Below are 72,089 nucleotides of genomic sequence, written 5' to 3'. Positions count from 1 at the left end.
CAGTACGGTTTGAAAATTTCACAAAAAAATAAATATTAATTGAAAAGAAAAATACACAAAATTATTATAAAATTATAAAAAAATGTTATACATAAATCATCAATTCTTTCCTCTATACCTGTGGTTCCCAACTTTTTTTGTGCCTCATCGAAGCCTTTCTAAAATTATTGTTAAGACTTTTTGTGATGTTTATTTTTATGCGGTTTTCAAATCTTCCATTAGTCCGGTTTGAAAAAAAGTGCGATTACCCGCACTATGCGAGGTATTACTCCATTTATATATTAATATGTAAACTACAACCATATTTTATACTTATTGCATAATTTTACGATAAAAAAAACTTTTATGGAATGCAATGAAATCGCACATATTCTTGGCAAAACACTTGTATATTCCGAATAAAATGAATGTAAACAACAGAAATTTTAAATAAGACCAACATTTTTGTTTTGTCTTACACAGTTAAATCACTTTAAATGTTAATAATAGAATGATTTCTATTAATAAAAGCTGACTAAAAAATAGTATTAATTAATTTTAAAAAATAACGGAAAACAAAAAAATGAAAACAGTTAAAATCACGAAAATAACGGTTAATTATTATTAAATATTATTCGAGGAATCATTTAGGATATTAGTTGATATATGCTCTATATAAGTTTTTTTTTCAAAACACACTTAGATTTCCGCGACAAATTTGTCTAAACTTCCATGGCATACTTTTTTTATGCATTTATTGTGCTTTGAAAAACAATTGAATTGCTTGTGTTTTGTCTTTGAAATGATTGTATCAGATTTGATTGACCAGTTAATATGAAATATGTATATAATTAAAAAAAAAATCTATATGAAAAAATAATTATACCAGGAAATGGAATGAGAATTACACATATAATTATATAAATTATGGCAGTAGCATTTCCATTAATTGAATAAACAAGAAATAATGTGTTACAATTACATTAAATTATATATACGTAATAATTATTTAGTAAGTCAATTAATTTTCGAATTTCTTTCGAAGATTTATTCACACATATACTCGAATAAAAAAGTTTACAACAAAGATGACAATATCAAAAAAAAAAGATAATGACAGTAATCAAAAAGGGTTTCTGGTTATGCAATGTGTGTCACGTAAACATACATAAAACTGTTAAGTAACATGAAACATTCATTAACAAACACAATTGCATAAGTCAAGAGGATGCACTTTCTCTTTATATCGTATACCGGTTTCCTCGCTATTCATTAATTAAGTTCGGGGTGTTAAGAATAAGAAAACATAAAAAAAATCCACAACCGACATAATCCTCTCTTATCTTCCATTGTTTTTTTTTGTTTTTGTCGCTTTACGTCAACATTTTACCTCGATAAATGAAACGGTCTACGTGCATTTAATGTTTCACTTGTTTGCAGAAGGCGTTCGCAACTGTTTGTAATTTAAATGGTATTGTTATTATCATTACGATCGTTTCGAGCTCCACTTGTGATTCATTCAACCTTGCAGACTTAAAATCAATTCTGCATTACTATAAATAATTGCTAATGAAACTTATATTAAATCTAGAATGGAATAGGAATTGTTTGCATATTACGAAATATGAACGTACAAGTTCGCTAAATATAAAAAGTAATGACCTTTATGCAACTCCTAAAAACGAACCTTACGTTTTAAGCACAATCTAATCTGCAAATACATTTTTTTTGTGTGAAAAACAAACAATTTTCGCTTATCGGTTCAACAATAAAAATTATTTAATATCTATTTTTAATATATATATAATATATATTTTATTTATAGAAATCATTAAGTAGGTACTTAACACAGAGTTGATTAAAAGTACTTTAATATCAGAAAAAAAATAGTGATAATTATATGCAACAAATCTACTAATCAATAAACATTGTTCTGAGAAATGTAATTTTAAACAGAATTTCACGTCATCTTGAATTATACATCGTGTTAGATGTGATGATATTTATGTTATCTGCTTTTAAATCTCTTTATTTCTATTTTTCTATGAAAATCAGTCAGTTTTTAATAATATTTATAGGAACTGTATATTACCATTTTCCATTGTTAGGCAGATGTGTTTATTTGTTGCTCTTATATTTTGTTATATAATACAGAGTTTCATTGCAAACTTAATTGCTGCCTAAAACCCTTAATACGGCCCTGTCTCCTATAATGCGATTTCTATATAATAATTAGTAAGTACAAGAAGTATTTCTGAAAGAGACTTTGAAATCTAATGTTTAGATCAGTGGTTTCCAAACTTGATGTTACTACGCCTCCCTTAAAACTATTTAATCATTTAGCGCCTTCCCTCCCCACTCCATTTCATAAAATAGATAAAACTTTAGCAGTCGTTTGGAAAATTGCTCACTGTGACTAATATTCGCGCCTCCTCTTAGACTAGTTTGGAAAACGCTGGTTTAGATGCATTGGGAAACAAAAATATGGACAAAGATTGGATTGACAATATCAATTTGAATGACGAGAAAAAGGAACCTGATTTGGGTATAGACTTAGGTTTCTATAGAACGCGGAACGAAATAATCTTATTTTACTAATTTTGGGACTCTTATAACACGTTTTCCAGTTACGTGATGAAAATTAATCGTGTTATAGGAAGGTTGACTGTAGTATTACATATTAAATAATTACTAGAATATATCAAGTTCTTGGATTATATGAATCTATATAAACACGTTAGATTCATTAGAGCAGTGTTTCACAAACTATGTTATGGAAAGTTAATAGCTGATAAGTTCAAATTTAGTATTACTTTATGTAAAATGTTTATAAGGGAAATAATTCAAAGATATGTTTTTTTGCATTCTTTTTATTTCTATTGCATATTTCAGCTCAAATTCTTATTAGGATGTTCATAAATCATTTAAGTTATATTTTATTAATTTATAGACAATAATTATTAATAGATGTGTAAAACGAAAAATGTAAAGCTTTTCAAAGAAATAATTTTGCTAGTTTTGATAAATTGTATTGAATAACTTCTGATGAAAATAATGATTTGTTTTGTTGCAGTTGAAGATTGGTGTTTACTATGAATCCCTGTGCCCGGACAGTTTGAGATTCATCACGAAGCAATTGAATCCATCATGGAGCGACGTCTCCGAATACGTAGACATCACCTTCATTCCATTCGGTAAAAGCGAGGTAAAAACAGAGTTTATCCATCGAGACCAGAATCTAATTACTATGTATTTTCAGAGCGTAAAAGACGGTGAATACTTTAGGTGTCAGCATGGACCGGAAGAATGCAAAGGAAATCGCATCCAATCCTGCGCCTTGGACGCTTTAACCGATCAAACCAAAGAAGTTGAATTTGTCAACTGTTTCATGACCGAATACAACAAATACTCCGACAAAGACTTCGGCGAAGTGGTAATAACGCAACGAACTACAATATATACAAAATCATGCTAAATCATTGTTGATACTTTTAGTGCATCGAAAACGCCGGATTGAAAGTTGAAGACGTCAAGAACTGCTTCGATTCTGATAAGGGAAAAGAACTTCAATTGCAAGCGGAGAAAGACACGATCGCAATCAGTCCCAAATTCGTTCCCACAGTTGTTTACAACGAGGTAAGAATCCTTAAATTTTCATGACGAACTTTTGACTCATTTAATTCCGTGTTCAGGTTTTCGACCAGAAACTGCAGCAAGACAGTATGACCGACTTCAAAGGGACCGCCTGCAAATTAATTAAGGAAAACCACCCAAACGCCTGCTAAATAATACACGTTGTGCTTTAAGAATGTCAGATTTTATTTAATAAAGAAAACACGTCTTAATATGTAAATAAACACATTACTAAAAAATAATACAATACTGTAACGAACGTACGTACATACACAAAAAAAAGTATTAAGAGAAAACATTATATATAAAAAACTAAATAAGTGTAAAATAAGTCAGAGGCTAAAATACAATACTGGAGAGTGAAACTGTAATACTTTAAAACCTAAAAAAGAGCAATACTGTGCGTAATATGAAATAAAACTTAACTAAATATGTCAAACCCAGATTATTTTGTTTATGGTCAATGTGAGGAATATGTCAGCTAATTATTTTCTAATAATTCCTCTGCCACGACCTGAAAAGAAAAACATACGGTCAGTTATAATTAGCATGAACTTAATAAGAATTGCAGTCACGCACAAAGGGTTTCAAATCATAATTTATAGAAAGATGTGGACGCAACTAGTTAATTCATATAGTTATTAAAGGATGTCAAGGTAGTAGGATTGAGGATTGTTATGTAATTTCCGAGTCATAATTGTTGACTTTTAAATTACTGAAGTAGTGACAGGTAAATCAATTCAACAATTAACTTTGAAATGTAAAAAAAAGAAGATAATTACCGCTTCCCAGAAAATTATACATTCCGGAAACACTGAGCGCTGAAAAGTAGATTGGTAAATTATTAAGTATTCAATGAATTGTTATAAAGTTTACGAACAGGTAGTGGTTGGTCTTCGCAATGGTGCAAAACTACCAGAAGTAGATGGTCTACCAGCCACAGCCATTTGGGAATATGTTACGTTTTCCCTACGTGGTGATGATAAGTTATTACGCAAATCCTGAAACAAGCGTGAATTAATATAACAAAGGACAAAAAATAGTACGCTCTATTACAACTATATCATCGCTATCGCTCGACTCCGTTTCAGGCGCGGCGACGCTTAGCTGATTTATTCTTCTCTCCAGAAACTCCTCGTCCTGAAAAAAATGAGATTATTAAACTATTTTTAATTAATTCAATTAATTTAAACTAGCTGACCTACCCTACGAACATCGGCTGGTTTTACGCACAAACTGTTGAAGGGAATATGTCTTCCTGGTTTCATCGTGATGTTCCAAGGAGCGCAACAATTATCACAGATGATGTAAACCATCCTCGTCACGATACATTCGCTGCAGTAAATGAATGCCGAAGTATCTTTGTGATACTGAAAAGCAAACGATTTTTAGAAACGAGATGATTTATGAATAAACCTACATACCGGACATGACAGATTTGGAATGCAATCGTACGAATCCTTTTCGATTTCCGTTATGCTTTGAGACAATGATGGCCATACTTCTCTATGAGCGTTACGCAATACGAAGAAGAAATATTGCAAGGAATATATACGAAATGCTTGTCTGTCAATAGCTGTAAATATATATATATATATATGAAAACATTACACATAATGCACATAAATGGATTACTATGATTTAACACCATTATACAGACAATTATTTTAAATTAAATGATTCACTGGTTGCCTGTACTAAAGCTGTAATTCATAAAAAAAAGAACATTTTTTGTACTAAACTGTATGAAGATTACTTTTTTTGATTTATTTTTCATACACTTCAAATCAAGTGTAAATAATTTAGCAAAAAATATTGTAAATTCAATTCTTCCTTTTCAGCTATTAAATATAATTCCTATACTTTAATTATTAGTGAAAAGTAAAGGAACAGTATACTTACAATAATCTGCACAGAGTTGATTTAAAATCTGATTTGTTTCAGTTTTGTCACAGTCTCGAACAAAAATGGGTGGATATTCCTTGGTGGTTGAATTCTGATTAGCCTGCAACAATATTTAAATAAATAACTAATTTAAAAAAACCAGTTAAAAGAACTCACAGCCATTATCTCATACAATTTGGAAATGATAAATTTTAAATTGCACTCAGAATCAATTGTTGGTTCAGGAATTTGGTGGGTTTCCCCAGATTTCTGTCTCACTGTCAGAGTGTATCCAATTGGAATACGGCCTGAAACATATGCAATCAACATGTTGAAATATAGAACATATGTTTTACAGATTTATTACCAGGTTGGATTATACTGGAGAACATATTGCCATCCTCTATGCCTTCATTTAAATTAAACCTAACCATTGCTACCTCAGCTGGATAGTGTTTTTGGTTGGAGTCACAATAGCAAAAGGTATTGAAATGCAGTATATGGAAATACTCACTGGTCAGTGCTGCAACAATGAATGTTACATGTTAAAAATTAAGTAAATTACAAACTTCCATGTGCACTTACTGTTGCTCTGAACAAGTTTGTTTATTAGATGCTTCATGTCGTTCTGATTTTTTAGGGTAGCCTCCTTTTCTTCCCTTTCAAGACGAATCATATCATTCTCCAAGTTCAGGTTCGGATTTGCATCGCGTTTCGCTTTCTCCTGGTACGGCAACCGTTCCTCGGGAGTCATCAACTATAGAAGAAAAACGCATCGTGAGAATCAAATTGAACTTATATTGCCATCAACTTACTTTCCATCTTTTATCCGCCTCGTCCTGTGCGTATGCCAAACTCTTGTAGCGCTTTGCAGTCTTCACGTACTCAAGGAAATAGTAGAAGGCACTCTTTTTCTTGTATTTCGGCGGCATGTTTGCTCTTAATACTTACTCTGACGACTATAAAAATTTTCAACAAAATCGCTTACTCATATGAAACAAAAAAATTGCCGATCAAGTAGTTTAAAAAAGTTGGTTCCGCTTGAAATTGCTGCCAACTTAAAGAAAACCGGAATAAGTTAATTCCGTATTAACTTATGCGTATTTCGTCTATCTATTAATAGGAGTTAAGTTTCTTCAGCTACAGATTACGTAAGTTCTGTATATTATAAGCATTTTATCAAAAACAATTTTTAAATAATTTTGTTTTTGACTTTTAAGTACTATATTTCAGTATATTTTAAGAAATCTGTAAATATTATCGTTTTCAGATATTCGAAAAGCTGTAACCTTGAAGATGTAAACATTGGATTTCTGAAAGATTTTTTTATTTCATATGTAAATGACGCACGGAAATTTGGTAATACTAAACACATGGAATACGGCGTTGTCGATGTTTGGCTTTCGTTTTATTAGGTTTGCAAATTTACTTTAAACTGTTTTTAATTATTAATAAATAATAATTATTTGTAGCTTATGCAAAGTATTTTTCTTTGTAGATACAAGAAAACTATGGGATTATATTTGAAACGCTTTGATGTGATGGTAGACAGATAATCTTGGCAACGTCGCACGTTGCATCTGTCAATCATTTATTTTATTTTTTTTCGTTGCTAAATGTTTAGTCTGTGTATTTACAGAGTGTGTTGTGTGCGTGTGCGGTGTATCTGGATAGGATTTGGTATAAAGAAAACAATAATAAATGGGAATCGTCGTGTGGCAGGACCAGGACGAGTCGCAAATGGATGGCAGATGTAATAATTGAAACGTTGGAGAGGAAAAAATGAATAATTTAATTAATGCAACAACGTGATTGAATTCACACGACCCAGGGAAAACGCTCTTGCACTTGCATTAAGAAAATCGCAGATACCTGAATAAAAAGGATTACAGGCAATGCTTGCTTGCTTGCTACCCCAGTCATTAGATTAAATCAACCCCCGAGATGGGTCTCCACTGCATGCACCAATGATGTGCGAATGGTCTGGTGAGCACACACAGATAACTCAAGAGCAGGTGCTGCTGTCCGAAAGAATTAACTAGCAAAGTTAACACACACACTTATTTTTTACCAGTGACTTTAGCAGCAATATACAGATTTATCAAAAGAATCAACAATAAGATGGAAATGATTAAACCGATTCTAGAGTAAGTATACCTTTCTTCAACTTAAATCTTTTACTAATCGACAAATGTTATATTATTGCAAGCTCACTTAATTCATAATTATTTTTAGATAACTAAATGTTGCATAATTTCCCATTCACTACAAAGTCTTGCACAATTCTAGGAAACATTCACTTCAATTGCATTCGATTATTAATTTATTATTTATTTTTGTGCTGACACTGAAGTGCAATATTCAAGTGCATGTAACACTATAATTTTCCAACATTGACAATTTCTCAGGCGAAATTGAAGATAAAGAGAAAATAAATGACTATAATAATTATCATTAGCAATAATAATGGTAAATTGTTTTTGAGTGATGCCACTGCAAGGTCGTTTGCTGGTTATATATTTTCTTTGTATTTTCCGTAACCGTATTACTTTCATATTCCATCCTAATAACGTTAACATTTACAGCAAACTGCAAGCATAATCATATCATATTGGACCAAACACTATTATTTTATTTTTTTTTTCCACTAGCTTTCTACACGATAACATAACTGAAAGGCCATTTGGCTGTTGACTTTGCACGTAGATTTCTCTCAAGTTCCTTATATAATCCAATCGCTGCCAGAGAGAGTAGAGGAGGTACACAATCGCGTAGTTATGTCGTATACTATTTTTTTTTCTCAGTATTTATCTGTTATGTCACAATCGATTTTGCAATCGATTATCAATTTTCTATTTTGTAATTTAATGTCAAGGCGCATGACTCACTGAGAGCAAAAGTCTAATTTTCATAAATCGGCGGATCACGATCTGATGTATGGTAGAACTTTCGACCGGCTAAAGTTCAATAGCCGTTTAGCTTAAAAAAAAGAGTAAATAAAGTACATTTCGTTCGAAAGTTTCATCTGCAAATGTTTGAGACAATCGAACTTTTTGATTTCACCAATCATGTACTTTTTTTTTATTCTTTTGAAAATGATTGCTTTCAAATGAATTGCTATTGTTTTGTTCTTGAATCCGCGCTCGCTCTGCCCTTGCTCTTCTCACATCTTCAAAGGCGTTATTTATAGACATTTGTAACGTATAGTAATATTGTAAACTAGTTAAAAATTAATCTAGTTAAGATTATAAATTAATGATAATTTATCTTTGATCACAACATTCATTCGGCTCGTAGAATCAATAAATATTACCGGCAATGGATTATCCATTGTGGTGGCAATAAAGAAGTGATCTCAACGCGATGTAAGAAAATAAATTATGTTGCAAAATTTTCTTTATTTAACCCTAATTCATTACGTTAATTCATTAAAATTGATTACTGAATTTATTCATATAATTACTTCAAAATTACAAATAAATTGTGACTATAAAAAGTAACACCTGTAAATAATTAAACAAAAAATACTATTGATATTTTATTACTTATTTTATTAACGACATAATTATATCTAAAATGCGACGTTAATTTATATCATTGAATTAATATCAGTTGTTACAAATTACAATGAACTTGCGACTTGATTAAAGTCTGTAAACAAGGAAAGGAAACAATTTGCTATTGATATTTATGTTGTGTTGCTACGACAATTTTTAATTTTGTCTAAAGTGCTATGATAATTAATGATCAATACAGTTACTGATGAATTAATTTAATTTATTTGTAACTACAATGAACTCGTGGTTGTATGAAAATGAAAAGCTTGTAAATAAACAAGTGAAGCATGTAATTTACTATTCATAATGAACGTTGGGGAATCTATGAATTAAATCTACGTGCAATTGGAAGTATGCCACACGATTGTAATGACATTTCCATGTAATTTTGAAAACGCAATCCAAATTGTCAGTGCTGATATCAGATTTCGATCGTAATCAATAACAACAGCGACACATTCGTTTTTTTTCCTTTCTCGCTAATCATTTATCAGAAGCATCAGCCTGTGCAATGTTTTCCTTGCTCAAGTAAATATCCTTGTTATTCAATTTTTGATTATTATTACTTTCTATATATATAAAAAAAAATGTAATCGCTGAAGGAGCAGACAAAATATTTGAAATCCGCTTTAGATAGGATGAACTTGACCTAGAGCGAATCGAAAACTATACGCGCTGCATTCGGAGATCCCCGTACAGTGAACAAGGACGAAGCGAACATATTCGCAATGTGCAATTACGCAATGTTTTCCTCATGTTTTTTTTTCGTTTAAATTTATTTTTAGTATCTGCGATTGCACGCTTTTGAATAATTCATATTGCAATGTTTCTCTATTATTCCTTTCTTCATTTACAGGCAAATATATTTGGTTCCGAGGGCTATATTCCGGTTAGGTTTCATAATTGTGAATAACGCGTACTGCGTGCCCACGTACGTAGTATGGATGATCCTGCTATCTCCTCTGAGGAAAATCAATCCGGAGACATTCTGGAAGATCGAGGGATACTTTTTCCATTGGCTACTGGCCATGGTCTCGATGTGGAGCTGGTCGGCCGGATACGATGGTAAGATAACTCATTTCAATTGTATTGTAATAATCGTATGTAAACTTTGCCTCCGCTTCGATGCAATTTTAACGAAATGAAGGTGCGATTGTTTATAACCGATGGTCTGATTCCAATCGTGTTTGTCATTGTTTTTAATAACACTTATTTACGAGAAAAATAAATAGGTATCATTAAAGTTATTAAAGTTTGATATTGTCTCCGGGAATATTTTCATCTCAGGTCAATTTATTGATGTACCATTCCTTCCCGAGAGTCTTATAACTTGGTTATATGGATATTGAATGAAATTGATACATAAAAAAGTTATTCTCTTTTCCATCTCCAAAGCTAAAGTAAATCTGCTATCTCGAGTCTAATAATTTCGTTTAAACTTTGCAAATACTGGTATTTTCCAGTATATTACTCCTTAAATAACCTTATGTGACATGATAAAACTGTTCTTTGTTTGACTTTGAGACAGAAACTCTGCATCCCTGCGAGTCTTTATATTATAGTTTAGTAAATGTTAGGGCTTCGATTAAGTTGGGAAATTAGGAAGATGGTATGTGCGTTAGAGAGGAAACTTTATAATTGGTATTAATTGCGTTGTCTGTGCTTGCAACAACTTTTGCTAACATTGATCTTGGTGCCATAGCAAAATGTATATTCTAATTGTATTTATTATCTCATCTTTAAATTAAAATACCAAAGGATTTTAACTCTATTGTTCAAAGTTACAAATATTGTCGAAGTATTTTCAGAAAAAATATTGTAAGATTTGTGATTTTAACAGTGCTAAATTATAATTTTGTGGAAAGTAATGACATTTTAAGTGTGCTTATTTTAAATGATTGTTTCCAAGTGGTTGCTTATGTAGACTAAACGAAATTAAACGATCAGTTTTGCACGAGTTTGTAAGTTAAGTTAAATTTATTGTATAAACTATAAATACATTTAATATCTCTGTTGACAGTAGGATTTCCGCATATTGAAATTGTATTTATAATATATATTTTTGTAATGTTATTATTAATGTTATAAACAAATAAGTAGACTCTAATGATGATTTTTACTGAAATACTAGAAAATTATAACAAAATCAATGACTGTAATATATTCACCCTTCTGGTTACTAAAGTTTCCAAAAGTGTGGCTTCAATCAGTGCGGTTAGGAGAATTTAATTCGAACTAAATTTTAATTGAGCAAATTAAAAATAAATTCTAAAAAATAGTACACAACGTACATCGGTTTTTTTCTCTATGTATCCATGTTCATCTATGTATCCATCTGCATAAAAATATGCAGATTTAAAGTCCTCGATTAGTCCGGCTTCAAACAGTGTGGGATATTGGCGGAACTGCTAGACCGCACTATGCGAGGTATTGCTGCATACAGTTTATAAAATTGGAATAAATGTAGTTGTTGGATTGTATCAGGTGTTTAGACCGTTATGTAACTTTTCGATAATCTTATATGTATAAAACGGTCTTGGCAAGTGAATGAAACGTGAAACTGCATCCAAACATCACCTGAGTGTAACGACAAAACGCTCTTTCTCTCTTTATACATACATATCAAGGTTCAAATTTACCAGAACAAACAATTTGTTTAATATTTATGTAACACACAACCTTTAAACTTTAAGAGCGCAGTAAAATTCAAGCATCTAAATCAAGTACATTATTAAATCACCTGCTCTGCGCTGATAAAGGGAGATTTCGTGCTCGGAACTCTGTACACCAAAAATCAAGTTTGCAGTCTCTTAAATATTCAGTGCTTTTTCAGTCTGCTTTTTATTTGATGCGCTACTTAATTCGCAATATTTAATTATAATTATTTCTAATGGCTACCGAGGGAGAATGAAAATTAATACGGCGTCACACTCGTTTCCACATTATCCTGGCTCCGGACATCCACTTAACCCACTTCATGTAATGCGAAATAAAAAATCAATGCCGACATATTAATATGTAACAGTGTGTGCTTGAAATGTGTGGACATTTGAGTGGATTGGTCTCATTTGCAGGCAGACGTTTTTTCTTCTATTATCTATATTGTTTTATCCATTTTTATGTACTTTTCCAGATTCACGTTTTTAGGAATTATTTGTTGGATAATGGATAAACAATATATACATAGTGAGCGTTACCATACACCCGTTTAACGTATGTTAGATAATATTTTAGTGATTATTTACGGTACTCTAAATGAATTAACGTACACAAATCCGTGTGAACGTACAGTTGGACCAGACTATCACACGGCAATTTATGTACGTTATCTACGGTTTTTCGGTTAAAAAAATAAAGTATCATCACTGAATCTGTTCTTAACTGGTTTCTGTCTGCTCTAAAATTAGCGAGGTAGTCAAGTGAGTCACTCGTAAACATCGAATATCAGTTTGGGTTTAAATTCATGGAATACAATGATTCATTAATCGATGGACGTAGTTTATAAATTTTTCGCATGGTCACCAAATAATATAAACGTATATGAAAGATTTAATAAAAAATTAAGTATTAGATAAAATTGAAATGATGCAATATGTATCCGAGTAATTAAGTAAAAAAATAAAGTATTGCTATCAGGCTGTATATTCTTATCGTTGAAAGAATTCCATGGAATCTCGAAATTAGTGCATTCACTGTAATTCAATTCTGATAATACTCTTTAATCTATACAAGAGAGCCCGACCTTTTATTCTAAATCAAATGAAATAAATTGTGATTTTAGAAGAACAATGGTATTTAATTATAAGCGAATTGAATGGATGTAGTCATTTTTTAACGTTCCGAATTGAAGCCATGTCTTTGTTATTTGATATTATATAATTGTTTGCGATGTTATGTTTTGTAACTTTATTCGCCCATTCGTAAGATCTTAAAAATGTAAACTTATTACTATGGCTTTAATTTCATTTTTCTATAAATATTAAGAAGATTTTTAGTAATTAGTAATTTAAAATTATGAGAAAAATAACGTAACTATATAGATAAAGAAAATAATGAAATAATTTTAATAATTGTGGACTTTGGAATACGTGCTTTGGTAGATAACGAAATTAGGAAATTAATGCAAGTGTGTGAAGGTCGTGGTTAACTAACATCGTTTGCCCAGCGCATCCACTACATTAAATGTACATTTTAAATATTAGTTTACTTTGAAGATTTACTTACTTATCATGAGCAATATGAACTACTGTTTGGATTACTTACTTAGTCGAATTGAGATAGTGGATGTCACTTTCACTTAAATAGTTCAAATATGAATTAATCTCATGCAATAAATCAATCAAATGTAAATTAACTGTTGTTACTGAATTAATAATTTCAAATAATGTAAATAATTCTGTGAAATCTATTCTATTCTTCATGTTTAATTGTTATATTTTTTTTAAATGTAGATTTTGAATCGCAATAGAATATATTATGTAAATTAATGAAACTATAATACACATGTTCATTAAAATGTTAATTCTTGTATTAAATTGTAACTTGTTATGTAGAAGGAAATTTATAGGAAAAATTGAAAATAGTAAATTTTAAATAACAAAATTTGAAAATACAGCGTAAAACTAGTGCAATTAACCTAATTCTTCAAGTATGAAGGTTAAAATATGAAATTTTAATATTTGTATTTTTATCATCAAACTTAAAGGAAACTATGAGATTAGGTCGTGTACAGTAAAGGTTATTTTTTTATAAATTATCGAGGGTCGCTTGTACCGCAGTAATTAACCTTTTGTTTGTTTGGTTTTTATTTGTTTGTTTTCAGAAGCTCCCATTATTCGAGCAATTATTTATTTAATGTTATGAAACAACATTTTTTTTTGTGTGGAAGTATCAAATAAAATGTGAATTGTTGTTATTGCTTTGTATAAAAGTTCACGTTGAAAACCATTAGTTTGATTGTTAGATTAATATTACGTGAGAGCCTTAAAACGTTATTATTATATATTTATTTTTCTTTTCTTTTTCCTGTTAACAGTTGTGGAAGTAGGAGATGACATAAGTGATTGCCTGGATGACAGGACTTTGGTATTGGCGAATCACCAATCCACTGCAGACGTGCCCCTTCTGATGGCGTGCTTCAACACGCGGAAAAATGTCCTCCCGAATTTAATGTGGATCATGGACAGCCTGTTTAAGTACACGAATTTCGGTATCGTGAGCGTTCTGCATCAAGACTTCTTTATCAAATCCGTAAGTATATATAGTTACGTAGAGATTAAGCTGAACGCGCGCATTTGGAGAACTCTCGTTTGGCCCAAGGCCAAGATCTTAAGTAATAATGAGTGCCTATTATATAATATTCATTAAATTTATTTGTCGGACGGCTCTTCTTGTATAATCGATAGATATAGTAGGTGGAGAAATGTGTAAAGTGGGGAGGTTATGCGATTTAGAATGGACGTGTTCTTAATGTATTCCGTTAATTGCATATTCGCATTGATCTTTGCACTTAAATAATGAACGCGTTTTGTTCAAAGAACGACCGCTATCTCGATTTTTAGCTTTTTCTTTCTCATTTTTAACATTGGCCCGTTTTTCGATTAGATATGCAATCGCCTTTCTTAATTATGCATTACTTTATGGTTTCTAATCCGTAAAGTCATGTGTTTGCATGTCACGAGATTTATATTTGCACAGGAAGTATGAATATAGACATATTAGAGAAGTCTTAATTGAAAGATCAAAAATATATTTTTTTACCTAATTTTATTTGGAATCTATAAAGCAGCTCTACGCAATGAAAAGATAGCTGATCTAAGTATTAACCAAATTACTCGTTGTTTAACTAAGCTGCGAAACATGAATGAAATCCATTCGGTATTCCGAAAGTTGTATTAATCTAACAAACATTTGGTCATTTTGTATAAAATTCTTACAATTTATTTTTGGTCATAATATTTGAATGAATTTGTTTTGTTAAATTTATATAAGGCAGTGAACTGAAAATAACATGAAATCGAATGTTTAACGAAAGTATCCTAAATCTTCTGGTATCTTCCAAACAGTTAACGCGTTGTTCTAATTTATAGGCAATTATTTAGACCATTCTTTCAAAAAGTGCGGCTAAGCCGTAGATTTAGTGAGCCCTAAAAAAACTAATCCATCTGATGTATCAGGTGCTCCATTTGCTATTTTTAGTATGGCGTCAGTCTATATTTTTGCACGCAACTTGCCTCCTGCGTTAAAATATAACGCACTCAAGAAAAATTGGAAAGTTTCATTTACAATATATCTATAGTATTTTTTGAGCTTTAACTACTTACTTTCAATGGAATGGTAATTTAAACTAAGTAATATATCTTCTTATATTCTGAAAGCTGATCTTCCACTTATTATTTATTCATGATTAAACTAATACTTTTACAAAGATGGGAACACTAATAATTAAACTTATAATTTGATAAAGTTTATGTCGATTTCATTATTATAAAAATATAAATATTGTTTATAATTTAACATCGAATTCAAGTGGAATTTAATTATTACATTTGATCTTAAAACTACATTTATTTAATGTTTAGTTTACTACAACTTTAAATATCAATATTTTTTAATATGTGAATGAAACGTATTTATTTATATCTATTTCAACTACCTACGTTCATTTGATATTATAAACACGTGATGTAATCTTTATTGCTAAATGAAATAACGAATATTAAATTGTATAGAATACCGGTACTCATTCTTAATCTATTGTTATGATTGTAAATAGATTTAATTTCTATCATTCCATTTCATATATGCTTTGATTATATTTTAATTAATGTTATTAATGTTAACTTTGGGGGCCCTCGATTAATACAGGTTTGGGACCTCAAATAACACCGGTTGGGTCCCTCAAGTAACACTTTATGGACTAACATTATTTGTTGGCCTACGCAATTAACATAAATTTGGGTTAGTTGTGTTTATTTTTTGGTCTTTTTAATTGAACTGGGCTATAACCTATACCTAAATCCGCTCTGCTCTGCATGGTATATAAATTTGAAACTTAATTGTAAATTGATAAATACCTTGTATTACAAATGGTTGAATCGTCTGTTCACTGCTTAATGCACCGTTCGCAACAGCTAAAACTGAAATGAACATGCACCGATTTGTGGTATCGAAATAAAAAGGATGTTTAGAATATGATATGGACAAAAAGAAAACATAAATATTTATGTTTCGGTTGGCTGTACGTTTTGCAAACATTTGTATTTTTCGCTGTGTATTGTTATAATTTACACATTCGCATTGTTGACTGTTTTCACAAGTTTAATCGATATGTACGCTATGACTCGCTCGATGCAAATTTTAATTACATTTAAAAGCTTTTGGTCCAAAATTTCGAACGTCGATTTTCCTGCAAAATATTTAATTCAATTAATTTAATGAACGTCCATCATTTGCTAATGGACGGCTTTTTTTTGATGCTATTTGTTTGTTTTTATTATGCCAATTAAAATTAATTGAATGTGATAAATAAAGTTAAACAATATCGTATTGTGTATAATATACATTATATATTATATTACCAATTCGGAATAATTGTCTAAGAAAATTTACAATTAAATATTTCAAGGTCGATATTCAATTGGACTACAAACATAGTACTAAAGAAAGAAATAATTTATTACTAATAAATTATAGTTAGAATGTATACTTTATGCGACAAAGTTTATATATAACTCAAACTACAAAGAATGCATTATTTTTTATTAACAATTGTCTCATTTACTTAACGTTATTAACTTAACGTTTAGAATATTACTTTAAATTAAAATGTTCTACCTACTTAGTAGCTGTATTTGTAATTATTAATCAATTGGTGTTCATACTCATGTTGGTCTAACTATATGAGTTGTAACATTTATTTATTGTCTGGCTTATTAACTTCAAACTTTTCTGCAAACTATCATAGATTTTATACAGATAATTCGATAACAAAATAATAATTATGCAGAAAAATAAACAAGTTTATGCAAGTACAATAAAATACTGGTTATTCCGTGTTATCAGTTTTCTGAACTTTTGTTTTATTTTTCTTTTGAAAACTTGAGACATAATATAAATAGAATGCGCAAACAAGGAACAAGTGAAATTATATTATATGTGTGTAATAACACCCAAAAGTTTTATCACAGTTTCATGAATAAAGTAAAACTGCATAAGACAAGATAGTTAGTACTAGTTGTTCTTCGGTTAATAAGAAATCAGAAATCATGTTAATTAAAACCAAAGCTATTCAATACGATAAAAAAATGTTTTTCTCGTTAAATTTCTAAGTAATCAAATAATTATATTTTCAAGTTACAGAAGATAACAATTTTTGTGCTTTCTTTATCTGCTTCGTTTTCATTGGAATCTGATTGTAAAAATGTGTATATTTCTTTATATATTTTGAAAAAGATGTAATATGTCTACAAATAAAGGTTTTTGAACCATTTGCATTTAATATGTAACTGTACTAAAAACTAATTTGGTTTTTTGATATTTACATTCTCGAGTTATCAGCTTATCTACATTATAATAATAGAAATACGCGTATCAAATGATTGAAAATACGTTGTTTGTTCCCAAAATTTGTATCATTACATATTATATTATTTTGCGAGTTTTATAAATTGATACAATTGTATTTTAAGTATAACATGAACTTATAGATAAATTTATAAATTTAAAATTGTATTTTCAAACTGCAAATATACATTAATTTTAATACACTGTAATGATTATTTTTGTTATAACTAAATGTGTTAATAGAAACGTTGTTTTTCAGGGTAAGCAGAAGAGGGATCAATCAGTACAAGATTTGGTTCGTCATTTACTAGAATCTTATATACCTAGGTGTAGGAAATGGATGGTACTATTCCCTGAAGGCGGCTTCCTGCGGAAACGGAGAGCCGTTTCCCAGAAGTACGCCCAGAAGAATAACCTTCCAATACTGAATAACGTGACGCTGCCGAGAATTGGCGCGCTGCAAGCTATAATCAACACAGTTGGACCAGGACGGCCCTCAAACAATAACTCGATTATCGAAGGTAATTTGAACAGCTTTTTATTTTTATATACAGTATTACTTAGAGGTGTTGACTTGCTTTGTTTGTTTTTGCAGAATCGACGAACACGTCGCAGAAACTTGCCTGGATATTGGATATCACAATAGCTTATCCAAATGGGGAACCTTTGGACTTAAAGACTATAATATTCGGACACAAGGCGCCTTGCAAAACGACGTTCTTTTACAGGTTGTATCCTTGCAAGGATGTCCCGCAGGAGAACGAGGCCATGTCGAAGTGGCTGTTCGACAGGTTCGAAGAGAAGGAACGTATGCTGGAGACGTTCTATAAGACGGGACGATTCCCTGTCGACAGCTACAGCAGCAACCCGACGCAGCCTCAGCTCGTAGCGCAGGACTGTCTAAGGTTTCTCATCCTACACCTATTCTTTATCACGTCCACCTACATTCACGTGCAGATGTTCTTGGCCGCCTACGATTATTATCATTACCTTATCAATTAGCACATGGCCGTTGCTTCTTTGGTCTATATCATTGAGATGTATTATATTTAGGGAGAGCGAGGATCAGATTTGTTTTCCTTTTTCGTGTTTTCTTTTTAATTATTATCATTGTTTACTTATTGATTTTTACCCATTCACCCCACCTATTTGTTGATTTTTTTAAGTATACTACACAGGAAGAAGATCGATTTATTTATTTATTACTTATTATTCTTTTTCTAACGATTAATTTATAAATAAATTTCATCTGTACATAATTATTATTTTTTAAATTATTGATTTCTCTTCAAATCTATTTCTTCAACCACCCTAGTCATATTAGTTCCAAATCTTTTTATACTAATTTTTATTTTGTGATTAGATATTTTTGAATGAATTCATCCCAGTTACCAAATCGTTTTATTTTTTTTTTAATTAAACGAGCAAAAAAATGTGTCCTGTGTAGATTATAAGTTAGGTTTATTTTTTTTGTAAGATCGAAGCAAGAATCTCCAAATATAATAGACCAAAAAGGCAAATGTTGGCGAAATTATACAAATTTATAAAGAAATATTTACATAAGCATTATCAAACGATTTAAAAAACTACTTATTATTTTTTTTTTTCGATGAAATTCTCAACTTTGCTAAAACAAAATTACTGAAAAATTAGTATGTTTAAATTGATTCTTTTATATTAAACACCTGTAAATTCTAATTACATGTTTCGTCAATAATGGTTCAAATGGAACAACTATAATAGAAAATTATTCTTCAAATTAATCGTAGTTTACTTGGAACAATACGCAGTTATAAATATTGATTGATTTGAAAATGTAACAATATTTCTCTAATCGTAGTAATGAGGCACTTTTGCAAAACATAAATGTACATAATATGTAAGGATGAATAATATTTATAAGTATAGATTTTTTCCAATTGATCGTTGATGTTCCGAATTCAATCAATATTTATACGAAACGTGATATTTTTTTATTATTGAAACAGAAGTCGATATTTAATAACCAGAGTGTATTCAAAATTGGTTTAAATCGTTTGTTTAATACACAATTAATACGAATTGCTCAAAACGTGATGATCATGAAAGACAAAACATTTGTGGTAATAGCTGAGAACTAGGATGAAGATGTTCCTTCTCTACGAAACTGTGAATCGGTGGCGTTTAGCTTGTAATGTGTGTCGACCAAGAAATGGAGATGGATGGACTGTACTTGAATTGTTGCAGGGTGAGAGGAAAAGTTTTCCGTGTGTAGTTGTTTTTCTCGATGTTCGTTTAAGCAGCGCTTGATAATCCATCCGATGGAACCGATGGATTCCCAAGTATTATTTTTGTATTGCGAGGAATTATATCTATCTATACATATATATTATATACGTTGCCATTCCAATTTCTCTGTGCTTGTTACTTTCCAAGTTTGGAACCGCACATTTCAGCTTAATCCACGAGGATCTTCGGTTTCCTTCTTTTTTTCAGATAAATATTGTAACTTATTTACTTAATGATATATGCGACCTTTATGCGTAAATATATGGATGTTTTTTATGTGTGTACATATATGAATATTGCTGTATAAAAAGAAAACAATATCTCCTGATTTCGGTTACTATTTGAAAAGTGAGAGAGAATGAATATCGATGTTCCTTTATAACGATTTTAAACACGGCTGGCCTAATTAACAGAATACATAAAGTATGATACAAGAAGGGAAGAAACAGGGCGTGCTGATGGGTATAAATCAAAAGGAATCAATGAGGAGTTTGGAAAATTTAGATACTGAAATGATGAAGATGGAAATAGCAAAATCGCACTTTTGCATTGTTTACAAGTAAAAAGAAATTATATATATATATGATATAAAAGAAAAGAATAAATTGAGGATAAATTATATTGAAGCCAAAAAGTCTTTGCGTCCACGTTGCCCTTATACAGTAATATACAAACGGATTAACTGATATATCTTAATTGAGAATTAAAAAAAAACGTATTCGTTGAGCACTAAATCTCGCATTTTCTGCAAAGCTTTTGGATAAGAGAAAATTGTATTTTGAAAAAAAGGAATAACTAACAATCATCGTGCCGTCAATTGATTTTGATTTATTTACAATTGTTCTTATTTTGGAAGCGCAACTTTTTGGAACGAATTTATATTGTGTAGGTGATGAAGCTGATGATGATAGGGAGATATTTTGTTAGGATAATTGGATTGTTGAAGAGCGTGATGACAATAAAAAAAATTGAATTCTTGTGTTTGCGTTATCTTGTTTTTTTTTTTCGATGCTGCGATTTGTGTATTGCTGTATAAGATATATTTGTACTATGTGATTATTAATAATAATTGTTATTAAGACGGTAAACAGAACATTCTTGGATTATAGCTTCGTTTCATTCATTTTGTATATGCGATTAACAAAAGAAATGAAGATGAAATTACGTAATTTTTATTATCAATGTTTCTCTGTTTCAGTACACGACTTTTATATAAATCTTAGGTAAATAAAATTATAGTTATAAATTATCTTTTTTCTCATTCTTCTATTTAATTTACTTATTTATTGTAAATTTGTTACAAACTGTGCGTTTGAAAATCTATTTTATTCTTTGTATTAAAGCGTTGTTTATATAGATTTATTTTTAGGTTTATGTAAGAGTTCTATAGATAAAAGTAAGTAAATTTTATTAGGTTTTCCGTCATCTTGAGTCTAAAATCTTTAACAAATTAAATTTCTCTAATAAGACACAATTCTCATTGAAATTGTCGAAAGTTGCAGTATTGTTTTGATTGTTATTAAAATTTCTTTAAGCATCATGCACCAGTTGTATATCGTTTCTTGCAATTTTAGCAAAAAAAATCTGCATACAAATATCCCTGTTTTTATTATGAGCAGTTTTCAAAAAAAAAAATAATATTAATAAAACCACACGATGGCGAACTTTGATAGTGAAAAAGAAAGTTTTCTTCAAAAAAAAAATATATATTACAAACTGACCAAAATTCGGTCACAATTTCTATTTGACATGAGCGACATAAAATGTGCAGTTTCAGGTGAAACGAACGACGAAAAAATAATATATTTAATGTAATAAATATGACGACAAAGTCGAAATGGAACTAGAACACATTATGTAATTAAACGAAAACTTTTCCATTTATAATTCAATATCTGCTATCTTTATTAAATAATTAATTAATTTGATAAATAATTTATACTGTTCTTTATAAAGTTTCATCTTTAATATCTAATTAAACGGATGAACAGTTTCTGTCGTTCTTTATACATAACTGGAATCAATTGGTCAGACTAGATTGTGCACATCTGCAAGTTTACAGTTACTTCTTTCTTCGAATTAAACGTACTTTGCTCATTTTTTTCATTAACAAATTAATTAACATTGTGTTAATAATAATAACATTTATTGTAAAAATCATACTTATATACTCAAAAAAACAATATAACATGAAAATAACAAAATATGATCTGCTACAAGGGGCTATTGACCATAGGATTATAGCGTTATAGGCTCAAACAAATAACATTTTGTTATATTTCAAATAACAATTATTTATAATTAGATTCAAGTATCATATAGTTAGTAATGAATGATTGAAGGTTTAAATAACAACAACAAAAAATATGATCATGGCTTTAATATATTGATTTTTATTTACTTTTACTTAAATGTATTATTTCTATTTTAATAATATACAGATTCTAAATTCATACGAATTGTACATTAAATGTGATATAAAGATATTATTTAGAATTTCATCAAAATGATTAATGTCTCAATTATATTGATCTTTATCTTATTTTTTTTTTTTAATAATATGTAAAGTCAATGATTGAGTAATGAAATGTTAAAGTAACAATATTTCTTTATCAAAATTTATTTGTTATGATATGATATGAAATAACTAAATATGAAATAACTATAGTGTCTTATCAAAATTATTATTAATAACAATAATAGGAAATTTTCATTTTTTAAACATTAAAAAATATGCCTTTTTTTAAGTATTAGTTTTTGTTAGGAGCATAATTTATTAACTTTCTTACATTTACCACGTTCTTCATGTATTCATAATGTAATATTCGCCTTCTTCTATGCATACCATGAAATATGTAATAGCATTACCTTTAATTTCTGAGTTTATTCAGAAGAGTTTGAGGTCTTTTAGATTTGTTGCTCTTGAATAATGTTCGGCAAACTATGGCTCTGAAATAGAAAAAAAACTGTAATAGTTTAATTTATAACATGTCTAAATTATTGAGGCAAACCTCTCACTCGAGGTTTGGCTCTTCCATTTCAAACGTTCTAGATTCTAGAAGTATTCGTTCTTCTGCAACGTATTACCAATTTAAAAACTATAAGAAATGTTACTTATTTTTTGTAATTTATTGAATACACATAATGTAAAAAATCTTAATTATCATTTATTTACAATGAACTTTGTTTTAAAATGAAGAACTTTTGAATAACATTTATGTTGTTATAAAATACATTTTAATATATTGTTTTTTTTAGTATTTATTATAAATGAGACAAGTTTTTATCTTATTTACTAATTAATATTTTTCTTTATAATTATTTAGTTACAAGAAACTTTGTTACACTTAATTGTTTTTTTTTGCTATGCACACTGTAAATGAAGAAGTTTTGAACTTCTGATATTTATGTTTCGGAATAATTATTTATTTACAGGGGTATGAAGATATTTTAAAGTTCAGATCATATTTCCTAATATATTTTTTTAAATACTGTAAATTCATACTTTTTTTTTTAATTATTTTTTTGTTACAATTACTATCAAAATGCATGTTTTATTTTTGGTATGCAGTGCGATGGAAGAACTTTTGAACTTCTGTACTTGTTTAATTACAATAACCAGGTGGCATTCGATACTGTGCGTAACACGAAATTGAAGCGCGCTTCCTCCTTCCTCGCCCGACAGTGAAATGCTTTCTTTTACACGATCCGCCGGACTTCGTGCATATCTGCTTCAAGAAAACAACAACAACAATAATAATAACAATAAAAAATAAATGCGTTCCCTCCACATCGTGCCCCCCATTTCTCTATCTATCTGTCTTTCTCTTTCTTCACTTGACTTCTGTTTATCCAGAGGCCTCCTGCCCAAACAAAATCCAGCGTTTAAAGACACACATACCATACGACCTTCTTCTTCCTCTTCTCGTCCACTGCAAAATCCGCTGGTCACCTTTACCATCACTACCATCGAGCCTCTTCAAGGAGATGCATCATCTCGAGAAGAGCTCCAATAAAATCGATCACGCCACAACACACAAACACAAATAAACCGCAAGTGAAATTTGCCCGGTCGGACTTTTGAAATTATGTTAGTGATCTCACGCAAGAAGATTCAACAGTGCCGACGACATCGGATGTTCACTTACTAAAGGATCTTTACTTTCTAAACTTCAAAGGTAAATTATTTATTATTACTATAGTTTAATTATAATTCAATTATATTTCATCATTTCAACTGAGAAATGTCAAATACAATAAAAAATAGACAATACTATGATGATTTTGTCTCTAATTATCCATAAAATTCGGCATCAATGCGTATTATTTAATTATTTATATTAACTGTAGCAAACAAATAATGTTTGATATACAAATAATGTGAATATTTTTTAACTTAAATTTTGCTTTGTAATTAAAAGAAGGATTTTAATTATTTTTATCCAAGTTTTTGAGATAATAATTAAGAATTCAATCTTCGTCATCTTAATTAGTGAATATTGGTTCAGTTATCTGGAACTAAGTAATAAAACTCTACTAAATCTTTAGTAATTAATAGGAATATCTATAAAACTCAAACATTTTTGTATCATTTGATTATTTGATACATGATTATTCCCAAACTAAAGTACATATGTAAAGTTCAAGTAAAATGTATCTATTTTAAAGAATTGTCAACTTTATATAATATATTGTATAATTAGTCAAGTTTAAGAAATTGACATAAAATAAAATATTATACATTTCTACATCTTCTATTAAAAATTACATTAATTTTAAATTAGTGATGACGTTTATTAGTTTTAGTTATTTTGTTTTGTTACTAATTGTTATTACCATGGAAATATACAGAAAAAATATATTCTTGGACACAAAAACATGTTATCAAATGTTTATGTTATTCATTAATAAATAAAACTCACAACTACTAGATTATAATTCCTGTATATTTTTTAGTTGTTAAATTTAGATAGTTTGAAAACTTAAATTTAATACAATAATAAATAGTAATTTATAACAACTTTAAGAGATAACAGTCTGAAAACTATCCAATTAAATTAGGACTAATCAATTTTTAAATTACGTAAATCTTGCAGTGATTTCTAACAAATTTAGTAGATTACTAACTGAAACTATCTAATCAAGATTGATCAAATTAACTGAAATAGTACTAATCAATTTTTAAATTACAATAATCCATAAATAAAAGTACAAACATACAATTAATAGACTTTTTTTTAATTGCAAACATTATTTTATATAGTTTTAATGTTATATTATTTATATTCTCTATTTTTAATTAATATAGCAATTAATCATTTCCTCATTTCTATATTCACATCAAAAATAGAAATATACATAAAACTACATACAAATGCTGTAAAATAAACAGAACTAATAAACTATATTATTTGAATTATTTATACTACATGAATAATTCAACAAATTTAGTTACTTGAAATTCTTTTTTATCTTTATTTTATAGCATTTGTATGTATATTAACCAAAATATGTTTTGTAGATCCAATTATTCAACATTGTATGCTTTCCGTTTATTCAAATCCCACGATTTGTAATACTTTGCATATTTTTTCAACCTGAATAAAATGAACGTTTATTTTATATTATTATTATTATTAGTTCAGTGAAATTAAGATTTCGACGTGGATAAGATTCAAAGAACAAAACGTTGTGTTAATGATGCGACTCATCTGAAAGAAATTTTTTTTTACCTCAACCAATTAATTAACGTACAATGATTAATGAATCATAAATTTGAAAATATCTGGTTTTTATTAAATATTTTTTGCTCATCCGACGAATAATTTATGTTGTTATTATGTAAATTTAAATTCCGCGATTGAGCCGAATCGATTCGGAATTGACATAGAAAACGTGAACGACAATGCAAAAAACCATAAAATCTGACACACAAATTAAATATTCTTTTCATTCGTTTCGATTGGAATGTAATAAATTAATTCTTTATAATTGTTATCATTGCTTTCATGGATTGTTTTTTTATATGTTAATTAATTATATGCATGTTTTGTCAATTTATCGGACTATTTGAATCTGGACTAATCGAGACTTGACTGATTGTGTACTGATCTTTTAGAATTTACTTTTGCTTTGCTCAATTCAAATTTGGTTAGTTACAAAAATTTCAAATCGGGCTGTTGTTAATTAGGACTTATAAAAACCGCACTATGCGAGGTATTACTATACACATAATTCAATTTTGCTAATATATTTTTATTACATCAATTAGGATTTGTTTCTTAAATAAATTATAACTGTTCATTACCTAATTGTTAAAATCTATTCATATTTAAAATATATTAATGTCTTGTTATTACTTGAACGCAAAATTAAAGTAACAATTAGAATGCATCAATTTTTTTATTGCACATTTCCGTTGTTTATTGTTTTTAATGCAAATTTGATGCGAGTTTAATGAACGAAATTAATGGACTTCAACAAATGGCCTAACTAATGTAATGTACATTTTCTGATTGCTTTCTATATTAACAACACTTTCTTTGCATTTTCCAGTCTCAACAATTGTTTATTACTGGAATAATCTACATCATCATCAACACACAACTCCATGGAAGGAAGTGAAAACTATTCAAAGTGGTAACCGAAAGATGAAGTGAATATTTCGGAGTTCTGTGTGTTGTGTCTCGAAAATCACGAGGAAAAATTAATTGCGACCAAGCAATTATCTTTCTTTTTATTTACGAAGCAAACAGAGTGTTAAATTCACGCGCTTTGGAGGATAGAGAGAACTTTGGATGCGAATAAAAATCGAACGAGAAGTGCTCCAATTTCTGCCGATTAATTTCCAATCGATGCTCTCGAATAGAAGTTTCCATCAGGAATTATTGTGAAATCTACACAGACAGAATGAGGTAAGCGATTTAAAAATACTTCCACCACTCATCCAACAAATATTATATTTTAATTAGAATTTAATTGCAAAAACTATTTGGAATCTTCCAATATGTTTTTATGTTTCTAATATGTTTTTTTTTACGTCAAACGATTGAAAAGAATAATACAAATCAATAATTTGAAAAAAAAAACACTAATTTAGTAAATACTTCGCACTGTTTGAAACCGGACTAATTGAGGACTTTAAAACTGCATACAAATAAAGCAGGCAAAAGGAGACTTGGATGTATAGAGGAAAACAATTATATTTATATTTTGCTCAATTAAAAGTTAGTTTGCATTGAAATTATAAAATCGGACTATAATGAATCCGGACTGATGGAAACCGCACTAAGTGAGGTATTACTGCATACATTTATTATTTTGATGATCTAGAACATTTTCTCATTTACTACTAAAAAATATTCACAATATATTATACTTGTTAATCCAAATGTATATGATAAATTCTCTATATAATCATTAAACAGTATAATTATTCAATATTTGACCGAAAAAACATAGTTTTTAGACGAAATCTAATAGTTTCACCTAATTAAAACTGATTTGAGTAAATAATATGAAACAGACATTTAAATACTAAAACTTGTTATTCATTAATTCTCATTTGAAGTTCAAATGCGGGTTTCCAGGTTAAACAGTTTTGTTTTGGTAAACTAGAGTTTTGGAAATGATGAAATTTGTTTTTTTTATATAGATACATTTAAATGTATGTATATTTTTTCAAATTATCGATAATGCGACATGCATTTCTGACCCAAATACCTCCAAAATGTATTGGAAAACTTAGAAATTGATGCATACTTAATCGAACGTCTAGTCAATGCATCACAATTTACTTTCTTTTAAATTTAATTAAATTTATTTATATACAAATAATTTTGGGTTAATTATGTCTCTTGGACATCGATTTTTATCTCGTAATTACCTCGATTTATAATCAGCACGAATTGGAAGTATTTGGATATTAATAATTCATAGCGAAGAAATTTGTTTACAAGTAGTTTTTTTTTTAATTTAATAGAATAATTATTCATATGTTTACAGTTGTTAAACTTGTTCTCTTTTTCACATAAATATATTTTTAATTTATATTTTGTGGATACACGAAATTTCTGTGAAATACGGAAATTAAATTTGATACAGTTACGAAAAGTGTATAAATATGAACGGGTTTACTTAATGTTTACCTTCTCTGATGAAATAATAAGAATGAAAATACAAGTACATGTATTTCCTCGACTTACGGACTAGTTTCAATCCAAAGGGTTGGTCGTAATTCGAATTTGTTCGTAAGTCGGGGGAATTTTAAAAATATACTTATTTTACCACACTTTATCACGGTTTTTACGTTTATATATGTTAAATTTCGTATTACTGACTGCATAAATTTGAAACAAATAGATTAAAATAAACAAAATACTTACTTACAAATACTTTTGAATGTAGACATCACAATTAGTTAATAAAAAAAAGAAACAAATGCAACAAAACAGACATCTTCCAAAAATATTACATTTCATTATAGAAATTATCAATTTTTGTTTAGACAGTTTTTATCACTATAAATCTCCTTGTAACAAGTTAGAGCTTTTATAATTTTGTTCGTAAGTCCGGGAGTTCGTAAGTCGGGAGTTTGTTAATTATATTTATGAGCTATATTAGATATTTTATTATGAACTAAATAATTTAGATTAAAGTTTTTTTTACTATTCTACGTTTAAGAGTTTTTGGTAGATTTGTATCTATAAATATTAAGAATATTAAAATAATTAAAAATAGTTTGAGGCTACCATTTAATTAATATTACTAATCATATATTGGACTACATTACTATATGTTTGAGACTAATTAGTTCTTATTGATTATTTCTATTTATACGAATTAATTATTATTACACTATTTATTTTTTTGGGAATAATGTAAATACTGTAATACCTTGCACAGTACGGTTTTGGTCAGTGCGGATTCACTATGGCACGGTTTGAAAAACTAAATATTAATTGAGCAAAATAAATTCTAAATTAGTTTACAAAATTATTTGATACGGTTTCAAACAGTATCCCGCACTATGGCTAAACCGATTTACCGCACTATGAGAGGTATGCTTACTATTTGTGAAATGTAAACTTACATCTTGAAGAAGAAAATAAAAAATAATTAACAAATATTTCAGAAACAGAAAAAAATAGGAAAATTTCCAATTCAAAATTAATGTAATTAATTTATTAAGACATAATAATTTATTAGTGAATTTAAATTCTTAATTGCTAAAGAAGAAATTTTTTTATTCAATATATTTAAAAAAGTAGAAATAAAAATAAACAAAAAAGATTAAAGATTTGGTTAAATTTAAGTGCAAATTCTGTTTTCTTTTCTGCTACATTTTCTTCTAAATAGTGATGTTATAGAGAATTAGCGTAATGTTTATTTCTTCTTTTGAGTAATATAAAGATGTTTCAATAAATTAACATTTCTCTTCGTGTTTTTTTGTTAAAACTGATTTATATATTAACTCTTGTCTCCATTTATTCAATTATTTTTCAATGACATCTAAAATATAATAAATGATTAAGTGTGCCTTGCAAAATGAACTATAGTTTTTAGTGTGTCTTGAGACGAACACAGTTGAAAATTATTTATGTTAAGATATTTTTTATAAACTTATATATTAAAATAATCAATAGATAATTTTGATTAGTTTAGTGTCTGAATGTATTCATACTTATTCAAAATAGATGTTAAAACGGTATCTTCAACCTTGTTTGATCAATTGTCTTCCTCGCTCTATTGCCTCCAATTTGGTTTATAACGTTGTTTTTAACATAGGAATCTTACTTAAGGAATTGCATTTGCAAGCAGAGGCAAACTCCCTTGGTGAGTGCCATTCGACGTTCTTTTAATGTTGTTCATTCAAATCTTTGCACATAACAGTAGATATAAAGCCGTTCAAAACACTGTTTTTTTTTATTCTATTTTTGGATATTAACTACAAGTTAGTTGTTAGTTCCTAATTTTAATAAAAACAAATGTATTCATAAAACTTGAAAGATGGAATTTTTGTATTGAACAATAATTTGATTTATAACTGTTTTGTCTATAACTTTTTTTCATCTTTCCACAAGTTTTCTGGAAAAAAATCTCAAAAGCGCGATTTTGCAGATATCTAAATAAGTAATATTTTGTATTATAGTCAATCTACTTAATCTGATCATTTCATCGCCCGGTTTTGTTTGTACTTTTAATTTTCAAAATTATGTCACAACAAATCATCTTTACATTTGAATAAATACGATTTTTTGCAAAAAGAAATCTTCGTAAATAAGAAAAAATAAGGTTATTGAAATTATAATTTGCTTTATTATTGATATATTTTGAAATGGAACAGAAATGCGTACAGTTACGATATCAATTTATCGCAGTTTAGAGGCAAATTTTACAAACGCGACGAGTCTATTGAGCATAACATTGGAGACATTTTAAGAAGAAAATATATAAAAAAAGGCATGCTCCAGATGTTGGAAAATCTTCCAATCGTTGAAGAATTCCCATTTGTGTCTGTGTGTGATTCTCGGGGCTTTCCTTTCCGTACCTCCTGCATCGTTGCACTAAATTGCAGAAAAATTGCCAACTTCACACGGCAAATTAATTTGTGAAACAATGAGGAAGAGAGAGAAATAAAGATTAGAAGAAAATAAATATAACTCGAGTTCTGGTGAAGATGAGTTCAGGTCGTTGGAAAATTAGCAATTACAGCTGCTGGGCACGAAGTATGAAATTGAATTACTTAAATGTCATAATATACTTACTGCACTTTTATCATTATTGCACACGCTTTCAGTTTGCTTTTAATACAGTCTTAACGTAAGCATTGAAAATTATAAGTAGTTGTAATAGAAGTACACTTTTAGTTTTACTTCGTCAATGATCTCAAAATAAATGATTGAAAATTAATTAACGCATTTTTAGGACAATAAGAGGAATATTTTTATGAAGAGAGATAAAATTACATTTTTTTAAATTTTCATAAATTTTGGTTCGAACCCATGAAATGATAGCAGTTATCTTCTGTTAATTCTTCAAAAAAATTTATATTATAAACTAATGGGTTGCAAAAAGGTTAAGAAACTTAGTTTTAGATGACTTAGTGTGAACATTATTTAATGAATTTAAACAACGTGTTTGTAGACTCAAGAAATGTAATATTTTCGACATTAATTGTAATTTGTATTGAACATTTTATAATGTTTTCTTTCTCGTTTATCATTGTTAACCAATTTGCTGTTGTCTTGGCAATAAATTGGAAATAAATATAGATTCATTATTTTAAATATTATATTAAAATTTAGTTTTGATAAGATATTTTAAATTCATAAACACCTACTATTTTTTTTTATATGAATGACCTAAAATTAATCCAATTTCCGATTCACGTCATGGCCTAAAACAGCTTTCATCTGATAGCAAGTGTCTATAACATCACGTTCCATCCTCTTCGGACATGTTTCTTTCTTCCAAATTCATTTTACGACTAATTTATGGTTGCCCAATTTGATGCATCCTTAATGCGTTTATTCCTCAATTTCTTTGGAGTTGCGCAAGAACTTTGATTCTAAATCTGGGCTAATATTAATGTAAACTTATTTGTAAATATACATACTATAATATATATACTTATTTGTTAAAATACATTTTAATCTATTTTCCACAAGATTTTTAGTTCAATATTTTGAAAATTTGTTAAACTCTAAAAACATTTTATACAAATCATTAATAACATTCATAAAATAATGCTACATTTTGTACAGTAATTTATGATTATTGTTGTTATCATAAGCAAATTAATAAGAAAATTTTGTAAATATGATGAAAGTAAATTTGCAATGAAGCGAATTAATGATTTTAATAAGATAACATACAATAAATAATTATTACACAAAGATTTTAAAATATTATATCAATTTAAAAACAATTTTTGCAAAAATATGTTAACTTTTGTTAAGTCTTAATTAAGTTAAGTGTTAATTAACAATGTTAATTACAGAACTTAAAATTAAGTGTATATGAATATTATAGGTAGATTCTAACATAAATACTCTTAACTATGCTAAATAGAAAATGAAAACTGTTGTCATTTAGTATTAAAGCTTCGAGAATGTCTTCAAAAGGCTGTTTCACTTTGAAAATGAACACATTCCTATTCAATTAGTAAATAAAATATTTAGATATTTATTTCTTATACACTTTTAGTTTAATATTTAAATGAATTCAATTAATATCCTGTTACATAAATGTATTTGGAATGTGACAAAAAAAATAACTTATTGCATTTTTTTTTCAAATGCAAATTTTATAAAACACCAATAAAGATTATTAATTGGCCAATCAAAACATTGCTTTTGCTAATCATTATCCTTTTCTAATTACTTCTATCACGCCCACTTGATTCCCATTAATAATAACTCAAGAAAAAGAGTGTAAAAATAAAAAATGACTTTCATCTGGCCGAGCAATTAGTTGCTAACAAATTAATAATATTAGGAAATTATTGTTGCTGAAAGTCCGGTTAAAAACTTTCTATAAATCGGAATTTAAAGAGCATCATCATCCATCGGATCACTTTACTTTTTTTTTATTCTCTCCACTCGTTTTTCCGGCGTTCCTCTCTCCGGCGATTTCTCTCGCACCGCGGCACTCCGAGCTCATAATTAGACTGCAAACAGTGAATAATTCATTTCAAATACATACAAACGAAAGAATACGAATGAATGAATGTTGTGCATATGGTGCAAAGTTTTTTTTTTGCTTGAAAAAATGCCATAAGGTGGTGTCACTTGAAGATTCATAATTAGCTTAATTTTACTAATTTTGTCATCTATTATGAGCATTCATCAAATTTGATGAAACCGGACTAATCAAATACCTAAATACGAACAAAAAGAGACTATGCTCAATTTAAGTTTAGTTTGTTTTGAAATTTTCAAACCGGACTATAGTGAATTCGCACTAATCGAAGCCGTGCTATGCAAGGTATTTCTGTATTATGTAATAGGAGAAATAAACTTTCGTAATTGGGAAAAAGTGGGTAAAGAAAAGTCTAAACAATATAACAATAACTATAAAAAACTATTTCAAACTTCATCTCACGTATCTTATTTTAGTTCATGTAGACATTTCTTGTTTACTAATAATTGATCGATTAATAAAGTCGGTTTTTCACAAATTATTTCATCTCTTTTACCATTTAAATAAAGATCATCAAATTTAATTAAATAAAATAATATAATATATGATAAAATTTCTTAAAATTTGATTGAATTTATTTTATCTTAAAATATAGATATTCACATATATCTTTATCTTTTTTTAAAAAGTGTAATTTGTTTCCTAATTATCATCTAATTTATTTTAATATGAGATTATTTTTTTCTTCGTGGAAATATGCACTAATTTCTTGGAGTTTGTGCGTAACTGTATACTATTTTTTCACTATCTTCCACAGCTCAGCTCGTTTCAGTTATTAAATAAGCTTTTTATTATGCACATCTTCCGCTAATGTTGTTAAATGAATGTGTCTTCCGGAATGAGTTTTACTACCTGTCTCCTATTATCTTGTCATAAAATGTTACCGCAGTTACCTCAACGACTCATTTGGTTAATTATTTTCACTTTTTGTTGTTTCTATTTCATAAGATTATAATATTGACTTTGAAATAATATAATTATAGAACAATGATCATTAAATATCTTATAATTAATTAAGAAAAATGTATTTGTTTTATTAAAACATACTTTGTTAATTGTATAATTAATGGAATATTTAGCAGTATATTATGTGAATTATTTTATAACATAAAACATTTAGTATAATAGTTTATAAAATCAGTTTTAATGAACACTTTTATAGTTACAATCCAAAAAAATCTTAAGGAATATCTCATTGTTTCTTATGTGAGAACAATATAATTACTTAATAGTATTTAGCTGTGATTAAATTATATTGTCTGAGGTTTCTTTAAACAAAATCATCTCCAGGTTATTGGATTGCTAAATCCATCTTTGTTGACAGAAACTTAAATACAATTATTATTAATAAAATATGAAGATTGTTAAGAGAAATGAAAGAAATATTTTCTTTAAAATTTGTTCGTATATAAAATAAATGTATTTAATTTCAACTATTAACTAAATTTCTATATCTAAAATGAACGAATAAAAAGAATCATACACATATATAAAGTAAACAAAATTAAACACATATTTATTATTATAGCAGTACCTCACATAGTACGGGTAACCTGTTTGAAACTGGACTAATCGAGAAACTTAATACATTAAAAAACTTTCAAACCAGACCATAGTAAATCCGGACTGATCGAAGCCGCACTATGTGAAGTATTGTTGTTAATTCATTAAAACAAGCATTGCAATATCAACTCATTCAATATCAAAAGAAATATTTAAATATCTTGTTAATTTTGTACATATTTTTGTGTTTAATAAAAAAAATCATTTTTTGATCATGAAGCTTTATATCTTAATTAAAAAATTAGCACGAAGAAATGTTCGTTTCATAATTTTTAATCCACAGTAACTTTCACCTATTTATATTAGTTTTTATAACTTAATATACATTTTTCTTTAATTAATTAAAATGCATGTCTTTAATATCATAAAGAATTTTATAATTATTTAAGCTAATCAAGAAGAGTGTAAATTTCTAATAAAATATGTTGAATGTTGAATTTATTAAATTTAAATAGTTAACGGAACATAAAAATTCCTTTAATAAAAAGTGAGAAACTGTTTTAATAAACTGTGTAATAATTTAATATACTACAATTTAGCGTTTGTGTTTACAATTATTGGAGTCTTATAATATTTTATGATTGTTTAAGTTTATAAAGAATAATATTATAATTAATGGATAACAAATTTCTCATAAAAAAAATACGTCTTTTACAACTTACAATTTTATACATTTATTGAAATCTTCTAACATTTTCTAATTATATAATGTTATAGTGAACATTTTTGATAAAATATGTTAATTCTGTTTATTAAACTTAAGTATTTGTAGGAGCATCAAATAGTTTATAAAAATTAAGCAAACTATAGTAATTAAGTGCGTTCAGTATAATGATTTATTGTATTACTAAACGTTTTTGTGTACAATTGTAGTCTTATAATAGTATAAAATTGTTTAAGTTTGTAAAAAAAAGTAATTTTTCAATCAAATATGTTCAATGTATAGAAATTCCTTTCATAGAGTGGCTTCGATTAGTGCAGATTCATTATAGTATAGTTTTTTTCAAAAGAAACCACATAGCAAAACCATATAATCAAGTTCCCGATTTCTGTTAATTTATATGCGGTTTTACTTCAATTAATTCGGTTTCAGTCAATACTGATTAACCGCAATATGTGAGGTATTGCAGTAAAATTGTTGCAGTTTTATAAAATTTTATGATTGTTTAAATTTATAAAGAATTGTATAGATTACTAACAAAATGTGTTTAATGTTTTTATTAAACTTAAGTAGATGAGGAAACATAAAAATTCCTTTGTAAAATATAAGGAAACTATTTTAATGAAGTGTCTTTACTATAATAATTTGGTGTACTATAATTAAACATTCCGTTGTAGAATTATTGATGAACGTTTCGTAAGAAATCTAATCTAATTTAACAAAATTATTGATGAATTATGAATCAAGTTTCGTAAGAAATCTAAAAGATATTCAAGTAGTTTTCAGTATGAAATTTAATTGGTGATTCGATAATAACTCAATCCGATGTTGCAACGACCTTAGGAATCACCCGAAGTGAAGCCATCAGCAAGATTTAGATGGGCGGTGAAATGAATTACTTTTACTAGGTCATGAATTCCATATGAAAATACGTCTGGCGTTGCTCTTTAGGTCAACAGATCGTGAGTGGTCAACGTGTCTTAAGACTTAACAAGCAGCATTTTACTCGGCGGACCGCAAAAATATGAATTAAAATCTAGAGCTAATCTGCATTTTCAACGAGTCTCAAACATCGGCCTTTCCATCCAGATTCAATATTTTATTTATAAACGCACTCGCATTTTTCTCTTCTCTCACTCCTTGCATTTCAATATCGATTTTTCTGTGTCAACTTAACTGTACTTCACATGGTAATTAAATTAATTTCAATTTTTACATGTAAAAAAAAATAAATAGAATAAAAAAAGTTATGTTTGTTGCAATTAAATGTAACAAATGAAATTGGCAACAGTTTGAAAAAGTAGAAGAATACATTTTTGACCTAGTCTTCGTTTAATAATCAAGTTCTTCTTTAGAAACAAAATATTCAACCTAAAGCAAAAGTATTTACATTTTTTTTTAAGTCCAACTAACTGTAAACGTTTCTTTCTCCGGTGTTTCTCCTTCTCTGGGAACTAACGAAAGTAATTTCCTTAATTTAAATTCGCAAGGTGTCCTAGTACTGAAGCTCATAAATAAATTTATGTATGTGAATAACTACCATTTTCGTGTTTTTTTTGCTACTTCCATTTTCGGACTTTGCTCAGAAAGTTTACGTGATTTCTTTGAAATTCGAGTATAGAGATGATACTATAATTTATCGACAAAGAATGATGATTTTTATTAGTTCGTAACGGGTGTTTTCTTCTTTTTTTTTGTATTCTTTCTACGCATTTATACTGAAACAAAAACGTGTCACTTGGCCAAAAGCGGAATTGATTTTGCGCAAATTCTAGGAGACTTGTTCACTTTTAAGTGTTAACGTGACACGTCGCAATTACAGCATGCATTAATTAGTCTTCGCAGATTTAATGTACTAGTGCTGTAGCTTTAATTGAATGAAGAACAGTCATTAACATCCAGACCATAACAATCGTTCAAAGTAGCTTCTGCTATTAATGGTTTATTTCATTAATTTTAATTCGTTTGCTTTACTTTAATGAATCTTCATTAAAAATAATAACGCCTTTTTTATAATTAGTAAAGCCATTAATACAAAATGTATAACATAGAAAATATTGTATGAATTTATGTAATTTTACAATTTAACATTTGATAATGCATTTGTTAAATGTCAATCTTATGTCAATAGTTGCCAATAGTTGAAAATTAAAACATTAATTTATAATATATTATCAAGTTAATTATTATTTTCTTGACAATCTTTAAACAAGTTTTATTTATTTTTTCATTTTATAGAAAGCATGCACGTTGCAGTTTATTACAATTACTCTACAAATAATACTGAAGTAGAATGTATTTTAACTATATATTTGCCAATCTAAATTGGCTTTGGTTTCATTATCACTTAAAGATTCAGTAATTATCGTATTATGTCTATTTTATGCGTAACAAATTAAATACGTACTTCGTTCAGGATGTATCTTGTGCAGACACACTGATCCATATTAAAATGAGGGATTGACCTCAAATTATGAACTTGTTCATCAGTTTAAAATGTCATACTTTGCTATAGGCAAGTTTATGTACAGGATATATCGAAGCGCGTTTGTTTATTATAGAAAACCGTTCGTACAGTTCTTACGTATTCTTGCCTACGTTATTTTGAAAATGTAGTCATATTTCTTTCGTATATTTTCTGACATTTCTTATTAAATTATGTATTCAAACATTTGTAATTCATTTACAACTTAATAATAATAATATATAACTGTAATAATAATGTTAACCAATTATCATTTATTCGTTTACTTCAAACTTAATTTCATGATTTTATATCACTTTACCGTTTAAATCTCTCAATAATAAGGGTTAATATAGTAATTTTATTAATAATAAGTTACTAATAATCACAAATTAAGTATTGCTAAAATTGATTTTTGCAAATCATTTGTAAGAATTAAATTAGTTGTATTTTTTCTTAGTTGTAGTTTATTCTTAGAATTTCAATATTTTTACATAGATAATGTTTGCTGATCGTAATTTAATTGTATCAAGTATTAATAGATGGAAGAGAAAATATTATATAAATTAAACATTTTATGATCTTTAAAATTAAATAACATAATTTAGAATTTATTTAGTTTAATCTAGTTGTTCATAGATGGCGCAACTTTTAATTTAGTATGCAACTCAAATTTCCCTGCGTAGTGAAAAGTAGAAAAACATATCGTCTCGTCTGTCATCAATTTTTCTGCGACCATACTTTGAGAATCACTGACTTAGAAAATGTTATGCTTGCATATGTTTGAAATATTGATTAAATTGGGAAAAAAAAATGTATTTTTGGGTTCTCAAGTCATTTTTACCAATATATTATTATTAAATCAGATAATTACACATTTAGACCAAAGACTTTATTTTACTATTATTGTAGAAAATAATTATTTAAATATAAATATATAATTTGGCAATGAGAAAAAAATTCAGAGAGAGTTAAATATTTTGTTTTGTATTTTATCATTGGAAGATTGGATTTTTTTTATTATTAAGTGTGCAAAGTTACCAAAAGTAACTATTTGCTAGTTACATATATCTTTTAGGTTGGTGTACATTCCAGAATGTCATATTCATATTTAAATTGCGATTGTCTTTTGTAAATAATAAACAGGTCAGTCATTAAAAAAAAACAATAAAAAAAGGGAGATATTAGAAATTAAATCAAAATCTTCAAGGAGTGAAGAAGTAAAATGCGAAGAAGAAATCAACATCATATAGCAAGTAATGAAGTTAAGAGTGTAACGTGTTATATTTTAGCAAGTCGTGTTACTTGGCAAGTAGCTTTAGACTACAGGTAAATGTCTATTATACTAACATAATTATGTTTATTTTTTATTCCAACTGAGTCAATTTAAATATACCACATTATGTACAATTTTAGTTATACAGTGGAACCTCGCTTAACGAGTTAAAAACCATATTATATATCACCATATATATCAGTATATTGAAATACTCGTATACATATTCAAAAAAAATCACATAATATGTGTACACAAGTTATAAAAATGATGTAGCAGACGCGCAATCTGGGACTTTTTCTCTCATCGTCACTCATTATGCGAAACGTCGCTCGTTGCGAATCATTTTTATTACAATTAATTTTGCTCGTTAAGCGAGGTTCCACTGTATATGTTTTATTTAATAATAATAACTATATTCTAGTTGTATAATATTACATAAACAATTACAAAGAAAAAATGAATGATTGCAACGAGCTAACGTTATTTTTAAATTTTAGATTGGATTTAGAATTAGTACAAATCATTTGTAAAGAAAACATACCACGTTTTAATTATATACTCAAATTGTAATTAATAAATCACGGTGACTTGAGATCATTGAAATTGTAAATTTGAAGTACATGTATCAATTAATGTCATAAATTCCTCTATATAAACTTTATATTCTAAAGTCTCTTCCCGAAATAGTTCGTAGTCTAATACAGTGGAACCTTGTTTAACGAATTTAATCCGTTCCAAAATTTCCGGATTTTTACTCGTATAGTGAAATATATTCAAAAATACACATAATGTGTGTACACAAGTTTTAAAAATGATAGCAGGCGCGCAATCTGGGACTTTTCTTCTCATCGTCACTCGTTATGCGAAACGTCGCTCGTTAAGCGTTTCATTTTTCTTACAATTCATTTTGCTCGTTAAACGAAATGCTCGTTAAGCGTGGTTCTACTGTATATAATATAGAAAACAGAACCGTGTTATAAGAGGACTCTTTTGATTTTTGTTCCGCGTTATGTGAGGGTTTACTGTAAATTCAAAATAATATTTAAACACAATAATATAAAAGTATTAATCCTAGTATATATACAGTTAGTTTAGTGTTTAATAATTCAGAAGATTATCAAATAATGCCAAGGACAATTCGGTTGAACCTAAAAAAGAAACGGTGCTGAAAAAAATGCATTTTATTTTCAAATGAACCGTCGCACCGATGCAACTACATAATGCAACAGCAGGGGCAGTTCTTTCCTTAAGCTAACTGGATAATAAGTGAGTTCGCATGTGATTTGATTTATATATGCAGCAGCACTTGGAATGGCAATCATATAAATTGACATGCAGACAGTCAACAGCCTATGCATGTGCATTACTTTAAATATTATATTTACTTTGCGTTTAATACCAACAAATTATCCGTTTATATTATTAGAATTATCGAAGCCTCTCCCAGTTCATTATTCTAATTTATATTAATAGTTGGGCGATTTCATACATACTAGTATTTTCATAAAGCTGTTAATATTATTTACAAAAAATATGTTTATAATATCAAATGTCTAAGGTTTTCCATGATCAAATTTTGAATTAAAGTAATAATAATTAGAAAATGTAATTGCCATTTCAATGAAATGGCTATAGACTAAAGTCATTAGCCTAACTTGTTCCAATTATGTTTGTTTTTTTATTTGACAACTTCATTTTTTGTAAAATATGTAATGCTCTTATGTCTCATATTTCAGTTAACTTTCATATTGTAATTTGTCTACAATTATTGCATTTTTACTTATATCAACGGAATCAATTAATTGAAAAGCCCTTTTTTGTGGTCCAAAAGAATCCAGTGTCTCAAAAACTATTTGTCAAGTTAACAGTCCATCCTTGAACTGAATGTCAATTATGACACTTAAATATGTTTTTTTTCATCTCGACTTAATAATTTACACTTAAATAATAGTTTTTTTAAACTAACTGCGACGTAACTTTAAGGTATTACTGTATAATTAATATTTCACATGTGTTCGAGGAATGTAACCTGTCTTCTTTTTTATTGTCTCTACAACGCATATTCTACTATTCATCTATTCCAGTTTACTCTTTTATAAATCCTTTAATGTCAGACCGGTTTCAACTATTTTATCAACGCACTTCTTTGAACTAAAAATAAATCCCTTTAAAGCAAAATGTACACGCACATAAAAATAATAATATATATTATAGAAATTATTACATAGATTTATATGTATTTAATTATAAAAGATGTTTTTTTATGCAAAATACTAAATATAACACATGCAGCTGATACTAATTCAATGTATATGTCACGGTAAACCGGTTCTTGTAAGTAAATGTAAGTATAAATCTGACAGCAGCGTCATATATCTACTTTTACCAGTAAATGTTTACATCTACCTACGTGCATCGGTAAAAGTTGAAAACAATAAATAGGGATACAGTTGTTGAATATCAAGGTTAGGTTAGAAGACGCAATTATTAAAGTTCGAAATCTGTAAAATTGTAAAAAAATAAATACAATAATTCTGAGTTTGTAAGATTAGTTTTTGTTTTGCGTGACATAACCGGTAAATCAAGCCGGTAAATGTACATATTTACCGATTATGTACTTTTACGGTAACATGTATATTGCAAATAAAGTTTACTAAAAAACAATAATTTTCAAAATTATTAATTAACTTTTGTACCTTATTTATGTAATTTTTTGTAATACTGAACTTAAGAAACATATATTAAGAGATAATATTATCTCCGCTTATGAAATGCATAGATTATAACTCTTTGGATCAAAACATGAGGAAAATAATACGGTTTAATTTGTTTTTAAACTATAATTTATATTTTTATACTAAAAATAAATAATTTCACGTTTCCAAAATTATGAAACATTTTACTGTAATTAACATTTGTAAATTATTTCTGTTACTTTTGTAATGATGGAAATACTACTTTATAATTAATTATTCTAAACTCGGCGATTTTGCTATGTTCACTTTTTACTGTGATTGCAACTAATGGACGTGTAAAAATGAAATGATTTCCTGTTACAATAATATTAAAACTTTGCTACATAACGAGCGCGAAAATTACGTGCTATAAACGAATAGGAAACAAACGGAAGTATTACCATGATTATAATATAAATATTACTGTTGGTCGCTTTGTGTCACTGTGACTTTTTCTTCGTCGATTATAACTGTTTTCTCTAATGCATTCGGTTTGTTTCTATGTTTAAAGTTGCACTTTTTAAATACCGTTTTTTTACATACACAATAGATACAAAAAAAATACTTTAATTTAAATACATTAAACATTTTTAAACAAATAATAAAACTACAAGAAAATTAATGAGAAAACAGTCGTTTTTAAACGGCTAATTAATATCAAATTTGGTTAAGTCTGTGTAACCGTTAGATAACTGACTTTAAATTGTAAAATGTTATATCTGCGAGCAGGTGTGTACGTTGATTAATTTAACATACACTACATATCAAAGACATTGCAGTCACTTAAATAATTATAAAAAGGAGTAGTTTTCCGTTCTGCTGGAGCAAATAATAACCTCGTTCGAAAATCTGGCTTAAACTCAATTTTCTCAACTGAATGCTCTGGTTATCAAATATCGAAATCATAACTTTATTTGATCAAAATAATAAAATTTGATATTTTTAAAGTTTATCTAAATTATTTTTAGAAGTCTTGAATATAAATGATTCTTTGTTTATTGATGTTTTCATCAAAATTTTGAAGAAAATTTGTATTTAAAACAATATTTTATATAATTTTATTTCATAAAAAGCTTTTTCCTATTATTTTTATTATAAAATAATAAACGTATTATATAAACAGATACTAGAAATGTAGTTTGTAGTTAAAAATAGTTTGAAGATTTTTTTAAAAAAATTGTTGCAATTGCAATGTTTCTGATGACTGTCTGCTCAATGTAAATAAATATGCACATTATTTTCCCTAATTACCTGTTCTGCATTGCAGTGCCATTTAAAACTAATGCAAAAGCTGAGGAATAACAAAATAGAAGAATTGTAAAGAAAGAATGAAAGAAAGGAGAAAATGAGTATGATGATGTGATCGCTCTGCCTATAATCTTTGTGGTTGGTTATTGTTCACAACAGAACAAAACATTGAGTCGATTGTCTGTAATAATGGCACGGTTGGTTGTCTATACCATTTAATCTAAAGATAATTGTTGAAATATTTCAGGCGTACGCGATGGATGATGATGCCGTTATACCGGACCGTCTGCACCTCGACGACTCGTCCCAGCCAACAGTAGTTGTTCTTCAGATGTGTCAGTGCTTACAACATCATCCAAACAGTGTTCTTAAAAGTAAGTCTCTATCTACTATTATATATGATTTTATACAGATTCAATCATCAAACACATAAAGAATTACAATATTAACAAATATTATTAATTCTAAATATTTAACAAATTAATTTATATTTATATAAATTTAAATTTGGAAAACTTTATTTATTGTAGAATAAATAATTAGAACGTTTAAGCAAATTTAAATTGTATTAAGTAGTATTTTTAGTAAAATATAACTAAACTAAATGAAAGAATTGAAATGACTTTCATATTATCAAGTTGCATCATATTGTGTGTTGATTATAGTAAATTAAAGCACATAAGTAAAAATGTAAGAATGTACCAATTTTATAATAATTAAATTTTTAAAATTGTTTTATTACTCAATTGGTTATTATTTAAATCAAATGAAAACTAAAAATCAGAAAGAGAACAACAAAGAAAACAATTAAACAAATTATTAACTATATAAATAATGATTATGTTACTTGATGATAACATAGCTTTGTTAAGACTGTTTGATTACTTCATATAAAATCATGATTGGTGGTGATTTCGTTTTCCTCTGTATAATTTTAGTTTAATGTAGCACAACGAGTTTAATTCTTTAATCTATAAAAGGGGTAGCCACGTTCGACTTGTCTACTTTTTGAACGGTTTAAACGTGGTAGCTTCTTAAAAATTCACTATTTTAAATAAATTAAACAAATTAAATTCATTTTCAAAATTTTGAATATAATGAGTTAAAATTTTATGAAATAGTTACAAGTATACATTGATTACAAATATATTCGTTAAATTAGGAAAATATAAACTTTTCCTTATAGAGAAACCTGTTTTACTTGCTTATTTCTGTAAATTATATTATTAAATTAATAAGACTCTCTAAAATAATCAATGAATATATGATAGAATATACTTCTTTTTTTTGTATTAGCTATATTACTTAACCTGTTTACTGATCGTTAAACTTTTATTAGCTTTCAACCGTTAACAGTTATATAAACTATCTTTTTTTCATTTCGTTTGTTCCGCGCGTGCTTTCCTCTTGAATCGAAAATGTTGTTGCGTTTTTCTTTGTGAAGATGATATAACATTTCGCAATTGAATTGATATGAGCTAGTGGAAAAATGCAGAAAATTCTTTCTCCAGAGAATTCCGATGGAATTATTGCGGAACCGTGCAACAATATATTTCATTAATTATTAATTCTGATGTAATTATTTATAATAATTTATGAATTTATTCAGCAAAAATGTGTGAAATAATACGTAATATAGGCCTGTTTTTATAACTTCATTGTTTTGAAATTAATCAGTTAGAATTTGGATAGTGCGCTTTCGATCAGTCCGGATTCAAAGAAAAATAAATTTTATAACATTAGTTTACATTTCTTATATATAAATGTTCGTTTTTTCGTCAAGTTTCTTTTCATGTCGTTTTAATTGCAATTAAACAAAATACGGTTAAATTTGGATAGCAGAACCATTATAATTCTAATTATAGTTTATAATTTTATAAACAGTTTTTATGTTAATTTGCTGGTAATATTATGAGGAAGCGAATATATTTGATATTGGAATGCAACACTTTATTCTTGTGGCTTTATTGTTTGCAGTCAAGGTCATTTTCTTGTCACTAAAGCGAAATTTGTATTTACATGATGCTTTGTCTGTGTTTAAGATTCTTGTAATTGCTTTTAAAAGCTTCCCGTTTAATATTTTAAGTATTTGTAATTTTATTTTAATTTACAATAAATTATAAACTAATAATATCATAATACAATTTAAATATTATTAAAAAAATTATTTAAAATGATCTAATTTATCAGTTATATATACCTTTTAATAATTACGCAAGAAATTAATAAAAAGAAATTAACAAAAAAACTTAAATACTAACATTGTCCATTTGTATATAATAATTGTTAAAATAATATTTTGATAACTTGCAACAAAATATTGCTTCTTTTAAAAAAATGTATCAAAAAAATGTACATTACTTAGAAAATTATTTTTTCTCAATGGTACTCGTAACTGTTAACATTACAGATACATGTTTATCTTTAAACTCATTTACGACTGAAGTAATTCTTTTCTCGAATTCTCATTCATTTTTCTGTGTTGTGATTCAGGTCATTAAACTGTTTAACTGTTTAATTTGTTCTTTCTTGTGACCAAAATTTATAGTTCTAAAATATTTAACCCAACGCTTAGAAATATATAGTAATTTGTAGTAGGAACAAAAAATATGAACATTTAACATTCCTCAAACATATAATTGACATAATAACAAGTCTTTACCGTTTTCATATTTTAATAATGTTTAAACTACAACTAATTTGTGACAGTTGTGTAATTCATACAAAAAATATGAATACTACCAATTTAGATTTTTATAAGAATTTCAATTAGGACATCCAAAATTAACGAGATTTTATTTAAAAATTACCGATTAATTTAACATTTACTACTATCTATTTGCAATATATATTTTTATTTTATAAGCAAAGGAATTAAGTTTTAATAAAAGATTAATACATTTACAAAAAGAAACAAGAATGATTATTTCATATACAAAGTAAAGTTTATTCAAAGAGATAATAATTAACAATAACAAATACGAAATAAGTTTAATATATTAAAAGCAAAACAATTAAACAAGAATTAAAATGTGCACGCTGTAGACAAATCTCTACTTTAGTGGGGTTCACCATGAGAGGATGTACACTTCATTTCAGTTTTCTTAATTTTTATTCAAATTATAAATTACCGGTATTTGTTATGAAATATAACTGGTTAACCGTTTACTCCTACTTTCAATATTCTATTATATAATCCATTTGTTAATTGAATATATCTATCAATAATTAACAGGGCAAAGTCACAATACTACTTCGGTAAATAATCCTAAGATTTTCAATAAAACTGTATTTTAATTAACTCTTTGAGAGATACACGAAATGTATCACCTCTTGCCAAGGGCATTATTATAATTTTCTAGAAAATGAACAGGAAAGAGGAATTACCACTTAATTTGGTTTGCATGTCAAGGGATGAATCTTGATAGACCATAACATCCGATGTTGATTCAGTCAACGAAGTTGTCTGATTATTGAGTTCAGTGTTTTAATGATTTTATAGAAATGTCTAACAAATATGATTTAGTTGTTTAGTCACTAAATACAATAGATGTCAATTCCGATAACTTAATGAAAATATTTGAAAGGAATTCGTGACACGGTTCAAATGCAAAACACGCGTCATGCTTCAAATTACTCATTTATTGCTATTTGCAAATAATTGTGGGTCTTCGGTCTGGCCTAGATGCGGAGATCTAGGTAGAGTTTGTCAGGCATGCGCTTGCAGAGGTCTCTTCCTCGGTCTGCGCACCCAGTGATATAGAATTCGAGAGGAGAGAGAAGAGAGGGCTGCTACTCCACGAGTTTCGTCGACGGTGGGACGAAAGACGGGCATTCAAATCACTGCCACTATCGTGGTCAGGGAAAGTCAATGAACTTAGCGGTATTCACCTGACATATTCTTGCACCTTCCATAATCCCACTCGCTCGCACTCGCACTATTATATAACGTTCCCATGCGATAATTCAACAACATTAAGATTACTTTGACATTTACTAAAAAAAGTATACACATATATATATGAAGTACATAAGTGGATAAGCAAAAAAACATACTTTGTATATAAAGTGAAGTGGATAAAGTAAACACGAGGCTCTCTGCTAGATTGCGTCTGGCAAAACTCTTTTCGATTTACCGTTTCGGCGAAGAAAGGTACAAAAAAAAAGAACTGGATGTAACTGGGGAATTAATTTAAAATTACATGAAATTTAAGATGACGTCTGTTAATCGGATCTTTAATTATATCCATTTCATTAAACCGCTACTTGATCGACTTTTTTTGACTACTATTTACCAATTAATTATTTTAAACTCGTTATATAATATTCAGTTTGTAAATTACGAAATTTACATTTAATTGTTATTAAATAAGGTGAAATAAGTATGAAACTATTATATAATTTGAATTATGTAATTAATACTAAATTATCAATCCATTATTAGGTGTTAATCAATAAGTTAATTAATAATGATTGATTATTGTTTCATGTATGTCTTTAGCTTTGGTAGTTTTTTAGTATTATTAATTACTTAGTAAATATCAAAAATCTTTTTTTCTAGATAAAACAAAATTTAATTAAATTTTTTTGAAGATTTACCCTCAATTAGAAAACAGTTTTCTTTTTCAAATTAAGTCTTTTTGAATTTATTGTTTATTTTTTATTTTAGGATGTAAGTTAGAATGGTTTCTTATGAATCTTATATATATATATTTTAACTAATGGATTAAATTTCTTGCTGATTCAAAAAGTTATATCTACTTGTTCTTTAGTTTATTATCTAAAAGTTTATAATAGTTTCTTTAGAAACCGGACTAATCGAGGACATTAAAATCGTATAAATAGGCAGCATATCTAAAAAGTCTACTGTAAATTTTTCAAATTTATTTATATTTTGCTCAATTATAATTGAGTTGATTTATATTTCAAACCGTACTATAGTGAATCCGGACTGATCGAAGCAGCATTATGTGAGGTATTATTGTATATTTATATTTCTGTACCATCTCTTGATAGGAAAAATTACATTAAATTACATAATTTAACTTTGTCTAACATCATAACATTGTGGAAGTTACATTATTTTTCCATTACTAATAAAAACAAAGGATATAAAGCAAATAACTATCACTTTGATTATAGTAGGTCAACATATACACAGTACACAATTTAATGAGTATTCCTTCCGGTTTCCTTCTCGTCGATTCTGTAAATAAAACAAACCAGCATTGAAACAAGTTCGGAATTTCAATGTTGATAAAGCTTACAATTTTCGTTAATAGACCAGAACACTATTAGAATTTCAATGTTGTATCTCACATGAACTAAATGCATTGAAAATAAAACTGATTATTGGACAATGGGACTCGAGGTGTGTGCATCTTTCGGGTGATATCATCTTGGTAACTGTACAAAATACCGACGATCTTTTTTTTTGTGGTCGTTCGTGTCTCGTTCAATGGAAGAGGTTCGTGTATTATTCGTTGTATGCAGCGAATTATTTATGATGGCTAAGAATAGATTTTGTATGGATGAAAGAAAATTCCAAACGGATTCACTGATTTCATGGGTGGAACGTAAATTAGAAAATTACCGTTTTCTATAATTAAATTCTATGAATGTACAAATTACAATTCTAATAAGAATTATAAAAGTTATATAATGTGAAGAAATGTTACCATAATTTGTTTATTAGCTCTAATGTAATTACACTGCAAGATATTTGCTTACTTTATTATTAGGTTTTCTGTTTATTTTTGAAATTATTGCTTTGTGTAACAGAATACAATGTTAGAGTTAAAATAATTCGAAAACAACTAAAAAGAAAAGTATTTATTTTACTTTCACTTCAAAAAGTTTCTTCATAAGTGAAACAAATATTTTAATATAATAAAAATCATATAAATACAATTTTTATAAAATTATAATTATTTAGTTAATTTCATAATTTTTATTATTTTCAAATGCAGGAATAATCAGCAACAAAATACTTTTTATAAGATTCATGATAAATTGAGTATAACTATGTAAACTTAGCACCAGTCAATGTTATGTAAAGCTTCTTGAATATTTAAATAAAAAGCGACAAAACCGGAAATATATTGACTGAAGATCGAGGTCTTCTAAAATGAAGAATGTTAAGTAACAGTAAATGAAAAACAAGAACTAATTGCAAGTTTTACACTTAATTCATAACACTAAACAATGCATGTAATATCTAATGTGTCTTTAAGAGACGTTTACAGTAAATAATTCCGAATTCTCATTTTCTTGTAATTAACAGATGGAAAAGTATGGATAAATTAATTATATTATTGATTAATTACAACTTGTTGAATAAAATTAATTTAATTTGTTGATGTTGAATGAATATTAAAAATATATGATAATATTTCTTGTAATAAAGACAAGTAAAGTGTTGATTGTTTTTTTTACTTGAGTCTGCATTTATTAATACGTCAATTAAATTTGAATTCATTATCTTAACGAAACACGAGATAATTATAAATAAAACTGTGCTCTTGGTATAAATTACTCTCAAGCGTCACGAGGATCAATGGAATGTAAATAAATCAATTGCAATAAATAAATATCAATGTAAACGATTTTTTATTTAGCACTTCATACGTTGTTGTTGTTGTTGTATATGAAGAATTATTACAGGAAATATTTATAAAGAGATATAAGCTTTGCTTATAAGGTTATTGTAGATCATTGTATTTATTGCTAGATTAATATTTTTAATGTTAAACAATATAAATAAAAACTTATTAGGGTAGGTACTTGATGATTCGTAACATAGAAACATATTGCTTTGTGGTATGGATTAGGTGATCTGTAAATTTCATTATTACAATACTAGAACAAAGATGATTTTCCACACATAAATGTTCACACGATACGCAAGATACAAAGACTTCATGATTGATTCATGACCAATTTAGAGGATATGCTTATATTTGTTTGATCTTTATACTGGATACATAACACTTTCTATTTTTTTTCTCAATTATTTAATGTTAAGGAAGTAACAGTTAGATAAAACATTTTAAATGTTGTATTTTGAACGATAGTAAATATTATTAAATTGATTTATTATCGATGAAATAGTCTGGATGTGTTTGATCAAAGGCTTATAGAATTGATTGATCATGTTAATCTTCTTCACATTTCTGTACCGTTTGCGCAAATTACGTTCGAATTGGATCGTGAGTAGGAACTGTGTCAGTGGGTGTGAATGCATCTTCGCTTCGCACACACACATTCATTATATAACACGCAAGACAATTTCACACGTTAAGCACATGCATTACACGGCATAATAATTTCGATGTACTGATTGCATTTATCTTTGTTTGTTTCAGGTGTTCAGAGACATGGAGGATTTCGGTAGAGTTTGGCGTCTGGCATTGTCGCTAACGTTGATCGTTAGCGCGATTGGAATGCCGCAAAACCCAAGGTATCAAGGGAACGAGCCGAATATAGTTTACATGCAAGCGATACGCGATTTAGCTAACGTTAGAATCAACGAGCGAGATTTAGTTACCAATGACTTTAACGATAGGCATAGGCAATCCAAAGCGCCGAAGCACAAGAACTTCTACAAAGATGAGAAACTCTTGAACGGTTTCATCGACGCGACTCTGGACGATCTGTCCGTGCCGAATAATACGGTGAAGGTGATCAAAGCGGGTCGCGAGAACGGAAGCCATATTAGCAATAAGCATTACAGAAACACAGAGAGTAACAAGACTCCGCATAAATTAGTTAAAATTAATCAAAGCACAACTGTTATTAACGCGAATAACACTAAATACCATCGTGGAACCGTCGGTGGGTCGAGAACCACGAAGAGACCTAAAATTAGAACCACCACCAAAACCAAACCCAGACCAACAACCAAATCTAAACCCAAACCAAGTACTCAAGTCATAAATACAAACCAAAAAAATTACGCCCAGATCACGATTAAACAGAATGGGACGAAACCGATTCGCAGAATCATTAAACCCCTCAAAACCAATAATTTGAAGCAGAATGATTTCCTGCTGTATCACATCCCAAGTCCGGATCCTATGCCCGAGGTAACCTCGTACTCCCCCGAATCTTATTTCAATCCAAACCTGATCCGGCCAAGTCCTGAAGTAAGTAGCTTAATCCCATTGGAAGCCGTAGAGACCGCATCTAATGGTTATCCGGTTTTCGATGAACCAGACCAGGACGATTTAGGTCCCGGTCTGAATATACCCTTGGGTCAAGTGGATTTTAACATGTATCCAATCAGAGCTCCAACCTCTGGAGTCAAATTAGCCAATGGAGAAGAGTTCGATCCACTTTGTCCATCTCTGCATTTATCCACCAACATTTTTGGTCCCCAATCGAAACAAGCTTGTCCACCGCTTAACATTGTTGTCAACTCCCATTTCCAGCAAAGTATGCTTCCAGAAAGAGCCCCAGTTGGTTTCGCTGATACCCCAATAGCTGCAGCAACCGCAGCAGACACCCCAATATTAGCTGATCCCGTTGTAGCTTCATCCCCAGTTGCGTCTGCACCAGTAGCATCTTTAGCTGATACAGCAGCAGCCCCAGCATCTGCCGTGGCACCAGTCCAAGCCGCAGCTGCTCCAGCCGCATCAAGTGGAGGCAGCGGTGGTTTCCCCATGTTCCCATCGCTCCCGGAACTTCCTAAACTCCCCGACCTCAAAGGTCTTTTCGGCGTGCTACGAGGCCTCTGGAGCATCCTGTCCTGGCTGTTCCGCTTCATCTGGCCAATCCTAGTTGCAATTCCCACAATTGTCTTCTTCAAAACCCTCTTTGTTGCCTTCTTCGTGCTATTCCCTTGGTGGTTGCCCGTTCTCATAATAGCCGGAAAATCGGCAGGTCACAAAGAGAAACCGAAAATCCATTACAAGCACATCCATCCGCCGGTTGTTGTTCATCATCCGGACGGTTGGTTCTGGAACCAGAAGACCAAGACTTGGGTGAATCTGGACGGTACTAAAGCGAAACCGTACACGCATCGGTCGGATGATGTACTTGGAATGATCGATGATTTCAGAAAGAAGTACTTTGGAAGAAGGTAGTTGATGCTAGCTAGTTAATTAGGCTCATCATCGGTGATATTTTGCAAGTCATCAACACTATCAATTTGCTCAGTAAATAATTTAATTTAAAAATTTAACCGTTCTTGTACATACAATTTAATAATTTATCGTTTGAAATTAATACATTCGGATTACGTTAAGCGTTTACTAATTTAAAATCGGGAGAGCTTGCACGTGAATTATATTTCGCGAAAATTGTGTCTTGTTAAATGTTATTTGTTAATTACTTTTAGTGCGGGTATTTATTTTATTTATTTTCTTGAAATTATTTATTTATCTATTTTTCTTGAGTAATTTATTTTTCTTCTTTAGTTTTAGTTATTTATTGAATAAATATGAATAAATTTATTACATTACATGTCCTAACAATTATTTCCCTTTAATCCCATTTTAAACATAAACTTAACAGTTAACCTTTCTTTTCAGCTACAAACAATACATTTGTGTACTAATGTTAAGTTTATAGTGATTTTTTCTTGGTTTAACACTTTTGCATATTGAAACGGAAAATTTCATAAAAGAACATTATTTAAAAGAAATAATTGAATGAAAAGCAGTCAAAAGAATGTCAAATATTTTAAATTTTCAAGACATATATTGCATGAAAAGTCCTCAAATAATTGTAGGTCAAGAAGGTATGATGTTACACGTTTGTACTTTAAAAGAGAAACTTTATTTGCATATAAAGTAGTGCTATTATAAATTTATCAAGTTTGTATAAACTTTTTTTATTTAGTTTATTGTTTTCTCATTATAAATGAAAATATTTCTGTTTTAGGAAATATTTTTATTTATTTCTTTTAAATTTATAATGTTAATATTAAACTCAAATTTTGATTTGTTTTTTTTAGATCACCAGCAATTGGAGAAACTTTAAAGCAATTGACCGTAAGTTTACTGGAAAGCATCAATGCTACTGCTCCGACCAAATACCAAGACCCGGTGCCCACTTTCGATACGAGAACACCACCAAAAGTGAAGCAGCAGATGAAGAAGGATAAACTGGAGGAGAAATCGCATCCGGGAATTGCCGAACCAGTAGATGATGAAGAGTTGATTCTAGAGGAGCACGAAAAGAAGATGAATTACTATAAAGTCGATAGACCCACAACTGATAGTGGATTATCCACGTGGATATTATTGAGTGGACAGGCGTCGTCCACTGCTAAACCTATGAAGAGGCCTCTACCGAGGAACGTTACAAATACCTACGTCGTTGAGGATGAACCGGTAATGAATATCAAGCCGTTGTTTAAGAGGAGGAGTACAACAAAGAAACCAACAGCAACAACGGCTGCAACTACTACAACTGCTACGACGACCACGACGACAACAACACAAAGACCAACCAAGTTAACTAAAGTCAAAGCTTCTTTATTGGCTGGAGTCAATAAGAATGCCACGAATTTCTCGAAGAAAACAACTACTGTTAAAGCGACGACGACAACAATCACAACACCGAAGCCTACCAAAGCAACTAAAGTAACAACTGTTAGCACGACTAAGAAACCAACAACTGTAACAACAACTAAGAGACCTACAACTGAATTTGTTAGAGTATCAACAATGAATACTCCAGTTGTAATCAACGAAACCAGAGTATCGAGTGCAGCTTTAGCTCCGGAGGCGAAAGAAGGTGAATTGGATTTGACTAACAATAAAAAGACTAGAAAACCTTCCACCACCCATAAAAGAAAGAAGAATAAAAATAAGAAGAGGAGACCTACAGCAGAAGATAAAGTTGATGTATCTAACTCAACGAAAGTTGCTTCAAAGATCAAAGAAAAACCGTTCGGTACGCAAATCTACAATTATTTGAGTAGAGAAGTGATGCCGACCGTTGGGGTTGGATTGGTTGGTTTAATGGTCACAGCTGGTTTGGCAAGTTACTTCTTGTATCCATTTAGCCCGGTGAGGAGATCTTACGAAGTGGATCGCAAAGATAAAGTTACTCCGTATTATTACAATGATGAATATTCGGGTGGAATTGCCGAAGAAGAAGCTATTGGTAAAGTTATAGCTGGAATGCCGCAAAATGCCAATACTAATACCAATTATAATGTGAGAGCGCAGAATTCAAGAAATACTTATAATAGGTACAGGAATGTGGATCAGAGGTACATGCAAGGATCCGTAGAGACGGTTAAACTTAATCACAAATCGTCTTATGGTGGTGATGAAGTTATCGTTGGTAGTCCCAAAGCGTCTTACGGTCAAACCACGGAAAATGATGACGAGCAGAAATTCGTAGTGGGAAGTATACCAAAGGAGCTGCAAGGAAATTTGGAGGAGGTCGATCCAACGCCCGTTGTAGTTCCAGAACACGGACCGAGGAACATCGAGGAGAAGGAGCAAGTCTTCGTTGTTCACAGTGTACCTGCAACCGAAACTGCAGCACTCAAGATCGAGCACGGTCCACGCAGAAGGAGGCAATCTTATGAAGAAAACGAGATTGATGTAGACGGACATAAAACTACAGAAACTACAATAGAAACAACAACCACAACACCGAAAACCACAACTACAAATAAACCAACATTAACAACCACGAAGAACCCGATCGTAGTTAAAACCGAATCTTTTATCCATCTGATCAAGGACTTATTTTATTTCAAGATCCGCATGGGCTTGGAGATTCTTCAGAACAAAACGGAAACGCTCACCAAATACTTTAAATCAGCACAAACCAGAATAGACGATGCTTATGTGAAGAATCACCAACCGCACATGTAGATCGCACAAAACCATTATAAAACTTCGTAGATATATTACATATTTGGTTTAGCTTAAATAAATCCATTGCTCTCTTTTTCACACAAATGCTCAAACTTTGGGCTCTGTATTCGTTTATAGTAAAAAGTATTTGGGGGACATTTACAACGTGAATCTGCAATATATCCGTACTTGCGAAGTAGCTTTTGGGCTCAAGTTCATGTTTGACAAATGGGGAGGAAAATTAGGGTGGATCGGAAAGTGTACACTTTGTTTAGTGCTTAAAACACCGAACGTGAACTTGGCTTAAACGATTATATTTTATATTTTTTTTATATATATATTTGTATGAACCTAGCACTTATTGATTAGTATTTATGTTTTGTATAGAATTTTCTATTAGTAAATTATTTGCATATTGAGACTATTATTTTGTACTGTCTAGTTTAATTTTGTGTATAATAAACTTATTTTTAAAAAATACAAACATATTTATTTCTACAAAATTAAAGAATTAACTTTAATGATTTTATTGTTTAATAATTCGAGATATGAGTTTCAAATTAAAAGTATAAAACATTTGTTACATTTGTGATATTTAAAAAAAGTTCTTGCACAAAAATGTAAATATTAAAGGAAATATCTGACTATATCATAATGCAAATGTTGCTTATACGCTTAATATTTACTTATTAAATATTGTTTCATAATAGAAAACTATTTTACAATGTGAAACAAAGTAGTAAATAATGCATATGTAATGTTGTCAAGAAAATAACAAAACTTTAACAATTTAATATAAATCAGTACATCGTTTCATAAATCACGGATAAGTTTAGTTCATCGTTTATAAATCAGTTGTGAAACAGTCGTAAACATGTTATTAAATAATAGTTTTGATGCATTTGCTCATTGCATTTATAAAATATTCGATGGAAATGAATCAATTCTTCAAGTATCTTCCAATGAAGATTTCATACAATTACCTGCACCGATCCAACACGTACAACTAACAACTGATTTCAATAATTCAACGGTGCTGCAAAAATATTCGATTTATTTAATAATCATAAATAATGTGATCGATTTGGAATCATTCTTGGAAGTAATTTATCGTAGTATTTATTACAATTCCAAAGCGAAAACTGTAATTATTACTAAAGAAATTGAGAATTTCAACAAATATTTTAACATTTTGTGGAAGTATTATTTAATTAACGCTTTATTAATAGATAAGAATTTAAATGTATTTACTTATTATCCGTTATCTCGAGAGAATTGTACAGGATCCGTTCCTGTTTATTTAGGTAATTGTAGTAATTTCGATAAGTATAAATTAGATATTTTCAAAGAAAGTAAAATTCGCTATTTTCCCAAATGCGTTCTGAAATCGTATATTGCTTATATTGAACCTTACACGATGCCTGGAGGTGTTGAATTAAAGTTAATTCAAGGTGTTGCGGAGCAACTGAAGATACAATTTGAAGTACTTCCAAACGATTATCCGGACCCTGGATTCGAGAAGCTTAAAAATGGATCGTACAAATATATGTTTGCTGATTTATACAATAAGAAAGTTGATTGCTTTTTAGGATTCATCGGAATGTACCAAGAAGACTGCGTCACATTTGATTGCAGTTTCCCGCATTACTTTTCGCACATGTCCTTCTTCGTTCCGTTGGCTGAACCATTGAAAATTTGGATGAATATGTTTCTTATCTTCCAGTTACCTTTATGGATATTCCTTTTGGTCATATTTATATTAATATCCACTTTATGGATGTATTTACAGAAGAAGCAAACCTTCGTTAGTAGTTGCTTTTATTTATTTGGATTGGTTTTCAGTTCAGCTCCAAAGCAACCAACAGAAACCAAACTGCGTATGGCTTTTTTGGCATGGATTCTGTTCAGTTTCCTTATTGCTAATGGTTTCTTAAGCGTGATGGTTTCATTCTTGAGTAAACACAGTTACGAATTTCAAATCTCGAACGTCCATGAAATGCTTCAAAGCAATTTACATTTTGGTGGTTTCAGCTATTTAAAGACGTACTTTGATGGTAATGATACAGAACATAATATTAAGCTGTTTAGAGAATTCGTCGATTGTGACGATAAAGAGATTTGTTTGGATAAAGTTGTTAAGTTTAGAAACTTTGCTTTGGTGGATGACACCAGGATTATTTTATATAATATGAAGAATAAGGGGTATAAAGCTTTCATGTTACCCAATATTATAACTGCTTTTCCTAGTATCTATTTAGATAAAGGTTCACCGTATCTGGATAGAATTAACGAGGCAATTGTAGCATTGTACGAAAATGGTCTAAATTCGAAATGGGATCCACTATTAAAGGTTCACCATGAAGCGGTATTAGAAGGAGTAATTGCTTTGCGACTTGAACATTTGCAATGTTCAATATATGGTTATATTCTGGGCATTTTTATATCAGTAATGTGTTTTATATGGGAATTGTGTGTCGATAATAACAAATCTAAGATTTTTGTCTACCAGGATTAATGATAGGCAACCAAATATACCACATTCACTTATTGTATTTAGAAAACCTTAATAATACTTTATATATTAGGTTGACATTGTTCAAAATGATTAGAAATAAATGATAAATTTAATTGATATCATTAAATTGTAGTTATCACTGTAAGTAGAAGCTATACCAATAAACTATTGCATATAATAAAATATGTAATTAAGTAAAGTGAATTGTTTGTTTTAATTATTATATAGTAAAAAATATGTAACCAGTTAAATAAATGATAATTGAAATTTGAATTATAAATCAAAATTGAAAAGTTAATTAAATTTATTATTTATTACAATATATTTTTGGTTGTAACCAAATGAAACTTGAGTAACATAAGGCACTAGAGCAAATATTGAAATGCATAGTTTTGCAAATTGCTTATATGTTTTTCTTTAAAAATGCAACCAAACACAAACTTGAGGAACCTAAGGCACTAGATTGAATATGGAAACTAATATATCTGCAAATTGATTATATACTTTTTATATATACAACCAAAACCAAACTTGAGGAACGTTTATCCAATATGGAAATGTATATGTCTGAAAATTGATTCTAATTTTTAATTTCTGTAGTTTATTGTTGTAATGCTTATTATTATTATTATATGTTGCATTGAATAAAAAAAATCAAAATTTTGTAAATTCGTTGATTTGCTGGAATATTTCAGAATATATGTATTACCTTAATAATATTAGGTAACTAATAAAATAAGTTGCATCAAATACATTTCTTGTTAACTTAAAATGCAATTTAATTTTCGACACAAGAGAAAGTTTGACAGCCCTATAAAAAATGTTTTACTAATCATTTTGCGCCAAGTATACATGCAAAAATACCTGCAACCCTTAATACCCTAAATATAATACTTGGAGTATAAATACTGGATGAAAAATGAAAAAGGGATTAGTTTTTGAAACATCTTCAGTACGACAACTGCTTCTTACGTTTAGAACGTTTCTTATTATCTGCATTATTTACACAATTAACTTAACCAAGATGTATGATGATAGAGGGATCATTTTGGACTACGAGGAGAATATCGAAAATAGTGTCAATAGTGAATACGAGAATAGTTATCATGCGGACATTATTGGCGAAGTTTTGGCCACGAAGAGACATAGACAGAGTACGAGGTTGTCTGAAATAGAAAGAAATAAGAATGAAAAGGTCGAGAAGGAAAAGGCGACGATGATTTCGTCAAAAACAAGATGGAAGAAGCACAAAGGAAGTGTTTGCAGGAGGCGGAAGAACTTCTGAAGAGACTGGATCGTCTGAAAACTAAACACGAGACGAGCGTAGTATCAACTGAACGTTCATGAGATTAGATCGAGTATGATTTGAAGAAAGATCCAGAATTTCTAACAATTCAAGATATAAAGAAGACAGGAATGGAAATTAAAAATGTGGATATACTCTTGAATAAGTCTGTCAAGTTTTTGGAGTCGATTCCCGAGACAGTTATCGACGAGAGATTAGCAGACAGGATTAGTCGCGATAGCAGAAGTGTGCATGTTGGTAACGTAGACTATGAAACAACCAAGGATATGCTTGAGGAAGTTTTCTGTAAATGTGGAAGAGTCGAACGCATTACAATTCCTCTAAACAAAAATACCGAGAAAACAATGGGTTTTGCATATATTCTATTTGAATTGCAGCAATCAGTTGATGAGCCCTTGAAAATGCACGGATTTATGTTGAGAAATAGGCCGATCCGAGTGTTGCCCAAAATCAACTAATCAATTTGGAATGAAGACAATCAAACGATCACCACTTGTTCCTGTTGCTTCGACAAACTATCAAATGAATGTAGTTAGTGACATGAATAAGACAACCAAACCAATTAACAACTTTTGTTCAGGAAATGCATATTTTAAGACTGGGCAAACTAATGACTGGGTTCAAAACGATGAAACCTTTAACAGCAGATATCCATATTGGAAACCAACCCATTATTGATTGTAAATTGTATTTAGAAATATGTTAATGATTGTATATATGTCTGTTAACTATATGTTAATAAATAATGAAATATATGTTTATAATTTAAAAAAAAAAACACAACACTTTTTTTTTATTTGATTCTATTCCTTATTTAGAATAATATTCAGTTAGATTATAGTTTTATTTTAAGGTATTATAAGGTGTCCAGATTTTCATTTCTAAATATTCCATTTGTTATAGTTCAATTTATTATATACCTAATATACCTTGAGTGTAAGGTAATAATTTGAATAAATAAGTAAATATAATATATCCTGATAATAATTAATATCTCATAATCTTTGATATATATACATCAATTTCTTATAAAACTAAACATAAAAAATTGTAATGCAAATATTAATATTTTTATAAAGTAAAGTATATTCAATATAATTAAATTATTAATCAACTACCTAAATCCTATATCACCAAACGATATAATTAAAAACGAATCTCTACTATAACCACAAAAGAATTTTATATATCTAACAATGCAATTAAAACGTTATTTTTTAATTTAAAAAAAACACACATTAATGGCACTTGACTCGACAAACATTCGTGATTTTAGCGTAGTTCCGAGTAAAGTCTCATTTAATTATTCATATGACACTTATATTATTTGTATTTTTTTTTTACAATATTTTCTAATTATATTTATTTAGTATAGATTTAAAAATATTATTTAAAAATAATAAAATCAGTATAAAAAAATTGCATTTTATTGCTTCGGTTCAGAGAAGATCGGTTTATCGGTGGTCGCTTCAATGACGAGTCCTTTCTTTCCGAAGACTTTCCATATAAACGGTCTCATCGATTCAAGCAGTCGTTGGGCTCGCAACGCGGAATTCTGTGAACGGAAATATCTGTTAGTTTCGTTGCTAAGTAGTGTATAAACATTGGATGAGGAATATAATAGCCTTGTGTTTATACTACATGAGATAAATAAACAGATGCATTTCACTAATTCTTTGGGTAAATCTCAATAAAGCCTTGGATCAACGTTTTTTTTTCTCGTACCTAAATCACATATGAAACGTGGATGATCTCACTTTGTTCAAATACATTTTTTTTCTATTAGATATCTCCTGTATAAACAATTGTATTTTTTTTAATATAATGCCCAATATAATTGAATATCTTCTTAAGAATTAGGAAAAACAAACCGTAACCTGTTGGGGATAAATAATATTAGTTTAATGTAAACATGTTAAATAAAGTGAAGACTTATGATTAAAAGTAGTGCAGATGTAAAATGTGATTTAAAGGTGGTGAATTAAAAAACCTGCAAATAGAATAATCAAACATTAGTATCTTATTATATTGTGTATATTTTTTGGTTTAGTCGTTTTCATTAGTTTCAATTGTTAACATATCAACGGTTTTAATTAATTAATTTAAGTTAATTTGTTAATGCAATGTGTCAAAAAATGATTTATTACAAAAAAAGAAGAGTGTGAAATTTTTAATGTTATGGACGTATTAATAATAAAAAAAAATGTATAAAATATTTGTTACGAGAATAGATTTGAAAGTTTCTAGAATAAACGAAAAGTTAACGGTGTAATCATGTACCATCAACATATTGTAAAACAAATGTCTGTTAAACGATTATTCCATTGTTTTAACTCTTTGATGGACGGTGGTACACGTAATGCACCATCTTAATGTTCTAGAAATTGTCCAAAAAAGTGGAATCACTGCCTTCTAATCAGCAAATTCTTTAAAACTATATATTGTTTTTTTATAGACATCAATTTTTATTGTTATAAATACATTGTACATTTTGTATTTTGTCTAGAAAAGGTCTAGAAGTTTAGGAATGTTTGGCTCAACTCTTTGATTTAAGTAAGATCGTAAGATTATATAAATTTGAAAAGAAAAAATATATAGAAAAAAAGTTAGTGTCGTGTAGTTATAAAATATTTAATTTTGTTTTCATTGAGATTAAGTTGAGGCTTCTTTTTCATATTCAATGGTTCATACAGCAAAGTATGTAGAGAAAATTAAGAGAATTGAAATTAATGTTTCAATTTTTTGATAAAACAAAGTTCAAATCGTAGAACAAGTTACGTATGAAGGTAATTGACCAAAAACTAGTTGAATTCAATATTTTTTACCAAAAAAGTGATAAAAAATACATTTTTTGAGTAATTTTGTAACATAAATCCATTACTATTGAGATCTATATTAAAAAAGTTACATGTTATATGTTGGTTATAAAATATAGAAAGACTTAAATAAAATTTCCGATAAAAGAAATTTCTTTTTAAAACGTGAAATAGTTAGCTGTAAATGTACAATTTAAGAATTTTGATAATAAGAAAATATTCATTATTGAAATAGTCAAGTTTCAAAATCAAGTAACAAAGGTTATGCAGTTATACCTCGTTTAATGTTACCTCTGATAACGAAGTTTCGATATAACGGCTAGAACCATTTTACATAAAATATGTTAAAAATTTAAGGCCAACGTTTAACGATCATCTGACAAAATATGGCCAGAAGTTGTGCAAGAAAAAAAAATAACAACCAACAAATTAAAAATAAAGTTGTCTAGTTGTGTAAATCAATATGTTTAGAAAATGTCGATAAAGAGGATGTAAGTTAATTGTTTATTTAATAAAACTTTTCTTTGCTTTTCATTTACTCCACGAATGAACGAAAGTTTCGCTTAACGATCTACGAACGCGTTTTATTCGTTAATCGAAGTATAATTAAATATAAATATTGCTTTATATAAGTTTGTTCTAGAATGATTCAAACTTTCTTCGTATTTTAAATTATGCTGCATTCAAGTTATGCATTTTTTTTAGGAAATGTTGAGATAAGTCTGTTATACTTACGATCATAAATTCACCGATGGTGTCAGAGAGGTTCGTGACCAGAGTGAAGGATGATCCGAACAGCTGGTCGGGCAAATCCAGCGACACCGGTTTATTCTTTTCGAAAATGACAATATCTTCTGTCGTGGTCGGCTTTCTCGAAGTCGTCGTCAACGGTCTCTTTGTCGAAGGCTAAAACAAAACCGCAATTTAGCTTTGCAACGAATCATGTAACTTTCAGAAATAATTAACGAGCTCTTGCGAAATCGCTTAAACAAAAATTTATGTATTTCCTACTACATTTAATTTCATCATATTAAAATTTAAACGAGTCTTATTTTTTGCAATGAGAATATGCTGCGACTGAATTATGATTTATTTGCAGCCTGTATATAACTAATTAGAACATATTTTTGTTAAGATTAAATAATTTAGATGCAAGGGTTCATAAATAATAATGGAGAGTCAGATAAAATATCTTTATTAAAAACATATTTACAAAAATTCAATTCATTAAAAAAAAAATCCTAAACAATTTAATCATATACACACTGCAAATAACAAATTATGAACGAGGGTATATCATTAACCAGTGGAAACAAATTGGGAGTGTTTGAAGCATATGAAAAACAAAATAATATGTAGAATAAAATAGGAGAAAATCGCTGAAGGAATTTACAAAGATTGGTGTGCTTGCATTTAAAACACTACATACAAAATAATAATTAAAAAATAATAAATATAAAAGCGATCACAATTTCCGCTTTCACAAAAAATAATTAAAAAAAAAAGAAGGAGGTTAAAGGGATTTCGTTTTGGATGGATGGGGGGATTCAATTTTCTGGATGACTAATGTACAAAATAAGAGACAAGGAAGAGACGAAACATAAAAATTCCTTAAAAACTAGTGACTTTGCCGTCGTAGGTTGGTGGCGGCGCAGAAGAAAATCGTATTTACAAGGGGGGGTTTAGGGTTGGTTCGGTGGAATGGTTGATACTTTTTTCTTTTGTTTTTTCTCTCTTTAAAATTTGGCTGGAGGAATTGGATGGAATTGGTTCGGAGGATGTGCGCGGAATTATCCGGCGTAGGCGGAGACCTCGGCGTGAGCTTCACCGCCGGTGGCGGCTGCTCCACCGCCTCCGCTGAGACCGCCCAAAAGGGAGCCGATGTTGAAACCGCCGTGGCCGCCGCCGGAGAGTCCACCGGAACCGGAAGTGAGTGTCTGCACGGCGACGCCGATCAGTGGTCCGGCGGCTTCCAGTTTCTTGCCGATCGCGCCGGAAATGACGCTAGAGAGACTAGTGACCGGATCCTTGGGTGCTTCGATTCCGTGCTGCCTGTTCTTGGCAATGTTGGTCCTGTCCAACTGGTCCACCCAATGGGTCTTCTGGTCGATGAACGAATTGATTTTCTGCAAGTTTCGTAGTGCGTTTTTGTTTTTTACTCTTTCTTTCTTTTTTGGTTTCAAATCGTTTGCATTTGCTTTTGTTATTTCATCGCATTCTCAATATGACACTTTCAATGTTAATACAAGCTACGTTCAATGAAAATCCGAAAATTCCTATAATACATAATGAAAGCATACTCACGTTAAACACAAAGCCCAAAATTGCGTTCTTCACTCCGAATTTCACATCCTGGTGTCTCTTATCCCTCACATTGTCATCGGAATCGATTTCCTGCAATCAAATAGAAAAAAATTGAATTAATCAAAACAAAAGTTGTTTTTTTCAACAAATTACATAAAATCTCTCAAGCAATGTATGTTCATTATGTTTTTGTTCATATCTTTCGCATTTTCTGTTTCATGGATTCACTAAATATACATTTTAACGATGTATCAACTTCAATATGTATATTACTTATTTCCTTATTTTATGATTGCTAAAAATATATTAATTAATAATATTATTATTTAACATATTAATACACATTAACCATAGATTATATAAATATATATTTTTTACAAATTTATGTATGCAAACTGCTTCAATTATTTAATATTTTCTAGTATTTTTTCTTCCTTTTTATAGTTAAAAAACGTGAGATTAAACTGATTAACAATCTTCTTAATTAAAAAATATAGTTAATATAGTTTCGATAATATTACGTGTATGAGAATAATTCTGATAACATTCATTAACAAAATCTATTAAAAAAAGGTCGAATAATCCATAAATTACTGATCTGAATTGCTGTTATGCAATATTATTTTTATATAAATATTTATAAATTATTCATGTTTTTGCGTTTTTGTTTACTTAACATCTCAAAAACTGTATTCGTTAAAAAATAAACGTAAAAAAAATAATATTAGTTATTATGTAATGGAAATGTGACTTACTTTTTTGTATATCAAATTACAATAAATTATAAATATTTTTCTATTTAAGTTCTATAGCTAGTTGGTGATGGTGATTCTTTGCTTTAATTGTATTAGAAGGTAATAGATATAAGTCTAAATATTTTAGTTTATTGGCAATATATTAATTTTAATGATGATGATAAATATTTACAAATCAATTCGTAAAACGAGAACAACTTTTCTTAATAAATACGTCTGACCTCAGATTGACTTATATTCGAATTGTAGAATTCGTAAAATTGTATATTTTCTGTAATTATAAAAGTAATAAGTGGATAAATCATGAGTAAAAACTGATTAAATTGAATTTATTACTTGTTTTTAAAAGAAGCATGATTTACGTTGCGAATTTGGTATACGTGAAAGTTGCATTACGCAACCAATGCTATTTACGTTCGATTAATAAAGCGGAGGAGGAGAGCAAAAAAAAATATTCCTCTTCGAAGGAAACCGAGTATTGCACAATGGAAGGATGTGAAAGAATATCGGTATATTCCTTCCTCTTTCCGTGTAAATCGACAATTGTTCATTTAATTAATGCAAATGTTCAGTAATAACCACTAAAAGCAGCAGCATCTTCTGCACCGTTTTCACCTCACTTTCTAAACACGTCTTCAGCTTCATGCATCCAACATCTGGTCGAAAACCCAAAGAAACCAGTTACATGTCGTTACGCAACTTTCCAGTCTTGATAAAAATTGCCGAAATGTAAATTAGATATTGCGACCGATTCGGATTGCGAAACGGATTTACACTGGAACGCGTTTTAGGGAAAGGCCGAACGATGGAAGAATAAAATTAATGAAACATGTGTGCGCGTACAAGTGCAGATTCGAAATGTTAAATTGATAATTAACGGGTTTGTTGCGCAAGCTTTTGCAGATTGAAAGAAAACGAGAAAATTAAGTAAAATTTGTTAAACGAAACGAAAGTTGCTTCGGTTCAGAAACACGTGTAGGAATAATTCGGACGGAAATTAGTCTAATTATTATTCAGTTTATTACCTACTCGGTTTACGTAATTATTAAACTGATATTTCCGAGATTCATGGTTTAAAAAAGATTCAGCTATAAATATTTATAGATTTATTTTTAGTGTTAAAGTAATTAATATATTTTAATTGCTGCTCATTATAATGAATAAAGTGTGTATTGTGAGGGCGCGAGGTCAGATGTTTAGAATGGCTAGAAAATGAATGTCGTTTGATTTTATTATTTGCTTTCATTATGATTAATATCGGACTTTTTGCTCGTAACAGGGCGATCGATATAGAAAGGACTGTTTTCGTTTTTTTTTTGTTCTCTTTATGTTTGCATTTGCTTAAGGCCGTTTAGTCACGTTGCATTTTGCGCTGCAACTTTCATCGAGATCGACCGTTCCTTTCTATGTGTCTTTCTCGCTTCGACTAATTGGCTGGCAACTAGTAAATAAGCAAGTAAGTAAATCGTTTTCCGCACTTGGTACATCCGAGAAAGTGCAATTTTCCGCTACACACAGTTTGCGATGGGTTTTACGATGATCACCATTACACTTAATAACATTTATTTTTGTTTTGTATCATTTCTTGCGAATTGCAGCTATTTCAATTGTTAGAGAAAATGAATGCAAAGTTTTCTTTGATAATTCAGTTGACAGTGAAACGAAATTTCACTTTGAACTACTTAGAAATTCCACAATTGTTGTGTGTATATAAACATTGTTTTCACTGTCTCTAATTTTCACATTATTTTCTATTTTTCTTTTCTTTTAGTATATTCAAATAAACATTTAGTGTCTTTCTCAAATATTCATTTAAGAAATTCCAATAATGAATTTGTATAAACAAGTTAATTCAAGATTCTTTACAAGTTTGTACCTTTTCTTAGCACCTGTAACAAAAGTTCTCTGATTACAATTGTAAATACCTGTGAAAATTTTTAACTATTAAATGCTTTTACAGTGAAATGAATTTTAATATTCTGTATAATATATTCCACCTGTGATAAAATACCTCTCTTTTAATTAAAACAACTGCTGTTGAAGTACAACATCTCACTTGATTAATTAAAAAAATACATTTATTCATTTGTATCTGCTTAATGTAAATTAAGGAATTTATGTGATCTATACTACAAGAATAAATAAATATAAATAATTATACCGATGTCTTTCACATTAATCAACGTAAATATATACATATTTTACTTTCAATTTGATGACATTTAATGCACGTTTTAATATTTTAATATTAAAGCTTATTATCTCGCAATTTTGATCTTTCATTATTGCTGAAAAAAGTGCTCATTTTTAATTTAAATATATAAAATGATTAAACTTAATAATTGAAGCAAATACAGCAGTACCTCGCAAAGTGCGGTTAATCGTTTCAATGATTTTATAAATATAAAATTACACAAGATAAAATTCTTTCGATTATTTATGTATTCTAAATAATGATGTGTACTAATTTCTGAGAATTTATTTTTATTTAGTTCAATTAAAATTGTATAGTCAATTAGCACTGATTGAAACCGCACTGTGCGAGTAATTATTTGACTTAAAATAAGTACCTGATATATATATATAAATAAAATTTCCATTTTTTTATTGATCGATATTATCAATTAGGAAAATTTTAATGAGATTTTCTCTGAAGTTTGATTCCATTTTGATTAACCATTTTTTTTCTTTAAATTTATTAGCGTAGAAATTACTGAAACGTAGAAATTGGTTAATTGATTTAATGAGTCTTAAAAAAAACATCAAGACCATTAACAACTGTTAGTTTCCATTAAATATAAGTTTCTTACATTTTATATAGAACCATATAGAACCATTTTGTTAACATAATAATTAAGAAATGCATACGGCAATACCTCACATAGTGCGGCTTCAATTAGTACGGAAACACAAATTTTAGTTAAGAAAAATATAAATAAATTCTTAAAAATAGTACATAATTGATTTTTTTGTCTGTCAAGTAGGTTTTTGTACGTTTTAAAGTGCTCGATTTGTCCAGTTTATTACACTAAGCGAGGTATTCTATACAAAATTAATGGATTCAGTTTCCTCTATTACTAAAAGTTTCGTAAGAAAAATGATCATGCAATTTGTTTCGTTAGTTTACATAAAACCTCAATCAATTGAGGTCGAAAGAACAATAATTGATAGACGGTTATGGTCCATTGGAAACCATTGATTTGCACGTATTCTAAATGGATTTTATTACTATCTGATGATAGATCTTTGCATCCACTAAAGTATCTTTAAACAGTAGTAATAAATTGCTGAATAATCGCAAGATTAGTAATTATAATGGATCGATATTGAAATACTTGCAAGAATTCGATTGATTAACAACTGAAACTGAATGAACTCAACTTATTGCAAAGGCCAACTAATTACGACCAAGAATTAATCGCATCATTTGTGTAATGACTGCGATCTATTCAATATGCATATTGTGTTAATGAAATGATTAACCAATTGCGTTTCGCACGTTCCACTAGAAAAAAAAAAACGTGCATTTCCATCGTGCATTTTATTAATTAGCAGCGATATTTGATGGTCCCATAGAACAAATATCGTCATATATATTTAATAGTGCATTGTTCGTATTCGTACTCACATTGTATTATTTTCGGTTTCGTTATTGACTCTTTGGCAATAGTTTTAATGCGCAACCGATGTTCCTCGCAATTATGCAACAACGAAGTGTGTACGAGGTCTTGATAACAACGTTAGTGGTCATTGAGGAAATTTTAATGCGTTTTTTGAATGATTCTTTTCTATTTCTTTTTGTTTCTTTTCCATTATCGAGTTTTCTATTTGTTGCTTTTCCAAAACCTCATTGTCGTATTTGCTGAATAACCGTTTTCTCTTCTTTTTATGGAAACGCTTGCAATGGATTTACTCAATCGTTTTTTTTTTTTTTTTTATTATAATTCATTATTAGAAATAAGAATAAATTGTTAAATTGCGTAACGGCTTTCAACATCTGTCCGTGACGTTAATTAAATGATAAATTTTAATGACGCCTACTCTGAATTCTCATAAAAACTAATTTATTATGAACATTATTCATATTTATGTTATTTTCAACGCATAATTGTAATTATAATTCAATTTAACAAGTCAGGTTTTTGAAGTAATTATTTATAGTCTTGTAGTAACTTAAATTATTGAATTAAATTGAATTATTATAAAAAGTTTTTTTCTAAATTCAAAGTTTCTACTCATGCAAATTATCTATACAGTAATATTTCGCATAGTGCGGTTTTGATAAGTGTGGAATCACTATAGTACGGTTTAAAAATTTCAAAACAAACTAAATTGTATGTGAGCAAAAAAAAAAAAAATTCTAAATTATGAGTACATTTTTTTATACATAAGTGATCAGTTTTATTCCTCTATAGTCAAGTCAATTTTGTGCTGTTTTGAAGTCCGGTTTCAAATAGTGCGGAACTGTTTACCCGCACTATGCGAGGTATTGCTATATTCCAGTTTATTTCAATATCTATCATCCATCTAAGTATTAACATTCGCTTAATTTTTATAAACTATCAAATTGTTTTCAAACTTTTGTTACATTTGTTACATAACATTCTTAGAGCGAAAAGATATTGACCGATGTTATTATTTTAATTATCTCCGACATTGATCCGATTGTTATGCAACAGTTGCGTGAGGTGATCCAGTTCTGCTAAAATTAAAATTGAGAGTTTAAACGCGTGGATCATGCAAGATTTACGAACAAAAATCTGTGTTAATTCGGCATATGCAGTGTAAATAGAAGCGAAGGCTATATAACTTAACAATTCCTTTCATTCCAAAAGTCGTTTCGTTTTCCACACAACAAGGATTTTGTTAATATAGCATTATCAAATTGATGTTGTAATAATACTTATTTCACGGTTCAAATCACAACGTTTATATATTTAATAGGATTATTATGCTTTTTTTTTAAATTTAAATTTGAAATTTATTCATAACAAAAAAAAAACAATATTTGCATAAACGATCATTAATTAAGTAAAGTGTAAACTTGTTACTTATTAACTATAATTAAATTCAATACTTGTGTAATTTTATAATTATTAAAGTTAATTTTATTATTGCAAGAAAATATTTTTAATTTAGGTCTTCGATTCTTCAACATAAGTTTTGAGAGATTACCTAAGATCAAACTAGCTTTAATAACCATAAGTCTCTCGTATTTACTGTGATTTATTATCTAGTATATTGCAATATTATTGGTAAGTTTACAATCAAGTTACATTAATTGCTAATGCGTAAATCACTCAATTAGTTTGTTTACAATTGCTCAACAAAGTGTGTTCTTGTGTTATTGAGCAATGCAAATAAAATTCCGATTCTTTCGTAACATATGGACATTTAGTATTTGATTTATATGAAACTATATAAAAAAAAATATATGTTTATTACTATGTATTACTCAATATGTTTTACCTAGATCATTGATTATATTATAATAGAAGAAAAGGTTAGTGACACAAAAATGTTAAAAGTTTCACTTTAAACGGTTTTAAATTACATTAATTGACTACTATGTCATGTTACAAACTAATCACTTCAATAACTAGTGTTATTATTATAACTTAAACTAGTAAGTACAAATATGAATCATAATATACATTTGTAAATTTCTGTTTTTTACGATCATTGAAGTCTCTTGATCATGGATTTTTTTTTTAAATTTAGTTTATTCAATTACTAAGTAACATATTACTATTTATGAGTGAAATATTCAGTATACGTTAATTTAATTTTATGATCTTAATTATGAAATTTACATTAATATAAAAGTTATTCAATATTTTACTATTTTTACCAAATTAAGATTAATTTTATAGTATAACAAAATAGATTTTTTTAAACTTACTCAATTAATTTTCTTCTTATATAACACTAAAATAGGCTGTGATTATATAACCATTCAAGTGATAAATATTTTTTTTATGATGAATACTTATTTTGTTGTTACTAATAACAATCAATATAGAAACGTAATAATAATGAAACGGTAGTTAATATAATAACGTTATGAGTATGTGATTTAAATTTGCTTAAGAAGTTGGCAGAATTGTATTGAAAATACGTAATGCATGCTTTCTCATCGAGCATTAAACTCTCCACATCAAAAACGTAAGCAATTTAAAACTTCTTGTCCTGTATAACAATCGTATGAAAATATGTCTAAATGCAGGTTTCCTCATCGAGCATTAAACTCTCCATGTCATAAACGTATTTATACACATATTTAACTCACAAAATTACAAAAACTTAAAAAAAAGAATGTCTGAATTTAACTACAAATTAAATAAAAGATGTTCATATTAAATAACGTAACACAACGATTTCATAACACCGAAGAAAGTAAAAAAAATTCTTTTTTTTTAAACAACAACAGAAAAAAAACGTCGAAATTAACATTCTCGTTTTCGGCTCGAATCATTTTCGGAGGTTACGTAAAAATTGAGATAAATGCCCGCAATTACGGTGAGAGATGAAAGTGCGAATTTGAGCGTGATGATGATAATAATAAGGTTTTCTTGTAACTAAACAAAAAAGGATAATGAAAATAAATATGCACTTTCTATTGGAATGCAATGCTGCAAGAAGTCGCGGGAATTTACGAACGAAAGTGAGAGCGAGCGACCTTCAAAAAAAAATATATACGCACACGATAATAAAATAAACGCTTTCCGTTTCCGGTTTAATCCAATGAGTGACTTAATCTTATAATTATATAAGTTATGACAATTTTATAATATGATTAATTTTAATTTTCATTTCATAAGTTATGTCGATTATATAACGAGATTTGGTTTTCGTTGAATTTGATGTAACGTTTTCGCTTTAATTCGATGAATAATTTATGTTATATAAGTGTTTTCTGTTTGAATTTTTGTTGATTTGGTTCAAGGCGGTTCGCAACATTAAACTGCAATCTAATTTTCACCGAATTTTTAATATGGATTTAATAACTTGTTGATATTGCGGTAATCTGTGGCCCAAATACGAGGCGAGGAAACGAAAGCAAATTGCTAAAACGTTACGTGATCCGAGTTTACAGGAGAGTGAGAGAGAGATTTGTGCAAATTTGTGCGAACTGTGACTTACCTGCAGGGCTGGATCCAGGTTGGCGTCGTACGTGTCCCTTTTCTCGAGAGTCCTCGCGCTGGCCAGAGACGCAAGAACGGCCAAACCGACCGCAACCAAAACCACGGACTGCCTCATTGTAGATGTTGCAAAAAAATAAAAACTGGAAATAAAGCAAACGAGAGATTAGGGTTTTTGTTTGCTTCTGTTGATATCGGCGTTGTTTCACATCAAACTTTTATAGAGGGTTTTTTTTTTTGATTTGATGGAGGAGACGGTGGTGGTGCACGCGTGGGTCTTCCAGGAAGGACGTTGATGCACTGCCGATGGTTATTGGTTTGGTTATTGAATGGGTGCACTCGAGGAGTGTGTGTGTTGTTATGTTGTTAGTTAAGAGGTGATCGAGAGAAGAACGGGGCTTCTTACAGTATGCGTGTGTTGCGGTCTGGAAAGTGAATGCTTTAATGTATTAAAGTTCTTCTTATTTCTAGCAGGGTCTATGTAGGTCGGCCGTAGTCGGCAAGCGCGCGGTCAGATGTCGTTTGGCTTTAAGAAACTGTTAAGGTGGGAATTTAAAGGTGTCAAGGAGGGTATCCTAAGACTCGAGTGCGCACCCGTTTACACTTGAACTTGCCCCACGTAAAGATTAGAGCCAAACACGAAAACACCCACCAAAAAAAAATCCACCCCCCCATCAACAACAACAAATTGCAATCGGTCATTTTCGGAACGATCATTACAAGAAACGCTTCGAAAGTCAAGCAACCTTGAAAATACCATAAAAAAAAAATATTACAAAAAAAAAATTACAATGTCATTTCCATTAAGCCTATTTAAAATGAAAATTGCACAATTATAAATATACATATTCATTTTTTTTTTCCTCTTCCTATACTATAAAAAACTATCTTGAC

At 29.0% G+C, this 72,089-nt stretch overlaps 7 protein-coding genes across 9 annotated transcripts in view; 5 read left to right on the top strand and 2 right to left on the bottom strand.

Annotated features, from left to right (window-relative positions):
- Positions 1 to 4,051, top strand: part of LOC108557582 (GILT-like protein F37H8.5) — a 6,270-nt gene extending 2,219 nt beyond the window's left edge. Inside the window, exons 2-5 of the mRNA XM_017914168.1 lie at positions 3,053 to 3,184; positions 3,239 to 3,412; positions 3,475 to 3,615; positions 3,672 to 4,051. Coding sequence (XP_017769657.1) covers positions 3,053 to 3,184; positions 3,239 to 3,412; positions 3,475 to 3,615; positions 3,672 to 3,764 — 540 coding nt within the window. The 3' untranslated portion in view covers positions 3,765 to 4,051. The remainder of the gene's footprint in view (positions 1 to 3,052; positions 3,185 to 3,238; positions 3,413 to 3,474; positions 3,616 to 3,671) is intronic.
- Positions 4,037 to 16,144, bottom strand: LOC108557579 (protein maelstrom homolog). 2 transcript variants are annotated; one of them, XM_017914165.1, is made up of 12 exons: positions 16,130 to 16,144; positions 6,312 to 6,455; positions 6,082 to 6,253; positions 5,864 to 6,019; positions 5,674 to 5,804; positions 5,515 to 5,617; positions 5,037 to 5,188; positions 4,818 to 4,982; positions 4,669 to 4,752; positions 4,493 to 4,613; positions 4,395 to 4,433; positions 4,037 to 4,126 (listed from the first exon to the last, which is right to left on the bottom strand). In XM_017914165.1, exons 2-12 carry the CDS (start codon positions 6,426 to 6,428, stop codon positions 4,098 to 4,100), a joined length of 1,269 nt encoding a protein of 422 aa, XP_017769654.1. In that variant the 5' UTR covers positions 6,429 to 6,455; positions 16,130 to 16,144; the 3' UTR covers positions 4,037 to 4,097. The 2 variants fall into 2 exon arrangements, with proteins under 2 accessions (XP_017769654.1, XP_017769655.1); XM_017914166.1 differs by lacking the exons at positions 4,037 to 4,126; positions 4,395 to 4,433 and having other exon boundaries at positions 4,527 to 4,613; positions 4,814 to 4,982.
- On the top strand, positions 7,013 to 18,757 carry LOC108557581 (acyl-CoA:lysophosphatidylglycerol acyltransferase 1-like). The gene is made up of 6 exons (XM_017914167.1): positions 7,013 to 7,511; positions 7,571 to 7,643; positions 9,910 to 10,118; positions 14,089 to 14,303; positions 17,878 to 18,139; positions 18,214 to 18,757. Exons 2-6 carry the CDS (start codon positions 7,618 to 7,620, stop codon positions 18,618 to 18,620), a joined length of 1,119 nt encoding a protein of 372 aa, XP_017769656.1. The 5' UTR covers positions 7,013 to 7,511; positions 7,571 to 7,617; the 3' UTR covers positions 18,621 to 18,757.
- Positions 18,758 to 26,625: 7,868 nt separating this feature from the next.
- On the top strand, positions 26,626 to 54,709 carry LOC108557594. Its single transcript, XM_017914182.1, has 4 exons — positions 26,626 to 26,800; positions 42,786 to 42,912; positions 49,903 to 49,997; positions 52,494 to 54,709. Exons 3-4 carry the CDS (start codon positions 49,915 to 49,917, stop codon positions 54,373 to 54,375), a joined length of 1,965 nt encoding a protein of 654 aa, XP_017769671.1. The 5' UTR covers positions 26,626 to 26,800; positions 42,786 to 42,912; positions 49,903 to 49,914; the 3' UTR covers positions 54,376 to 54,709.
- A 1,065-nt stretch (positions 54,710 to 55,774) lies between these two features.
- LOC108557559 lies at positions 55,775 to 56,872 on the top strand. Its single transcript, XM_017914119.1, has one exon. It carries the CDS (start codon positions 55,775 to 55,777, stop codon positions 56,870 to 56,872), a length of 1,098 nt encoding a protein of 365 aa, XP_017769608.1.
- Positions 56,873 to 58,288: 1,416 nt separating this feature from the next.
- On the top strand, positions 58,289 to 58,636 carry LOC108557558 (putative RNA-binding protein EEED8.4). The gene has a single exon (XM_017914118.1). The coding sequence runs from the start codon at positions 58,289 to 58,291 to the stop codon at positions 58,634 to 58,636; it is 348 nt and encodes a 115-aa protein (XP_017769607.1).
- A 3,659-nt stretch (positions 58,637 to 62,295) lies between these two features.
- LOC108557564 lies at positions 62,296 to 71,704 on the bottom strand. Of its 2 annotated transcripts, none has more exons than XM_017914125.1 (4): positions 71,602 to 71,704; positions 71,197 to 71,338; positions 63,299 to 63,388; positions 62,296 to 63,120 (listed from the first exon to the last, which is right to left on the bottom strand). In XM_017914125.1, exons 2-4 carry the CDS (start codon positions 71,311 to 71,313, stop codon positions 62,785 to 62,787), a joined length of 543 nt encoding a protein of 180 aa, XP_017769614.1. In that variant the 5' UTR covers positions 71,314 to 71,338; positions 71,602 to 71,704; the 3' UTR covers positions 62,296 to 62,784. The 2 variants fall into 2 exon arrangements, with proteins under 2 accessions (XP_017769614.1, XP_017769616.1); XM_017914127.1 differs by lacking the exon at positions 71,602 to 71,704 and adding an exon at positions 71,405 to 71,575.
- Between the last annotated feature and the right edge of the window lie 385 nt (positions 71,705 to 72,089).

Source organism: Nicrophorus vespilloides, unplaced genomic scaffold, assembly GCF_001412225.1.
Source record: "Nicrophorus vespilloides isolate i.1.1-1 unplaced genomic scaffold, Nicve_v1.0, whole genome shotgun sequence".
Lineage (NCBI taxonomy): Eukaryota > Metazoa > Arthropoda > Insecta > Coleoptera > Silphidae > Nicrophorus > Nicrophorus vespilloides.
The sequence above is the reverse complement of the archived record's forward strand: the minus strand, read 5'-3'. Positions and strand labels throughout refer to the sequence as shown.

Bases quoted from the DNA above. Each gene is read 5' to 3' on its own strand.
- LOC108557581 (XM_017914167.1), top strand. From the start codon at position 7,618: ATGGAAATGATTAAACCGATTCTAGA. The intron at 7,644-9,909 runs GTAAGTATACCT...CTTCATTTACAG, and splicing joins ATGATTAAACCGATTCTAGA to GCAAATATATTTGGTTCCGA. The intron at 14,304-17,877 runs GTAAGTATATAT...GTTGTTTTTCAG, and splicing joins AAGACTTCTTTATCAAATCC to GGTAAGCAGAAGAGGGATCA.
- LOC108557558 (XM_017914118.1), top strand. From the start codon at position 58,289: ATGGAAATTAAAAATGTGGATATACTCTTGAATAAGTCTGTCAAGTTT.
- LOC108557564 (XM_017914125.1), bottom strand. From the start codon at position 71,313: ATGAGGCAGTCCGTGGTTTTGGTTGCGGTCGGTTTGGCCGTTCTTGCG. The intron at 63,389-71,196 runs GTAAGTCACAGT...ATTTGATTGCAG, and splicing joins ACCTGGATCCAGCCCTGCAG to GAAATCGATTCCGATGACAA. The intron at 63,121-63,298 runs GTGAGTATGCTT...CGAAACTTGCAG, and splicing joins TTTTGGGCTTTGTGTTTAAC to AAAATCAATTCGTTCATCGA.
- LOC108557559 (XM_017914119.1), top strand. From the start codon at position 55,775: ATGCCTGGAGGTGTTGAATTAAAGTTAATTCAAGGTGTTGCGGAGCAA.
- LOC108557579 (XM_017914165.1), bottom strand. From the start codon at position 6,428: ATGCCGCCGAAATACAAGAAAAAGAGTGCCTTCTACTATTTCCTTGAG. The intron at 4,614-4,668 runs GTAATAGAGCGT...CGCTTGTTTCAG, and splicing joins GCGATAGCGATGATATAGTT to GATTTGCGTAATAACTTATC. The intron at 4,127-4,394 runs GTAATTATCTTC...TTTTCTTTTCAG, and splicing joins GTATAATTTTCTGGGAAGCG to GTCGTGGCAGAGGAATTATT.
- LOC108557594 (XM_017914182.1), top strand. From the start codon at position 49,915: ATGGAGGATTTCGGTAGAGTTTGGCGTCTGGCATTGTCGCTAACGTTG. The intron at 49,998-52,493 runs GTATCAAGGGAA...TGTTTTTTTTAG, and splicing joins GGAATGCCGCAAAACCCAAG to ATCACCAGCAATTGGAGAAA.